Source organism: Dermacentor silvarum, chromosome 2 (genome assembly GCF_013339745.2).
Source record: "Dermacentor silvarum isolate Dsil-2018 chromosome 2, BIME_Dsil_1.4, whole genome shotgun sequence".
Taxonomy (NCBI): Eukaryota; Metazoa; Arthropoda; class Arachnida; order Ixodida; family Ixodidae; genus Dermacentor; species Dermacentor silvarum.
The window spans coordinates 24,457,412-24,529,500 of NC_051155.1; the positions used below are offsets into that span (position 1 = coordinate 24,457,412).

The following is a 72,089-nucleotide window of genomic DNA, read 5'->3' on the forward strand; positions in this document are numbered from 1 at the left end:
TCCTCTTCTTTCGCCCTCCGCTAGCCTTTGTCCTGCCGGCTACGCTCTGCTTTCCCTTGACGGCTCTCCGTCTCTTCTACTTCGCTTCCCCGGCCGCTCCCTGCTTGTCCGGAGCGACCGCTGCGCCGTCAACACAACAAACGTGGCCGTGACGTCACGCTCCTCTTCTTTCGCCCTCCGCCAGCCTTTCTCCTGCCGGCTACGCCCTGCTTTCCCTTGACGGCTCTCTGTCTCTTCTACTTCGCTTCCCCGGCCGCTCCCTGCTTGTCCGGAGCAACCGCTGAGCCGTCAACACAACAAAAGGGGCCGTGACGTCACGCTCCTCTTCTTTCGCCCTCCGCCAGCCTTTCTCCTGCCGGCTACGCCCTGCTTTCCCTTGACGGCTCTCCGTCTCTTCTACTTCGCTTCCCCGGCAGCTCCCTGCTTGTGTGGAGCGACCGCTGAGCCGTCAACACAACAAAACTGCGCGTGACGTCACGCTCCTCTTTCTCCCTCCGCCAGCCTTTCTCCTGCCGGCTACACCCTGCTTTCCCTTGACGGCTCTCCGTCTCTTCTACTTCGCTTCACCGGCTGCTCCCTGCTTGTCCGGAGCGACCGCTGAGCCGTCAACACAACAAAAGTGGCAATGACATCACGCTCCTCTTCTTTCACCCTCCGCCAGCCTTTCTCGTGCTGGCTACGCCCTGCTTTCCCTTGCCTTGCTTTCCCTGTGGCGAGTTTTGCTACAGGAGTGCTGGCTTCTGCGTGTTATTCATGCAGCGTTCCAGCGATTGGAAACCAAACATGAACATTAGTTTCATTTTAAATGCAAATCATTTCTTGGCGAACATTTCCTACTTTGACACGCTGCTTGCGTCGGTGTGGACTTCGGTATCGGCGTTTTCGTCGAAATGCGCAAGTATTGGCGGCGATTGCAGGCGTCGCTTCAGTTCTTCAAATGCTTCGAGTTGCGGCGTCTCCCACTTGAACTCGACGTCAGCCTTCGTGAGATACATCAGTGGCTCTGCGATCCGTGAAAAATCCTTGACGAAGCGCCTGTAATAGGCGCACAGTCCAAGAAATCTGCGCACTGCCTTCTTGTCAGCGGGCAGAGGAAAGTTGGAGATGGCCGCAGTTTTCTGAGGGTCGGGGCGCACTCCAGACTTGTTGATGACATGGCCCAAAAAGAAGAGCTCCTCATATACGAAGCGGCACTTTTCTGGCTTTAACGTGAGTCCGGAGGTTTTGATTGCTTGAAGAACTGTTTCAAGGCGCCGAAGGTGTTCTTCGAAGCTTGAGGCAAACTCAACGACGTCGTTCATATAGACGAGGCAAGTCTGCCACTTCAAGCCTGCCAGTACTGTATCCATGACGCGTTGGAAAGTCGCAGGTGCCGAGCAAAGACCAAACGGCATGACCTTGAACTCGAACAGTCCGTCTGGTGTAATAAAGGCCGTCTTCTCCCGGTCCCTCTCGTCGACTTCGATTTGCCAGTAGCCGGTTTTGAGGTCCATCGACGAAAAATACTTTGCGTTGTATAGTCGATCCAAGGCATCGTCAATCCGTGGGAGGGGGTATACGTCCTTCTTCGTGATCTTGTTGAGGCGACGATAATCGACGCAGAAACGTAGGGTTCCATCCTTCTTCTTCACTAACACCACGGGGGACGCCCACGGACTCTTGGACGGCTGGATGATGTCGTCGCGTAGCATTTCGTCGACTTGTTGCCTTATGGCCTCGCGTTCGCGCGCCGAAACTCGGTACGGGCTCTGACGCAGTCGGTTATTTGTCGGTTATGATGCGGTGCTTGGCGACAGGGGTTTGTCGAACTTTTGACAATGACGAGAAGCAATCCTTGTATTGCAGGAGCAGAGCTTTTAGTTGTTCTTTCTTATGCCTGGGAAGGTTCGATTGACGTCGAAAGTTGGTTCAGGTATTATAGTCGTCGTTGCGGGTGCACTGGAATCCGTGAAGGCGAAAGCACTGCTGGCTTGTACTATTTCGTCGATGTAGGCAACCGTGGTGCCTCTGTTAATGTGCTTGTATTCGGGGCTGAAGTTCATGAGCATCACCGTTGCTTTCCCTGCACGTAGCTCAGCTATGCCTCTAGCGACGCAAATTTCACGGTAGAGCAGTAAGTGATGATCGCCCTCGATGACGCCCTCCATGTCTGCAGGCACTTCGGTACCGACGGAAATCATTACGCTGGAGCGAGGCGGAACGGTGACTTGTTTTTCAAGCACATTCAAGGCATGGTAACTTATGCTTGTAGCCGGTGGTATCGCGTTGTGCGTTGAAAGCGTTATTGACTTGGACCTTAAGTCGATGACTGCACCGTGTTGATTTAGAAAGTCCATGCCTAGGATGACATCCCTGGAGCAGTGCTGCAGGATTACGAAGCTCGCCGGGTAAGTGCGGTTGTTTACCGTGACTCGCGCTGTGCAGATTCCAGTCTGCGTTATTAGGTGTGTCCCGCTGTCCGGATGTCGGGTCCTTGCCAGGCTGTTTTCACCTTCTTCAACTTGGCGGCGAACGCGCCACTGAAGACGGAATAGTCGGCGCCAGTGTCGACGAGAGCGGTGACGTTATGACCATCGATGAGCACGTCTAGATCGGTAGACCGGCGTCTGGCGTTGCGGTTAATTCGTGGCGTCGGATCACGGCTGCGTCGGCTTGCTCTGCTGCTGCTACGTTGCGTCGGAAGGTCCTCTTTCTGCGGCGAAGTGCTGTCAAGGCTGTTGCTAGGCGGCATGCTGATATCTCGTCGTGATGATTCGCGAATCGTCGTCGTCGGCGGCGGCGGCGGAGGATCTTCGGCATTGTGTCGTACAGCAACCGCACCTCCATCGGTTGCTGCCTTTAGTTTCCCGGGTAAGGGCTCGGAGATCGGCTCCGGATGGGACCGGTGTACTGACGGCGATGCGGCGAGATGTAGCGGCCCGTGACGGCGAGCGTGAGGGTCGTCGTGGTTGCCACTGGGCTCCGGCGAGGTAGTCGGCGATGTCACGTGGTCGCTCGCCAAGCTGTGGACGCGGCGCGTTGACGGCGAACCCTCGTAGGCCCATCTCGCGGTATGGGCATCGGCGGTAGACATGGCCGGCTTCCCCGCAGTGATAGCAGAGCGGGCGGTGGTCGGGGGCGCGCCAAATGTCTGTCTTTCTTTGGTAGCTACGCTGGGCAACGGGTGGGCGTGCTGGCGGCTGCGGCGGCGGTGGACGACGGAACTGCGGCGTTACGGCGCCCTGGCGCGAGCGTGAAGGGGGGCCTTGACGACGGGCAACGGCGGCGTAGGTCAGCGCTTCCGGCTGGGGTTGTGGCGATTGCGGCTGCACATCGGGATCTCCAAGTGAGCGCTGAACTTCTTCTTTGACGACGTCGGCGATAGATGCCACTTGAGGCTGCGACCCGGGAAAGAGCTTCTGCAGCACCTCGCGAACGACTGCTCGGATGGTCTCGCGCAGGTCGTCGGCGTATAGTGCTTGAGCATCGGCGTAGTTGGTCAGGGCACGGCGGTTGTATTGCCAGGCGCGCATTTCAAGCGTCTTCTCGATCGTTGTGGCCTCGGAAAGAAATTCGGCGACACTCTTGGGCGGGTTGCGCATCAATCTGGCGAATATTTGCTCTTTGACGCCCCGCATCAAGAACCGAACTTTCTTTTCCTCAGACATATCGGGGTCGGCGTGGCGGAAGAGGCGAGTCATCTCCTCCGTGAATATCGCGATGTTCTCGTTCGGCAATTGCACTCTGGTTTCTAATAAAACTTCGGCCCTTTCTTTTCGCACGACATTCGTGAAGGTCCTCACGAAGTTCTCACGAAATAGGTCCCACGTCACCAGGGTGGTCTCTCTGTTCTCAAACCAGGTCCGAGCAGCATCATCCAATGAAAAATGAACATGGCGCAGCTTGACGTCGTCGCTCCATTTGTTGAACGTCGCGGTCCTCTCGTATGTCTCCAGCCAGGTTTCAGGGTCTTCAGCCGACGATCCACGAAAAGTCGGTGGCTCCCGAGGTTGCTGCAGCAGGATAGGGGACGCTGGTGCTGCCATTCTGGTCGTTGACTTGGCCTTGATTGCGGTGGTCTTTTCGGGAAGAAGTCCGAACTCCGGCACAAGTCCTTGCTGCCTACGGCTAGCTCGCTGGTCCTTGGCGACGTTGGTCTCGTCCTCCGGTTTCGGGCTTGGGTCGCGGCTTTGCGGGGGCGTTCGGTGCATGAACGAACTAGCACCTCCACCAGATGTCACGTAGTAGTGACGGTAAATAAAACAGTCGCAAAACTGTGTATGACGAAACTGATTCTTTATTGGGCGAACCTGTGCCCACAAAAGCAAGCTACACTCAAAGCACAACGATAGCGGCGAACACAGTCGGCGATCGTCGAAAATCTGATCAGCGGCAAAACGCGTCGGCTTTTATACCTGAGTCATCGAAGGTTCCAGAATAATCCCTGGTACGCGCGTGTCTTCCAGAAAGTTCTAGACAATTCGCGTCGCTCATACAATCAGATAACATAAGCGTCGGTGAAAACAGGCAACGGAAAGAAGCATCGATAACGTTCTAGAAACTTCCGATACAGGAGCGTCCTGCGCCGAGCGATAACGTTTAACATTTGTTAGCCAGTGGAAAGCGGCCATCGGCGAAAGATAAACATGTATACCTGTCAGTATCTATCTATGTATCTATCTATCTATCTATCTATCTAGCCGCCTAGGACTTTGTGCTCTCATGGTCGTTTCGTTAACTTGGTAAGCACCAAAATTGGCATACTTTGACAGGAGTATATTACGAACATAAATGGTATGTCATGTCATAAATGAAGGTCATGACATGCGCATCATGTAGGTCATGAAACAGCCACCTACGTCTTGGTGCTCTCATGGTCGTTTCGTTCACTTGGTAGGCACCAAAATTTGTATGGTATAACAGGAGTGTATGAGGAACATAATGATAGGTCATGATGTAAATGTCATGACATGCGTGTCATGTAGGTCATGACAATGACCCAGCGAAAGATATGAACATCCAAAAATCAATGAAATGGGTTCTGACGTGGCACTAAGCGAAGGAAACACTACAGGATGCTAGTAGAATTCATAGTCATGAGCATGACTCAGCAAAAATGACAATGACTCAGCGAAAAAAGATTAACACTCAAAAGCCACTGAAATGTGTTTGGACGTGGACACTAAGTGAAGGAAGCACCTAACGAGGATGGTAGAAATCATAGTCATGAGCATGACACCGCAAAAATGGCAATGACTCAGCGAAAAAAGTTAACACAAAAGCCACTGAAATGGGTTCTGACGTGTGCACTAATTGAAGGAAACACTAAAGCATGATGGTAGATGTCATAGTCATGAGCATGACTCAGCAAAAATGACTATAAATTGGCGAAAAATGTATTGCACTCAAAAACCACTGAAATAGGTTAGGATGTGGGTACTAAGGGAAGGAAACACTAAAGGATGCTGGTAGAAGTCATAGTCATGAGCATGACTCAGCAAAAAGACAATGACTCAGCGAAAAAGTATAGTACTCAAAAACCACTGAAATGGGTTCGGACATGAGCACTAAGGGAAGCAAACGCTAAAGGATGCTGGTAGAAGTCATAGTCATGAGCATGGTTCAGAAAAATGACTGACTCAGCGAAAAAACATTAACACTTAAACACCACTGGAATGGGTTCGGACATGGCCACTAAGTGAAGGAAACACTAAAGAATGATGGTAGAAATCAGTCATGAGCAGAGCGCGTCTCCTCCCCCTCTCTCTCCTCTGGGAATCCTCTAGAGAGTGACGCCCGTGCCACACCCCCACAGCGCATGCGCGTCCCCTCCTTCTGTCTATCTCCTCCTATACTCCCCCTTTCTCTCCTCTAGGAATCCTCTACGGAGACGCGCCCGCGTCCCACACCCCCACAGCACATGGGCGTCCCCTCCCCCACTCTCTCCTCTCCTACACTCTCCTTTTCTCTCCTCTAGGAATCCTCTACAGAGCGGCGCCCGCGTGCCACACCCCCCCCCAGCGCATGTGCATCCCCTTCCACTCTCTCTCCGCTCCTACACTCCCCCCTTTCTCTCCTCTAGGAATCCGGAGCGGCGTGCACGACAGGTGGTGCGACAGCTGCATAGTCCCCTGGGGGCGCCACGGTAGTTCCGCGGTATGAAAATGACGGAGCGCGCGCGCCTCATTCTCTCTCCCGGTGAACGCTCAGGCCGCTGCCGCGAAACCATCTCCCGCTCAAGCTAACCATCTCCCCGCTGCTTCGCATCCACACATGGTTTCCTTTAGCGGGAGATGGAGTAATCTTTTTTTCGGCCCCCGCGTATGGGTGTCGCATCTGCAAAGACACATATGCATGCATCAGGTAACCTCTCGTAAAAAGATACAGGCGGACATTGAAAGAAACAAATTGTGGCAGAACCCATCTCACGATGACCGTCCACGTCAGTGTGTTTAGCGTTGAATCAATATAGCGACAGAAAGTATTGCCACCGTCGAAACGAGTTTTGCACGAGGCCTGTACTGCAGCGGTGCTCCTCTTTCGCGCTTCCCTATAAGAACATAAGGCGTCATCTAGTGCCTATTTTTGAGAAGTATTTATGTAATTAGAAAAATGGCAGCAAGCAACTGGAGTGATTACAGTGACGTGAACGAGAATTTCGGCAATGAAGTGGAAGCAAAAAAAGAGGAACAGAAAGAAGCAACCTCAGGGCGATTCGGGAGGACCAGCCAACAAGGGAAAGCCAGCTTCTCAGGGACAATTGCCCGAAAAAAAAAAGACACATTGCCTAATGGCGTTGAAGAAATCATGCAAGCAGATGTGAAATTTTTAGAGGCAATGTTGGAAACTCAAGAGGGAGCTCCCCAATCATCTGAGGGTTTGAAAAAGATGTTGCAAGTGCATCAAAAATGAAATATGGCATTCAGAGCCATTGAAAGAAATGCGTACCTGCAAGGAATGTTGGAGGGGACGAGGGCTCACCCTCCACAAGTGAAAGCACTTGCAGATGTTAGGCAAGACAGCCTACGCAACAAAGGAGAGACAGAAGAGAATGACAGGAGAGAGCCACGGCTGGCACTCTTGATAACATCTGAAGCAGATAAGGGTACAAGTTATCCTGTAATAAAACAAACGTTGCAAAAACACTTCCTACCAGAAACACTTGGCCTCAATGATGTCAACACAAAACCCATAAGGCAAGGGGGGGGGGGGATAGCAGTCACCTCCAATTCGAAGGAAGGGCTTAAAAAACTGCAAGAGAACATTGAAGCAAACAAAGATCTGAGGCACCTAAAGCTGAAAATCTCGGAAGGACAAGAACCCGAGCTAAAATTGTTGGGATTAAGCCCTCTGTTTCGGATCATGAGGTTCCAGAAAGACTGGTAAAGCAGAACAACCTCAGCGGAGATGCTGAACATATCAAAGTAATTTGGTCGACACAAAAGAAAGGCATGAGAGTTGTTACTATCCGTATTTCACACAGAGCCATGGCAAAAGAACTACTAATGAAAGAAAAGTCCTGTTGGGGTGGAACCGTTGCCCCATATATCCAAATATTTTCGTACAGAGATGCTCATGGTGTGCAAAATTTGGTCACACACAAAATCAGTGTACGGCCAAATCGCCAAGGTGCGCAGAGTGGAGAAGCACACCAACGTGATAAGTGCAAAGCGCAGGAGAAGGAGTACCCCGCATGCAAAGTGGCAAGAGAGGAAACGAGAGAACATTCTATGTGGAGTTTTGAATGCCCACAATACAAGAGGAGGTATAGCCAGATTAAATGGAAAATGGGTTTGAACAACTAACAAGCCCAATTCCACACATTCTATTTATTTACTTGTTTCTTTATTTGTATTTTTTCATCTTTGTATCGGTGTTTAAGTTAACATCCGAGTGTGGCAAGATACCTGCATTTAATTCAAGTTATCCTTGGTAAATCTTTCAAGGCAACACAAACATTGACGAACAGCCTCCTAGAATTCAAACAAGACATTACGCAAGTAAAGGAACCTTACGCACTGAAAAATAAGGTAATTGGCTTCTCCCTAAAAGGTAAAATAATTGCTTGTGACTAGAACCAAAAACTTCTATCATAATTTATAAGGACATTGAAATATTCCCTCTATTGGTGACTCAAAAACTTATCATTGTGAAAATAAAGTGGGATAACAAACAGGTCCCCATAATAAATTGCTATACACCTCCTAAAGAAACAATTGAAACAGTAATAAGGCAAATACAAAGTTACGTCGTGTCAAATGCAACAGAACACATAATATTGGCAGGTGACTTTAACTCTAAAAAGAAAATTTGGAAAGGCGACATAACTGATGATAGAGGTAGTGGAGTACTGGAATTTGTAACTAGGAATAAATTAAACATACTTAATAATACCAGCATTCCCACCTTTGAAACAAGTAACGGCAGAAGTTGGATTGATTTGACAATGGTATCACGTTCAATCTTCTTAAACATTAATCAATGGGAGGTACTATAAACCCCAAGCAACTCAGATCACAGATCTATACAAATAAAATCATTCAGCAAACCATCAAACATGGAGAAAAGACTAACCAAAATGGGAGAGTATAAATTATTGCAAGAAATAAAGCAAGTTAATTGGTCTGAAGGCATTATACAAGAGGAGATAAAGAAGACAGAACAGTTAGACTACATCATAGACAAGTTTTACAGTCGAATAGAGAAACTTAAAGAAAAGTATTCTAAAGTAGTAAAAGCCAGTAATGCTGAAAAATATCTAAACCATGGTGGACAGCAGCACTAGAAATTGAACGAAAGACAGTAAGGGCACAGAGACGAAGATTTCAAAAAGCAAGAGATTAACAACGAGAAATTGATAAGAAACGGTATTACGGGGCATTTGCAATATATCAAAAGAATATTAATGAAAGTAAAGATAAATCTTGGAAAGAATACTGTGCGGAGATTCGAAATAAGAACTATTTGAACTTAGCATATAAAATAGTGGGAAAAACTTAAGAAACTCGTAAGTCTAGTTCCTGTTAAAAAATCTAATGGAGAGTTAACCACGTCATTAGAAGAAACGTTGAAGAAATAATTAAATCATTATACTCTATAAATGAAAGGCACAACTTAATGCAGGACGAGAACGATAATGGTTTAATAGATAAAATGACAAATGAGCTATCAGAGACTGAGGATGTGGCAGGAAATAAGGATGATATACATTTTAGTGAAAATGAAATAGACAATAATATTAAACACCTAAAAAACCGGACCAGGACCTGATAAGATTACAACTTTTTAGAACAATATATGACAGGCATAAAAACTTTTCCAATCATATTCTCAATTCAGCACTAAAATTGAAATATTTCCCAATGGCTTGGAGAAAGGCTAGAGTTATTTTAATGCCTAAACAAAGTAATAATAAAGAAGATGCTGTCAGTAATTTCAGACCAATCGCAATAAACTAAATTTTTTGTAAAATATATGAAAAATTACTATATCACCGAATTGATCTTTATCTTCATATAAACAAATCAATAACCAAAAATCAATATGGCTTTACACGTGGAACCTCAGTCGTAAACGTCCTAGATAAATCAAACGAACATTAGAAAAAGCTACGTTGGATAAATTAAAATAAATTATTATCTCACTAGATATTACGAATTCCTTTGGAAGTATAAAGACGACAACAATCATTCAAGAGTTGAAAAATCTAAAAATACCAGATAACCTAGCGGAAATCATTACTCAATTACTTCATAGGAGAAGTATAACATATGACCTCCCATCAAAGAGCATGAGTTTTGATTTAGTAAATGGAACACCTCAAGGCTCACCGTTAAGCCCATCTTTTGGAACGTGGTAATCACTGCAATTTTGAATGCTTCAATGCCATCTGGTGTACAAATTTAAGCTTATGCTGATGACATAACAGTAACAGTAATACGAAAAAGCAGGATAGAGATTGAAACACGAGGTAACCAAGCACTAGCATCTATATATTCATGGAGCATAAATAATGATTTAAAATTATCTCCCGGGAAATGTGAATATTTAATTATAGGTAAAGAATGCCAAAACAGACCACCTACATTAAAATTAGGCACCAATCCTATAAGAAAAACCATGAACATTAAAATATTAGGTGTTACATTTGATCGTGATCTTACGTTTCAAGCGCATTTACAAAATATAAAAGAAAAGGTACAATTAATAACTTTAGACTTATCGAAACTCTCTGCTAACAATTGGGGTATGTCTGCCAAACAACTAAGAGATATATGTATCAGAGGAATAGAAAGAACAATCGTGTACGGGTCACCGATTTGGTATATGAACAACAGTCACCTTCAAATAAAACTTAAAAGTATACAAAGGGTACCATTAATCAAAATATGCAAATGGTATAGGACAATACCAAACATTGCACTGAATGTAATAACAAACATACCTCCATTACATCTAACAATAGAAAGAGAAAATGAGATATTTAGGATTAAAAACCACCAAAAGATCTTCACCTGGAATGATCAACAATTTGGCAGCAATACAATGGCTCCAATCTCAGATATATGTCTATCCACCCAGGTCAACGAAAATAAATTAAATATAGTAAACGCAGATTATAATATCTACACTGATGGCTCCGAGTGGGAAGGCAGATGTGGGGCGAGCTACTTAATCATGGATAAGAAAGGCCAAATAATAGATTCAAAAATGTATAAACTACCAACATATTTAAGTAACTTCGAGGCAGACGTAACAGGAATAACAAAAGCCATTGGAAAAATCTCAACTATGGATAATACTAAATTTTACCAGATACTAACAGACAGCTTATCCGTCCTCAAGGGTTTATATCCAAAGTAAAGGAGAAGCTAAGCATACTTAGAGAATTTAAAATATCATTCACCTACATTCCGGCGCATAACGGCATATTTGGCAATGAAACGACTGATTAACTGGCTAAGAAAGCAGCATCAGCTGGTGAATATGTAGAATTACCAATTACTTTAAAATTCATTAAAAAGAAACTAAAAGAAACAATTTAGACATCTGGAACTCGGACTCGAATAAAATGGGCAAAAATATGTATACTTATCAATTGGTCAAAAGTGTGAAGAAAATTCCAATTCATTTCCCATTAGGACATTGGGGAACACTGGCTGTTTCAGCACATGGAAGATTCCCCTATTATTTAAATAGATTCTTAATAACAAATGATTCACAATGTAAATGTGGGGAGATAGCAAGCTCATTTGATCATTATCTCACATGTTGTCCAGTTGTCAAAGCAGAAAGGGAAAAACTGCAAAAGAAATACAAACAAGAAATGGCAAACGATTAACAAGAAATAGAAATAATTGAGAAAATTGTTAGAAAAATAAATCAAGTTATACTACTATAACTTGATCACCATTTGAAAATCCAAATTCCCAACAAAAATAAATGACCTGCTTGTTTAGAGGGGCAGAAATGAAAGTGTGGTCAAGATGCTAAATTTAGAAAGGAAAAGCAAAGGAATGAGTATTTGCCATTCTCACGTGCCCGATGGAGTGAATACAGTGTGGTGTATAATCTTATACCGTCTGATACAACAACTTTATCACAACATCACAAAAAGTTTTGGCAACATTCATGCAGCCACAATCCCCCCGGACTTACCTGGGGACGTCCTATCTTCAATGCATGAATGAGAAACCTTTTTTGGTGGAAACATCACGAAATGAACATCCTCTCATCATCCCATTTGAGGTAACGGCTTAGAGGCAATACCACAGAAAAAGACCGAAAACACATCATGGGAGACCAAGGACCTCCTGGAATACCTGGGGAGCCCAAATGGTCAAAAATGCATCACTCTGCCTGGGAGTGCTACTCGGTGGCAACACTGAGCAGACACAAAACTCAAGGAACTGACCCAATGAAGGCCCTACGGGACCCAGGTGGGCAGAAAAAGTGTCCCAAAGCCTCTACCAAGCATTAGAGGATAAAAGAGAGCGCGAAATCACCAATCAACCCAGCAGAGAAATGAGAGGGGAAAAAAAGAAAGAATCACCCACAGTGATGATTCTCATTTTCCCCGGGAGGCCACAGAGCTTCGCGGCTAATAAGCACAGCGAAAATAGGACATATTACACTCCGACGGTTTGGGTTCCTTTTAGTGAAACAAAGTATGCTAAATAACTCGACGGTTCAAAAAATGATAATGATAATACACCTGCTGTAACATCACCCATCGTGGTCACTTATTAGTAGAAGTGCATTGTACACGTATAAGTAAACGTAAGAACAAGAGAAGAAATGTATGTAATAAATGCAGGAATAAACCACGCATCCACGATGCTCCTCACACGGGCATGTAAAAAAAGAAACTTTAACTAAAACATACATGCAAAAAGACTCTCAAACCAAATCATTTGTGTTTGTTGTTATGCAGTATTAGGCAAACCATTGAACATGAATCCCAGAATGTCAAAAAAAACGGAGAAAAAAAAGAAACAAAAAAGAAAAAGAAAGAAAAATAGAGAAAGGAAAAAGAAAAAAAGAAAAGAAAAAGAGAGAAAAAGGAAACAGAAAAGAAAAAAGAAAAAAAGCAAAAAAGCAAAAAAGCAAAGGAGTGAAACATACACGAAAATAGAAAATAATAATAAAACAGCAAAGAAAAGAAAGAAAGAAAAAAGCAGAGTCAAGGATATTGAACAAAAAAAAAGAAAGTGCAGTTGCAAAAAAAAGAAAAACGAAGGAACAGAAGAAACAAAAGAGTGGAAGTGGGTCATAAAAAAGAAAAAGGGAAGAAAAATGGAAAAAAGAAGAAAAAAGAGAACAAAATATACTGCTCAATGAAATCGCGTATTTTGCAGTGTTCGACCTTTGTTATATGTTTTGTAGACAGTACTTCACCTTATTTGATAGTGATCAAATGAGCCCGTATTTGAAAAATTTACTAGTAAATGAGATACTTCCAGTTCCAGATGTCACAACATCTATACAAAAACGGAAATAATAGAAAACCAAAATTATAACAATTATAATAAACACTTTAACTAAAAACACACAAATTTGCATCCCCTCAGTGAATTGAAATAAATCATAGCGAGTATAGGGGGGAAGAAGCGTTGAGTAAGTAAAGTAAAGGCACAGCCGGAATTATAACTAATGTCCATGTAACACTCCACAAGTAAAGAATATATATATAATAAAAAGAAAAAAGCTGCCCCACATATGTAAGACCACTTAACATTTTTAACAGTTCTTTGACTCTAAAGCTAAAATGCAGAGAAGTAATACTATCTATTTAACTTGGGCGGGGAGGGCTTCTAATTGTTTTTCAAGTTCTTTATTTCAGTGCAAAAACAGAAATACATGCTACAACAGTACCTCAAGAAGAATTCAAGAAATCATCAAAGCAAGATGAAGATTCACAGACAAGAAACAAATGGGGAGCGAACACAAATACATGCTACAACAGCACCTCAAGAAGGACTCAAGAAATCATCAAGGCAAGATGAAGACTCCCAGACAAGAAGCACATGGGGAGTGCGAGAGATCAGATTAAACAAGAATTCTGTTAGTCAGCAAGAAACGAGTGTAAAACAAATGTAAAACGAAAGTTATAATAAATCCCGATGATCGAGCCCGTTCCCTGAGGTGTGGTTTCGGTGATGGTGATGGTACATTTTGTTTTTCCTTTTCTCTCTAAATTCCATTTGGCTAGTCCTTAATCATTTATTTTATAATTGGCATTTGCCTGCTATATTTATATGGTGCGGGCCGAGGCTTTTATTTTTGTTAATTTACTCGCCTCACAATAAACTCAGGAGAGGTTTATTGGCGCTGTCCTTCAAGGACGCTTCGAGTTCCAAGAACGGCGAGGCAGCGTGGAGCACCGTCTCCAAAGACACCAGCGACCAACAGCGCGAGCAGAGCTGGCCGAGCGTTGGCGATGCCGCTGGACGGCGGGGCGTCTTCTTCTTCCCAATCGCCCCCGCAGAAAAATAGCCATCCTGGCGACGTAAGAGGTTGTTGGCACAGGGCCATGGTAGGGCTTGAGATGCGCCACGTGGACGAGGTCACGTCCATGCCGGCGCATGTCGTCAGATGGAGAAAGTGGCTCGATGAGAAAATTCACCGGGGACGTTCGCTCCAAGACGCGGTAAGGCCCTTCGTACTTTGGGACCAGTTTTGAGGAAAGGCCTGGAGTTTGGCAAGGAACAGCCAGCCATACAAGAGACCCTGGGGCATACGTGGGACATGGCAGCGAGTTGGCGCGGCCTTCCTTCTGGCGCTGTTCTTGTTACGTAAAGGTGCGCGCGAGCTGGCGGCACTCTTCGGCTTGTCGGGCAGCTTCGTACACAGGTGGGCACTCGGAAGCGTCAGGACGGTATAGAAGGAGAGTGTCCATGGTAGGCAATGGTTCCCGTCCATATAAGAGGAAGAAAGGCGAAAATCACGTAGTAACTTGTGTCGCGGTGTTGTATGCGAACGTTACAAAAGGAAGTACGTGGTCCCAGTTCCCATGATCAGATGCCACGTACATCGTGAGCATATCACCGAGAGTCCGGTTAAACCGTTCCGTGAGCCCGTTAGTTTGCAGATGGTAAGCTGTGCTTGTTCGATGAATAATGTGGCATTCCTAAAGCAGAGCTTCGAAGACCTCGGAGAGGAAGGCGCGACCTCTATCACTGAGGAGTTCTCGAGGTGCGCCATGTCGAAGGATGAAGCGATGTAGGACGAAAGAGGCTATATCCCGCGCTGTAGCATTGGTAGAGCCACCGATTGCCATCCGGTATCATGGGAAGCGGGCCGTAGTGGTCAATGCCTACGCGATCGAAGGGTTTGGCAGGGCACGGAAGTGGCTGCAAGGCGCCAGACGCACGTAAAGGTGGTAATTTGCGACGTTGACAGTCAGGGCAGCACTGAATAAACTTTCGTACAAAAGTGTACATTCCCCGCCAGTAGTAGCGGTGGCTGATACGTTCGTAAATCTTAAACACTCCGGCGTGACCACATTGCGGATCGTCGTGAAAAGAGGCACAGATTTGGGATCTCAAGCTGCGGGGAATGACTAGTAGCCATCTACGGCCTTCGGGAGCGTAGTTGCGTCGGTGGAGCCGCTGATCACGAATGGCGAAATGAACAGCTTGGCGTCGGAGGGATATGGATACAGGGGTGGTCGATGATCCAGAAAGATAGGCGAAAAGAGAAGTGATCCACGGGTCACGGCGCTGTTCGTTGCCAATCGAGTCAAGGTCAAGAGATGACAGGGCGTGAGCGCAACTGGTTCCGCAGGCCGAGTCTGGAGGTAGAGGTGAACGGGACAGGGCGTCTGCGTCAGTGTGCTTGCGTCCGCAGCGGTAGACGACGCGAATATCGTACTCCTGAATTCGGAGTGCCCAGCGTGCTAGGCGGCCAGGTGGATATTTCAACGTGGCGAGCCAACAAAGCGCATGGTCATCCGTTACTAGATCAAATGGGCGGCCGTATAAGTATGGGTGGAACTTGCCAAGCGCCCATACTAGAGCCAAGCACTCTTTTTCAGTCACGCTGTAATTGGCCTCTGCTTTTGTCAGCGTACGACTCGCATAGGCGACCACGTATTCGGAGCAGCCGGGCTTGCGTTGCGCGAGGACGGCACCAAGACCGACCCCGCTGGCGTCTGTATATATGTACCTCAGTTGCATCTGTCGGGTCGAAATGGCGAAGAATAGGTGGAGAGGTAAGAAGACGACGCAGTGTAGCAAACACGGCATCACATGCAGGGGACCAGGAGGAGAGGTCCGCGCCACTGCGTAGGAGCTGGGTCAAGGGCGACATGATCGATGCGAAATTGCGGACAAAACGCCGGACATATGAGCACAGGCCCACAAACCTGCGTAGTTCTTTGACGTTAGTAGGCTTCGGGAACTGAGCGACTGCACGAAGTTTCGCAGGGTCCGGTAGAACGCCGTGCTTGGACACGGTGTGGCCTAAGATGGTCAGCTCCCGCGCGGCGAAGCGGCACTTCTTGAGGTTAAGTTGGAGGCCAGCGTTGGTGAGACACGTCAAGGCGAAGTAGGTGGGTCGCAAAGTCAGGCGAGAAAACCACGACATCGTCGAGGTAACAAAGACACATAGACCACTTGAGGTCACGCAGCGTATTGTCCATGAGTCGTTCAAACGTTGCAGGTGCGTTGCAAAGTCCAAAGGGCATCACGTTGAACTCGTATAGGCCGTCAGGTGTAATAAATGCCGTTTTCTGGCGATCGGCTTCAGCCATTGGAACTTGCCAGTAGCCAGAACGCGAGTCTAGGGACGAGAAGAATTCCGTGCACTGAAGGCTGTCAAGGGCGTCGTCGATGAGCGGCAAAGGATAGACGTCCTTGCGCGTGACCTTATTTAATCGACGGTAGTCAATGCAAAAGCGAATAGACCCGTCCTTCTTGCGAACGAGAACGACAGGAGATGCCCAGGGACTGTAGGATGGTTGGATAACGCCACAACGTAGCATATCGTCGACTTGGTCGTTGATGACGCGACGCTCGTCGGCGGAGACGCGGTATGGTCGTTGACGCAACGGCTGTTGTAAGCCGGTGTCAATGCAGTGCTGCACTTCCGACGTTCGGCATAATTGCGGCTGAGCAACATCGAAGGAATTTCTGAAGTGGTGTAGAAGCTGAAGAAGCTCGGAGCGTTCGGCAGGGGTTAGTGTAGTAGCGATGGAACTGGAAAACATGTCACTCGACGACTCTTCAAGCATTGAATGGGTGTGGAGTTCGTTCGAGGCAAGATTGAAATATTCGTCTGGCACGGTAACAAAGAACGAAGAGTCAAGCTGTTCCACGCGGCCCAGACATTCGCCGACAAGTACCGTAACCGACGCAGAAAGTGGATTGTACACAAAAATATTGCTGATGCTGGCGGCGATGTCAAGCGTTGCAAAAGGCAGTGGAACGGCTTTGCGACTCATAAAGATGTCAGATGTTGTCAGATGGTCTGTGTTGTCGGTCATAATGGGCGGAAGCGTTCGGGTTCGAAGCTCCAGGGTGCAAGCGGCGGGGGAATTCCAGTACCGCCACCAATTGAGAAGAGGTTCATTGGCGGTCTCCTTCAAGGACGCTTCGAGTTCCAAGAACGGCGAGGCAGCGTGTAGCATCGTCTCCAAAGACACCAGCGACCAACAGCGCGAGCAGAGCGGGCCGAGTGTTGGTCGGAGGCGCGTCTTCTTCTTCACAAAACAATGTTTCAATGGAGGATTGTAGTGCTGTTTCTATTTGGCCGTCACTGCCTTGATGGGCCCATATGGTGATATCGTCAGCGTAGATGGTGTGGTTGACACCGTCTACGTCTACTTGCTGCAACTTCTTGGCAAGATCGATCATGACGAGATTAAAGAGCATTGGGGAGATAACGGAGCGCTGGGGGGTTCCCGCGCTGCTCAGAGTCCGGGCGTCGGAGCGGAGATCCCCCACCGAGAGGAAGGCCATGCAATTAGAGAGAAAGTCTCTGACGTAATTATAAGTGCGCGCACCGAGGTTAAGGCGTGAGATGCGGTCGAGAACTGTGGAAGGGGCTATGCTGTCAAAGGCCTTTTCGAGGTCGAGGCCGAGTATTGCTTTAGTAGTGCGGGTTCTACGTTCAAGTATATGGTGCTTAAGTTGTAGAATGGCGTCTTGGGTCGACAGGTGAGCCCGGAAGCCAATGACTGAGTGAAGATACGCTGCAGTGTCTTCCAGATAGGTGTTAATTCCGGTGAGGAAGGCATGCTCTATAACCTTTCCCACACATGAGGTTAGGGAGATGGGGCGAAGGTGATCGAGGCTAGACAGTTTGCCAGGTTGAGGAATAAGGATGACCTTTGCTGTTTTCCAGGCTGAGGCAATTGCATTCTTACGCCAGGTGGGTGACGGAGGCGTCATCCAGGTTATGGAGGGCTTTGTTAGTGACCCCGTCGGGGCCAGGGGCAGAGCGGCTGTTTAATTTGTGTAGGGCGGCTTGGACCTCAGCGACACTAAAGTCTTCGTCCAGTGGGGGGTTGGGGGCCCCGGTATAGGAGCCGTGAGACTACACTGGACCCACGGGGAGATACTTGTTAGTAAGGTGGTCTAAGACTTGGGCGCGGCACTGTTTCTTCATTTCTGTATCGAGAAGTTTAGTGAGGCGATCTTGTTGACTCGTTTTATGACCTGAACTCGCTTTTAAATGCCGCAGAGGACTGGCTTGGCAACCAGGAAGAAAGGTTTTTTTTTGCAAAGTATCAAGAGCCTTCCTTAGAAAAAAAATATTTTTCAGCATAATCTCCCCTCACGCTAATGTACTTGTCCCATTTTCCCGGAAGGCTCTTGGTACCTTGCAAAAAAAACTTTCTTCCTGGTTGCCAAGCCACTCCTCTGCGGCATTTCGAAGCGAGTTCGTCATAAAACATCGTTGCCTTTAGGTGTTTCGTCAAATTAGGAAATAAATAAATGTCATTCGGGGGCCAGGTCGGGACTGTAGAGTGGGTGGTCCAGCTGTTCGAAACCACACTCTCGAGTGGCAGCCTGGGCAACATAAAACCTGTGAACCGGGGCGTTGTCGTGCAGGAGGAAGGCACCTCTTGTCACTAATCCTCGGCCTTTTTCCACGATGGCTCTACGCAGTTTTTGAAGAACATTGGCGTAGTATTCGCCTGTAACTTTTCTACTGTTTTCAAAATAATCAATGAGCAGGATTCCCTTTGCGTCCCAAAGAAAGTGTCGCCATCACTTTCCTCCCTGAGCATTGGGTCTTTAATTTTTTCGGGGTACGGGACCCCGAATGCCTCCACTGCACATACTGCTGTTTTGTTTCTGGGTCCCACTGATACAGCCACGTCTCATCCCCAGTCACAAGGCGGGGAGAAAATCTTCTTGGTCGCTTGAATAGAGGTGCAAAAGTTCCCTTGATGAATGCACGTGGTGGTGTCGATCTTGCAATAAGAGGTCCCAGGGCACCCATCGTGCCGAGACCTTCGACATACCCAAAACATCGTGAATGACAGGGAAAGCACTGCCATAAGAAATGTTCAATTCTCGGACAACTTCGGACACATTTATTCGGCAATTATTCATAAGGCCCTCTGCTGAGGCTGAATGGTCCAAATCGGTGGAAATGGTCGGCCGCCCTGACCTTGGGTCGTCTTCCACGTGCACAAGGCCACGTTTAAACTCGTTGAACCACTGAGTCACTGTAGTATATGAAGGACATTCACTGCCATACACATTCACCATCCTACTGTGGATTTCTTTGGCGGAAATTCCTTCTTTGCAGAAAAATTTGATAACGCTCCCGTAGTTGAGCTTGAAATCGTGGGAGGACGCAATGTTTGACTGACTGATTACTTTCAAGTAACAAACTGGAAGGCTTGATATTCAGACCTTGCTAGGCTGCAGAGATTGATTTAAACGAAAGGTAGAGAGAGATCACTGTCAGATTTTGGTTATAGCCAAGTTGCAAAACTTGTTGATCTCCCCTCGTACAACGCTAGAAATTTCGAAAATTGAGAACTGCGTCCTACCAGAACTAATCATGGTGAAGATAGGTTATGTTGCATCATTCCTAGAATATAAATAATTTTATGGGCAAAATTTAAATATAGAATATTTCACTCTCGACTAACGTCGGCAGTATTTTATGTAGCGCTGATTTTATAGTGTATTCTATTTTCATTGTATGCTCTTTGTGCATAGTTTCTTATGCTGAGATAAACCGAAAAGTGTTGTTATTTGTGTAGTACGAAATTATTCATGTGAAATTATATAGCAGATATTTATTCTAACTTTTTGGTTTCTTTTGTACCTCTCTTAGCTTGCACATTTGTCCATTTCAATGAATTGTATGCAGTTCACCACGCGGTGTATCATTCAATAGGTCTGTGACCTACTGCTGACCCATGTCCGAGATACAGAGGGTGAGTGCTCCGTCAAGCTGCCTAAATTAAAGCAGCTTTCTCCCTCACTCCTCATGTTCTCTATTGAACATGAAGAACAGCAACAACAACAACAACAACAACTACTACTACTACTACTACTACTACTACTACTACTACTACTACTACTACTACTACTACTACTACTACTACTACTACTTAGTAGTAGTACTAGTAGTAGTAGTGGTTACCGAAGTCGGCGTCAAAGAGTTTCTTCGAACAGCGGTACCTACCCAGTCACGCATGTATACAGTGGGCCATGTCGGCGTGGAAGAGATTCTTTGGAAAGCGTCACGTATATACACATTGGCGTATATTCAGTGACCCGAGTTGGTCCGATTTCGAACCAACCATCGCACAGCAGTCCGATGCGCTGACCATTCGACCACTGACTACCCAGTGGCTCAGGTAGATGGGGAAATGGTTAGATACGAACATGGCTACATACATATATGGATAAATATATAGCCCCCAGAAAGTGCGGGAAGTACCCATAGAATGAAAAGAAGATACAAAAAAGAAACATAGCAAACCACCGAAACAACCCAGTCACACTCACCTCTGGTGGTGGTGGTAAAACTTTATTTCCCAAAGAAGGGGTCCTGAAGGACACTTGGCTAGGCACCAGGTGTGCAATCGTATGCTATATATACCATTTGAAGCTCTCCTTACCGAATGCCCATTATTCGAGCCTGTAATTAGGGTATTTTGAAAAAAAAGAAACATTTACGGATCCCACACACTGTGGAAATTGACGTAAGCGAATCATTTTACCCTGTTTTCTTTGACTGACAATAATTAGCGGTGATGTTGACGGCGAATGCTTAATTTATTGCGCGTTTAGTGCAATAAGAGAGTGGTGAATTGATGGCAAATGATACCTTGCGTGCAGCCCCTAGCTCCTGTTTCTCTGTGTAGTACACAGAACGTGTTTGATTAAGGCGTTGTTGTGCGCCATTGTTCACAGACTCCGAGAAAGCATTGCCATTGTCTCATGGAACATCGCCGCATCGTGGTATAAGAGTTAAGAATTAATTGAATTGTAGGGCTGTACGTGCCAAAACCACAATCGGATTTTGAGGCACGTCGTAGTGGCGGACTGTGGATTAATTTTGAACCCCCTGGATTCTTTAACGAGTATCTAAATCTATGTACACGAGCGTTTTCATATTTTGCCCCTGTCGAAATGTGGCTACCGCGGTATGGATCGAACCCGCGGCCTCAAGCACTGCCATAGCTCCAAAGCTACCACGGCGGGCACTAAAGTGTTGATTTGACGTGCGACCGCTTCCGTAGTGTCGCCTAAACGCTACGGTGGTTTAGTGCGGCTTTGATTCTGCAAGCATTACGTCAGTTGTCCGGTTGACAAATTTGAATGGCGTTTATTTTTCACAAATAGCAGATACGTACCGTACCGTACTTTGAAGGTAAACTAATCCACTTTGTCGGCAACCGCTGTCGTGTCTAGCGTTTCCTCGTCTTCTCGCATCGTCTTTACCCTCTTCCGCCCTCTCCCATCTATGGGGGCGGCGAGCGAAGAGTGGCAAGGCTGTCATTCACTCGTTTTGTGACTGCGTCGGTTGTGCCCATTTCCTGCCTGCTCTCCCTACCTCCTCTCAACCATTATATCTACGTCCCCTCTGGACGGTTACACATTAGTATAAAGGTTAGCGCTGCAGTTTCTGCAATGCTACAGTGGAGGGCCACGGATAGTTACAGCTGTCAGCAGGGTATTGTGGCGACGCCTAGGGAGTTCCATAAGGCATTGTGAAAGATATTGTCGCGTCTCTTCCACATATATGTCGACGACAGACAACAATGGGAGCTCTATAGTGTGCTTGGTCTCGTGCGGTGGCCAAGCGAAGATTAGAACACAAAGAATACCTCTCTATGCTAGACTACTACAAGCTGTTTTGTTATACGTGTTCTCGTCTCTTATCTTCGTTAGAAATTAAATTAAATTAAATTATGGGGTTTTACGTGCCAAAACCACGATCTGATTATCTTCGTTGCACCGCGGCAATATGACGCAGTGCAAACGTAGAAACGAGTTTCTCGCGTCGCCTTTCCTCTCTGCCATCTTCCTGCCATGTATACGCATGATCTGAAGCAGGTCGCGACGAGGCATATAAGACAGCTACAGCAGCCGCTGTGCGAAAGTCGAATGATGAGTCAAAGAAGGCTTCGCTTTAAAAGTAAACGAACATCTTGCGTTTGGTTTAAAGCATTGTAATGAACTGGCTTACGGCTCTCAGGACCCGATCGCTGACCCGTGCAGACGGCACTGTGGACCATAAGAGTTTCTTTTCTGAGTGAATTAAATGTAATCGACGTCAGGGTAAATGTTCCCAGCAGAGGTAGTACTGTTCAAACGATCGAGACCGGTGACTGCTTCGAAGATGAACGGTTTATTGAAGAAGTGAAGGGGCGCGCGCTTGCGCCAAGGAGCCGTTCTCTTGCTCTTCGTCTTCGAGTATCTTGATGATATTTTACAAGCTCCCGCCCGCCCAACTGGCACAGAGATAGGCTTTGGCGGGCTATTTGAAACACTCTTCCAGAGGGTAGATGTTGTTCACGGATCTTCTGAGAAACTCTTTGTTGCCTGTCCGAAGTAAGCAAGCTCTTGTTACTCCGTCGCGTCCAGGGTAACTTTTTTCTATTCGGCCCATTTTCCAAAATGTCCTTGGACCCCGCTCTTCAATTAAAACCACATCGCCTTGGGACAATAGTTTCGCTTCTCGCGTCTTAGCTTTGACAATAGCTCCTATTTCCGTGAGATATTCGGGATGTCATCTTTTCCACCAAGCTTTCACTAGTTTGCATCTACTTCGCCATGCTTCTTCAATGTCTCCGTTGTATAGTCTTGTTTGTCCGTCTTGAAGCTGTTGGTGACCGCCTATGATGTCTGCAGGAGTTATTGGCATGGGCTCATTAGGTTCACCATACACGTAAGTTAACGGTCGATTATTGCGCGCTCCTTCAACTTCTGCTACAATTGTGCGTAGCTCCTCCACTGAAGTTGTTTTTCTTGAGATTATTTTTCGCATCGATGTCTTTAGGCTCTGTATGAGGCGTTCGTAGAATCCTCCCCACCACGGGGCGCACTCGGCTATTGTTTTCCATTGTATTTGGCGTATACTGCAGTATTCCTTCACCCGTTCGTGCCCAACAGCGCCAAGCTTTCCGTTAATTTCTTCTCGGCCTTTGTAAAGGTCCTGGCATTGTCCGAGTAGATTATGACAGGTATACCACGTCGTGCGGTGAATCGCCGGAAAGCTTGTAAAAAACTGGATGTCGACATGTCGTTGGTCATCTCCACGTGTACTCCTCTCGTTACCGCGCAGGTGAAAATTACTACGTATTGTTTCACAATCTCGTCTTTGCTTTTCGCGTAAAGTGTTCCGGTGAAGTCAACTCCTCTGACTTGAAATGGCCCCGATTCGTTGACTCTGTCCGCAGGGAGTGGAGGCATAGTTTGAGTGGCTGGTCTTGTATTATGCCTCTTGCATACTATGCATTTGTTTAAAACTCTTTTTACAGTTTGGCGACCTTGCAATATCCAAAACTTAGCTCGTAGTTGCACTAGCGTGGCTTGAACTCCGCCGTGCAATATTATTTTATGAACGTGACGTATCAGTAGTTCCGTGAAATACTCGTCCTTTGGAAGTACGATGACGTGCCGGTTTGATTCTTGGCTGTAGTGCAAGCGTCCTTTCTGTCTTATGAGTCCTTTGTCGTCATAGTATACTTCTTGTCTATTTATATTAAAGGGTTTAGTGCTTGACTTAGCATAGCCACTTGTCTTCCTGAGTAGTACTTGTGTTTGTCGTATCCAATAGGTCTCTGCAGTTATAATCTCTTTTCCTGTTAACGGCCCCTCGTGGTGTTTTCTTGCGTTGTTTATGAATCTGAATATCCATGCTGTTACTCTTAAAAGTCGCCCGTATGATGAATAATTTTTTTATTTCCAAGATTGGTTCATTCTCTGTTGATGCTGTGCAGCTTTGACATTGATCTTCGTGTTGATCATCCATCTGTATATTCATACGCATCACGCTTGCTCTTTCCGGCTCCACGGAGGTAACCCATTCGGGTCCATGCCACCACATTTTCGAGTTCAGTAACGTCTTTGCGCTGATACCCTGTGTGAGTAGATCTGCCGGATTGCCTTCACCTTCAATGAACGACCAGCTCGTTTGTAGTGTCTTCTCTTATTTCTGCGACTCTGTTGGTAACAAATTGATCCCTTTTGCTTGTTCCTTTGATCCATGAAGTACAATCATTGAGTCGGTCCAGCAGGCAGCTTCTTGAATTCTTTCGGTGAAGTGACTTTTGATGTAGTCGCTTAGTCTTGATGTTATCACCGCTGCCATTAGCTCAAGTCTTGCTAAACTTAGCTCTTTGATTGGAGCTACACGGCTTTTAGCTGTCAGTAGCCTTGACTCTTTTGTTCCATCGTTGTACACTAGTACCAAGTATGCTGCAGCTCCGTATGCTGTTGGACTCGCGTCTGCAAACACATGGAGCTTGTATGCTTGTACTGCTTGATCCTTACTTGCGTAGCATCGCTGAATTTCTAGAGCTCGCAGCTCCTCCGCTTCGGACATCAGGTCCCTCCACTTGTCGCATTCTTCTTTAGGGAGTGGATCATCCCAAGTGACGTCCGTTTTCCACAGTCGTTGAAAGCCTATTTTTGCGCGTATCGTAAAAGGTGACAGCAAACCAAGCGGATGAAATATTCTTGCTGCTGCTTGCAATACTGTCCTCTTGGTTAAGCACGTGGTTGCTGGTAAGGGCACCCATTTGTCCACAGGGAAGGATATCACGTCTTCTGAGTGCTTCCATATCATGCCAAGAAGCATTGTGTATCCTTTCGATCGAATCTCCATGTGAGCGTAGTCCTTTTCGTTTTCATCTATTATTTTGTTTAATCTCTCTTCATTCGATGTCCATTTTCTCAGGTTCATCGCCGCCTCTTCGAACACTTGTTTTACCTCTTTGTACAGCTTGACAGCTCCGTCAAACGTTGCTGCTCCTGTGATTACATCATCCACGTAAATCGCTTTCTGAAGTTTTTCTGTTGTATCTGGAAATCGCTCAGCCACTTCTTTCAAATGGTGCTTGATTGTAGCTGCCCGAAGAAACGTGCTCGGTGTTGTACCAAAAGTAACTCTAGTCATGCGCGAGGTTTGTACTTCATTCAGCAGCCTTCCGTCAGCGTCGTGCTTCCACCACAGAAATCTCATGGCATCTCTGTCCTCTTCATGGATTGAAATTTGTAGAAATGCCTTCTCCACGTCTCCTACTAGGGCCACCTTTTCATTTCGAAAGTTGATTAACATCGAAAGCATGTCTTCGTTTAAATTAGGTCCTGCCTCCAGATTGTCATTTAATAACCTACCTTGCTGCGTGTATGAAGAGGCGTCGAATACTACTCGAACTTTAGTCGTCGCTCGGTCCTCTCGAATAACCGCATGATGTGGCATATAGTAACACAACGTAGTCAGTGGTTCTTCGGATTCCTGAACCTCTTCCGCGACTCCCAAGGTCATATATTCTGAGATAGCTTGATCGTAGCGACGCAGCATTTCTTCGTTTTTCTTTAACCTTTTCGTCAGTTGGAGGAGTCTTTTCATTGCATTGTCTTTGTTGATTTCCAAGTTGACGTTTTCTGTCCAGGGCAAGCTGACTTGATAACGACCGTTTAGTTGTACTATCTTATTCTCGAATTCTTCTACAATTTCAGCTTCTGTAGTAGTGCAACTATGTTGTTTGATTCCCATTTATTCCAAGCTCCAAAACCTCTGTAGCTCTTGCTGTAGTTTTGTTTCCGCAGCTTCAACCTTCAGAACCATGACTGCTTGATTTTGGGCTTGAGTTAATTGTGTTTTAGTTTGCTCCGATGGGCCTTGCAGTACCCAACCCAGTATTGTCTCGACAGCCATCAATCTGCTTTCGATTTTTTGTGTTCTGCCAATGACGAACTCCCAGTAATAACCTGAGCCGATGAGCAGCCCTATAGCATCTGTTGCAGTAGTCGCGGTTCTGCCATCTGCCATTTGTAGCTTTAGTTGATTCATTTTCTCGTTGAGTTTGTGATTTGGAGCAGGTAGATAACTGTGTGAGATGACGTCGACTTGTAGAGCTTCGATCACCGTGGCTGACTTGTTTTCTCGCGTCGCTATTGTTACTTGCACCACGTTCATTTGTTTGAATTTTTCGTCTCCTCCGAACGAACCAATTGTCAGCCTTTCCTTTCATATTATCTTCGCACCTATTTCTTTTGCTAAGCCAGCTTCAATAAATGTCCGCTGGCTTCCGCTGTCCAATAACAAACGGTAGTGTCGGCCACCCTTTTCGCCATCTATCCAAACTACAGCTGTCTGCAAAAGCACAAAGTTTTGCTTTAGATTCTCAGTTGCATGTAGAGTAGACGTCTTCGCTCCCGCTTGCTGTGTTGTGACCTGCTCTGCCTTTTCTTGCCCCACCGTTCCACACACTGATGTAGCATGTCGTCCTTTGCATTGCTTGCATATCACTCTTGCACTACAAATACGTGCGGTATGTTTTGGCCGGGTGCATCTGAAACATGCTCTATTCTCGGTTAGAATGGCCTTTTTTTCGTCATAGGAATGTTCCTACGACAGTCCTCAGTTGTGTGGTTGTTCTGCTTGCAGAACAGGCAGTTTCTGTTCCCCGAGCTATAAAAGCTGGAAGTTGTTCTAAGCTGTCTGCTGTTATACCTTGTCTTCTCAGTTATCCTCTCCTGTTCACGCTGTGTTTCTTCCCGAAACGATATTTGCTCTCGCAGAAATGACATAAGCCTGTTCAACTTTTTCTCGCATTCTTTTCCTGTTGTGCTGCTTTGTGCGCTAGCTTCCATGCTTGAGCTGTTTCTCATTGCTTCTTTTGACTTGAACTGCAGGGATAACTCCGGTGGAATTGCTCTTTTCAACGCTGTCAATAACATTGGCGCGAAACTCTCGGTCTCCACCTTCAATGATTTGAGTGCCAATGTGTTGACGTGCACTCTGTTCACTAGCTTGCGTAGTTGATCAGTTTATTGCGCCGATTTTACTTTCTCTAGGCTCAATAGCTCGGTCATGTGCAGCTCCACTGATTGTTCACGATTTCCGAACGTTGTTTGCAGAATTTTTATCGCTTCACCATAATTTTCTTCTGCAGACTACTGAAGCCCTTCTATCGCAGACGCTGCCTTTCCGGTTAGAGATGCTAATAAATAATTGAACTTTTGTCCCTTGCTCATGTTAGGTCTGAGGTGAACTGCTGACTCGTATTGAGCCCAGAAGCGGTTCCACTCCAAAGCTCTTCCGACAAACTTTGTCATTTCTAGCTTAGGTAGTTTTACTAGTTCCTTTGCGTCTTGTTCTGTACTTGATGCGGCCTGCCTTGTTCCGTTATTTAAATCCACCTGTGCAGGCTCTCTCATTCTGAACTCTATGGTAGACAAAATCTTCATTATTTTCATGTCATACTCTTATTATCTCGAATTCAGCTTCGGCAGTATCTTCAGTTAAAAATTTTTCCATTTGTTCGTTGGCGCTCTTGAGGCGTTCGCTTATTCCCTTAATCTGCGCGTGCGTTGAGATCAACTCTTCTCTGTTAGCTCCTTCATTAATTTGCTGTTCTGCTGAGTTGATGAGCTGCGTTATCTGGGAGCGAAGCGCTTTCCTCTTCTTCGTTAGTACTTCTTTTCTCATTCCTAGGCGGTAAAATGACCTCTTACTTGTCAATCAGCCGTTCCGATGCTTTTGGTTTTCACTTCGGTCTCGTCGCTCGATCCAGGTTGATTCGCTGCTCCACCGCCGTTTTCTTCTCTGCTGCTTCTTTGCAGGTTCACCTTCTTGTGGGCGGGGAGGTAGTATCCTGGTTCACGGCACCATTGTTAAAACGATCGAGACCGGTGACTGCTTCGAACATGAACGGTTTATTGAAGAAGTGAAGTGGCGCGCGCTTGCGCCAAGGAGCCGTTCTCTTGCTCTTCGCCTTCGAGTATCTTGATGGTGTTTTACAAGTACCGCTGGCACACCCGCTTTTTAGAGTGTGCCGGAGATCTAGCCACGCAGTATCTCTAGAATGATACATTCCACATAGGGGCCAGGCCTGTTCCATTCTCGTTCCGCATAAATAGAACGGAGGCGTGGAAGCCTCGATTAGAAGCTAGTACGAATTCGCTAAACTCCGTTGGAATCCATACAGTGAAGGTTTTCACACGACAGTGTTTTATGCCGGAGTCCACCATCAACTTCCTGTAACGGATGTGACGTTGGCACGAACGCGTAAAATATGCTCTCTCGTTGATGATGATGATCACTTAATGCCATCCCCTTTGAAACGGGGTGGTGACAAATAGTCACCTAGCCTGCTTGATTTAATCAGGAATGCCATAAACGTTTTTTATGTAACATTTTTTATACATTTCATTAATCTTTCTTTTTCGTCAATTGGATGGCGCAAAAATATACCTGGTAGCGCTACCTATGACTGCAAGAGATTAAATCAGGTTGTATCAATCTCTTCCCTACTTTTTCCCCCAATACTCTAATTGTCTCTTGCTTATCTCTACGGCTGATCGCTTGATGTTCCCTTCCACTTTAAACCCAAGTGCTTCTGGAAGTTTTAAGTTATCTACGGCTCTCGCTGGCTGAATCCCGTCGCATACCATTAGGATATTCTAAGTGGTCTCCGGGTCTTTACTGCAGCATACACATGTCTCATCTAGTTCCGAAAATTTGCTCCGGTATGTTTTGGTACATAGGCAACCGGATCGAGCCTCAAATAGCAAGGCTCTGCCCTTTGTGTTATCGTACAGATTTTCCCTTCTAATTTCTTTGTTCTCATTCTCATAAATATCTATGGTACTTTTTTTCATTCTTTGCATCCAATTCACTGTCTCTGTTTCTCGCACTGTCTTCGTGGTGACTCCTAGTTTTCTATTTACACTTTCACTTATCCTGTACTTGGTTGCCAACTTTCTTTACCTCTTCCTCCATTCTTTGTCCACGCTTTTCATGTAGAGATACTTGTGCACTTTAGCCGCCCATTTATTTTCATCCATGTTCCTGAGCCTTTCTTCAAAACTAATTTTGCTCTGTGCTTCTCTGACTTCAAAAGAGGCCCAACGCATGTCACTTTGTACTGCCTCATTTGTGGTTTTACCGTGGGCTCCCAAAGCCAACCGGCCTACTGATCTTTCCTTAACTTCCAACCCCGATAAGATATCCGATTTTAAGCATAGAATGGCATTTGCGAATGTTAGCGCTGGCACCATTACTCCTTTCCAGATTCCACGCACCACCTCATACTTATTGTGACCCCACAGAGCTCTGTGTTTCATTATTGCTGCATTCCGCTTTCTCTTTATTTTCAGGTTATGTTGGCGGGTGTTTGAGTAATTCTTTCCTTCGTTTATGTATACGCCGAGGTACATACATTGCTTGACTATGGGTATGACTTGTTGAATTGACAGAATTGACACCCCGTCATTACTCGTCTCTTCATTAAAGATCATAATTCCTGATTTCTCTGTGCTAAACTTAAGGCCTAGATTTGTCGCTGCATTCCCACAGATGTTCGCAAGTATCTGTAAATCTTTTTTATTGTCCGCTAGTAGCACAATGTCGTCTGCGTACATGAGTCCGGAGACCTTCTGTTGCACCATTTGTCCGTTACGCATGTAGGATAAATTAAACCCTAATTCGCTTTTTCTCAGTCATCTTTATATGCCCTTAACATAAAGCGTGAAAAACAATGGAGACAGAGGACATCCTTGCTTCAGTCCTTGGTGAATTCCCACCATTTAATTATCTTTTCGACCTTCCCATACCACTTCTACTTGGTTGTCTCTGTATATCTCCCTCAGCAGCTCCACGAAATCGTCATCTATGCCTTCGTGCTTCAGAATATCCCACAACAATTCCCTGTCTACGTTGTCATAGGCTCCCATAATATCTACAAATGCTACCGATAAATGTCTATTCTGAGTTACTCAAATCTCTATGCACTGAGTTAGTACAAACATATTAATCTCTAAGCGTCTGCCTGGCCCGAATCCATTCTGTAGTTCCCCAAGTACATCATTTTTGTCCACCCACTTCAACAGTTCTAATTTTATGGCTTGCATTACCATTCTATATATAACCGACGTTACTGTAACTGGCCTGTACGAGCTCGTCTTATCCTTGTCTCCTTTGCCTTTGTACATAAGGTTCATCTTCCTTTCGCGCCATCCAACTGGGATTTTCTTCGCTCAAATAACTTGCTCTGTGGCATTGGTCAGCAGTGCCTTCCTTTTTGATTTGATTTTTGATTTTTGATTAGCTGTATTGGGATTTCATCGGGTCCTGCTGCCGTGTTGTTAGGGACATTTTCTACTGCCTTTTTCCAATAAAAGCTTTCCATGGTAAATTTTCATCTCTCAGGCTTCTCTGTTGTTGCTGGATCTGTTGCCTGAACTACTTTTTCTTTCGTGCCGAAGTTATCCCTAGTAACGTTTGTGACTTACCGCAGTCCATCGTCTCATTCGTAAATGTTACCGTCTTCATCCCTTGTAGCCGTTTGCGAGTTTTTAGTTGGAGCTCCGAGTGCTTTTATATGGTTCCAGAATCTTTTTGGGGCACCTTTGTCTCTTTTGTGAATGTTGGAACTGCATTATACCGTCGAAGTTACCAAGGCCACTGTCCCGGACCGGTGCGCAATTTCGTTAACTTGGTAAGTACGAAAATTGGCATACTATGACAAGAGTGTAATGCGAACATAAATGATAGGTCATGACATGCGTGTCATGTAGGTCATGCCCCGCCAGAAGCTGGGGAAGTGCGAAGCAGTGATTTGCCGGTGTTTCCCTTGTCGTTTTCCGTGTGTTAAGTGCGAAGCACTTTAGGGCCCGGGCTGTCGGCGTCTAATGTGATGTCGTGTCGTCGTGGTCACGCACAAAAAGATCTGCCGAAAATTGCGTCTCGTTCACTTGGTATATATCAAAATTGGCATGGAAGGGTACGAATCCTCTCTTCTTTCTGGGATTGTACGTGCCAAAACCAGTTCTGATTATGAGGCACGCCGTAGTGGAGGGCTCCGAATTAATTTTGACCACCTGGCGTTCCTTACCGTGCACTACAACGCAAGCACACATGTATCACTAACATGACTGATAAGTCATGAGATCAATAAAATCACATGCTCGTCAGTTACGTCAGGATTAACGATAATAAAATCACGTGTGGCGCATACACGCATCGGCCATAGGCGCCGACTACGGAGGGGGGGGGGGTGGTGCTCCGGGGCTCGAACCCACTCCGGAGTTTTCCGGGGGGAGGGCTCTGCCCCCCCCCCCCCCGCCGCTCCAAAAATGCCATTACCCGAGTCCTGTTCCCCAAATTGTTTATCGTTTCTTTTCAGTTGTCTCTACCTTTTCCCTTAAAATGTTATTGTGGCTAAAAGCTAACTGCATCATTGCTGACGCGGACGTGCAAGGCTTTTATTCATACATTCGCTTTATTTCTGAAAATCCTGACAATAGGAAAACAAGCGCGTTAGAAGCACCAACGGCGGCTACCTCATCCGTATTTTTTCACTTCAGCATGTTATTTTAATTTCCAGTGTGAACACCATGCGCAGACACATTATATTTCAATGTGTAAGCAGGACAAAATTTATTATATATTTAAAGAGAAAGACGTAGCCAACTAACAATTATTTTTAATTATATGGATAGCCTATATGTCTATAGAATCAATATGTTGCTGTATGTTCAACGCGCTGCAAATTGCTTTGCGCACTTTTTTAACACTAAAAAATACCTGCAGACTTCAGTGACCCCTTCGACAAAGTCCTTTATCAACGGTGTGTGAAATGCACGTGAATGATATGTGTCTCGGCATTGCTTCTCTTTCCAGTAGGTAATGCTAGCAACTCATGAAAAAAAACTTATAATAATTTACAACATTTATTGAGGATGGAAACATCGCAACGGTCATGCAGAGGGCATAAATATATATAATTAACTTGGTGACCAAAGTGAGGACAAGCCGGAATCACTCGAAATCAATATCAATAGCAGTTATGCACAGCAGAGCCTTTACTAGGACTCAGAATTTTAAAAAAAAAAAGGCTGCTGTTTCGCCGCAAAGGCGAAGCAGTATTAGTGATAGCGAAGCATAAGACAATTACACGAAGGAAGACTCTTCCCGTATAAATCCCTGCAAGAGCCGCACCCCCAACTTGAAAGCAATTTTTTTTTTCATCCAACCAAGACGAAATCGCGTTCAGCGTTGATTCCGATCGCGCTCCACTGCGAATTTTCCCGCGCAGCGTACTTTGGCTCGTCGCAACTATAAAAAAAAATGTCGGTTACAACTTAAGAGGACAGGAGAGGCGCCCCGCCCTGATCACTTAAGCGCAGCAGGCGATTTCCACCGCGACTAAAGAAATAGTCCCGCTGACGCGACTCGGTCCAGCTCGAAGCGCGGGCTGCCATGTCCTCCGTCGGCGGGGTCACCGGCCGTCCGGCTCATGACGTCAGTCTAGAGTGCGCGACCATTGGTGGATGCTCGTGTGCATCCGCCTTTGAGGGGCTAATACCACTGCCTTATAAAGTTGTACACGACTATAGATGGCGAGAGGAGGCGATCGCGGAGGTTTACGGCGGATTTCATACTCGTAGTTGGAAAAATTAGATAAAATGGCCCGGTCCCTTGTAAGGCTCGTAAACATTGCGGCAAAAAAGTGCGGCCCTCACAGGAATCTGTACGTTGGTTATATCACCTATATAAATTGTAGTAACATTTACTTACTAATTAAAATAACATCGTGCAATGCAAGGACTATGTAAACCTGTAAATATATCTCTGGATGACCACGAGCAGTCGCTATCACAACGCTGGCATTATGAAGAGCGCCGGCAGCGGGGCCGAATTGTTCGTACAGCCATGCGATTCACCGTGACTCCAAAAATTAGATTCATCATCATTGTGTGCATATTTTTATGTCCACTAAAGGACCGCCTCTATCAGCGACCTCCAATTACCCCTGTTACCAACTTAGCTAGGCTATGGGATCTGCAACACTTGGGGCGCGGAAAAAAAGCCTGAGAAGGAAGACAGCTCGCATGAAGTTAGCAGCCATCCCTGCTCACCCTTGATAATTGTACCCTCCCCCCCCCCCCCAATGATTACCAACAATTGGATACGGCACGCGGGCTGCTTAAGCGTCAACCGCGCACAGTCATCCGCAGCTGCGGCAGGGCTAGATGAGAAGACGCGTGCTATCCTCCCCATGCACGCATTTGATCACGTAACCTCCAACTTACCCGAATATTGACCGCGTGGGAAGATAATATCCATCTAGTCGCCATCCTTTTCGTCTTAGTGTTACGGGCTTTTTCTCGAACCGACAGTGTATGGGTCGCTCACTCATTACTTTTGCACTTTATACGGAATACCATGGTGAAGACGACAGCGAAAATGTGCCTGGAGTGTCGATACAATTGTTGTCGCAATAAATGGAGAAATAGAAAACAAGCATCGAGCTCGCTTCTACCGCGGCTGCGGACGTTGCAATGTGCACTGGCTATAAACACAGCATGAACACCAACGACAAAACCAACAGTGGGCACCTGGCTTATCCGTACTTCGCAGAAACCGTCTGACGCTGAAAAGGAAGCGTATTTTCCACCGTGCAAGCACCAGCGGAAACATAAGACTAGGCGCGCGGGGAGACAGCGCACGCGAAGGTACCAGCCATCTCGGATGGGCCAAGCTTGAACTCGGCGCCGATTAATTCCAAAATAAAGGGCGTGACCCACGTGTGTATGGAAGAGGCAGGAAAAGTAGGAGTTGAGGACCCGTGTGTTCCAGCTGCTAGGCGAAGGAAGGTTCACGCCGCTATCAAGAAGGTTCCTCAGCTCACGTGTTTCCATCAGCGAGTGACATGTACCGCCAGGGGTTCTATGAAGTATTTGACACAGTGCTGTCTACGCTAAACAACAGGTATCCACCTGATATGTGGCGGCATAAGTCCCCCATTGAGCAGCTTGCCATAGGGAAGCAAGACGAAACATATATAACATAGTTCTACAGTGACGACCTTGAACCAGGACGCCTGATTTTGCACAGATATGCTGATTGCCATTTAAGCCAGCAAAGGTTGGCATCATTGCACACATTCGAGGACGTCGTGCACATGTTTACGGGAGGCAAGGGCGAACACCTGCGAAACCTTTTTGTCGGAAATGGCCAAGCTAAAAAAATTGCGTTGGCCATACCATTCTCTTCGACCACATCCGAGAGGTCCTTTCCTTGCCTTCGGCGACTGAAAATATACTTGCGGTCGACGACTGGAGAAGCCCGTTTGAACGATCTGGCAATTTAACACGCCCACAAAGAACTCTCCAGCAAAATCAAAGATTACCGACGACTTCATTTCTAGATCAAGTGCCCGAACGAACACTTTTTCAATGATGGTGAAATCATCGAATCAGATAAGGAACTGATGTCTTTAATAGGAGACAGAAAGGCATCAACTTACAAGTTAAAGCAAATCACCCACCTGGCTTAGAAAACAACACAAAAAGTTATACAAAGGAACCAAAATGGCATACATAACAGCGCAAGCAGAGTGAGCCCATTTGGGTAAGAAAAGACGCGTGGTTGCGCTATTTGTAAAAATCCCCAGTCCATGCTGTGCATTCTCCTGGTTAATATTTATTCGTCATATGCTGCATTTGCCACTCAATAACACAATCCACGCTGTTCCTATATTTGCTATCAAGCCTTTTCGCGCTTTTGAAATGTTGCTGTCTTATTTACTTGTTTGTTAATATGTTTATTTATTGGGGCACCTGATAATTTGTACTCTATAATCCTTTATTCTGCCTCCGAAAAATAAACGAAACCAGTGGCATAAGACATGATTTGACAAGTAATGAAACTATTGCGTTATGGAATAGCATTATACGTATGCTAAAAATTCTAGCCATAAGTTGTGTTCAGAAATTGTTCATATATGGTTTAATATTTATATATGTTAAGTCTTATCTTCTCAATAACTGACCTTTTGCCAGGAAAAGATTTCTTGATTGTGTAAAGGGGGTTTATTTGGGTCGTAGAGCGGCAGCGAGAAACGCAGCACCAGCAGGCAGGGCGTAGCCAAGGAGCGAACTAGGTACGAGCCACACGATGGCAACGGGGCTGTTCGGCGTGCCGATCTTCTGCCTCACAATCACCCCTCGGTATGGAAGATTAGCCATCCTGGCGACTTAGGGAGAGTGCAGTGGATCGTAGTACGGCTTAAGCCGGTCAATGTGTACAGTCTCTCGCCCGCGACGACGAAGATCGGAAGATGGCGACACGGCTTCAACCACGTAATTAACTGGTGATGTTTGCGCAACCACGCGGTAGGGCCCGTGGTACTTGGGAAGGACCTTCGACGAAAGGCCAAGAGCAGCAATAGGCGGGACCCAAAGCCACACGAGGGAGTCGATGGCGAAAGGGTGAGGAGGTGGTTTGAGGTCATGACGCTGTTTTTGGCGACACTGTTGAGCAGACGTCAACGAACGGGCAAGTTGTCGGCATTTCTCGGCGTGCTGAGCGACCGTAGCAACAGGAGAGCAGTCGACAGGGTCCGGCCGGTACGGGAGAACCGTATCAATGGTGCTGGAGGGCTGGCGGCCGTAAGGCAGAAAGAATGGTGAGAACCAGGTAGTTGCTTGGGAGGCCGTGTTATATGCGTATGTGACAAAGGGAAGTACAGCATCCCAGTTGGAATGGTCGGACGCCACATACATTAATAGCATGTCACAAAGAGTTCTGTTGAATCGTTCAGTTAAGCCATTCGTCTGTGGGTGATACGCAGTAGTTGTGCGGTGAATAATTATGGCATTCTGATAGGAGTGACTGCAGCACGTCCGAGAGGAATACGCGACCCCGATCGCTCAGCAGTTCACGAGGTGCGCCATGGCGGAGAACAAAGTTGTGTAGAATGAACGAGGCGACATTTTTTGCTGATGCGGCAGGTAAGGCGGCGGTTTCCGCATATATCGTGTCAAATCATCTACGGCGACGGCAATCCATCGGTTGCCAGCGCCAGTAGATGGAAGAGGCCCGTATAAATCAATGCCGACATGGTCAAATGGGTGAGCTGGGCAGGGAAGTGGCTGGAGAGGTGCGGTGGAGAGGTGCGAGACACATTTGCATTGCTGCCAAGCAATGCAGGAGCGTACGTATTTGCGGATGAAGGTGTACATGCCACGCCAATAGTAGCGTAGGCGAAGCCGTGTGTAGGTCTTCGACACTCCGCCGTGACCACACTGGGGGTCGGAGTGAAAAGCGGAGCATAAATCGTTTCGAAGGTGGCGGGGCACGACTAAGAGCCATGTGCGGCCGTCATTGTGGTAGTTGCGGCGGTATCTTTTGTATGAAAACCTTTACAAGGCGTTACATTGCTTTTTTCATAGACGTGTACTTGTGCGACTTAATATGCACAAAAGAAATATAACTCCCTAACGTATTTAACTGAATCCACTTATCGCATGGCTCAACCAAGAGATGCCAGTATCTTGGCGGTGAGAGGGGACTCAGGCTGTAAAGCTTAATTGTCTCCTACTTTCAGGTCTTGCAAATACTCATATAAGCTCGCCACTTCAGTGAACGATATATCGAGGCCACACAAAGTTTCCAGTGTAACTGTTATTAAAAGTTATATATATATATATATATATATATATATAGGTAGGGTTTGGAAAGCTAGTCAAGCCCCAGCCCCCCCCCCTTCCCTGGAAAAATTAAACTTCCCGCCTATGGCATTGGATATGCGGGTATGAGCCAGGGATATGCGGGAATCCGCCTTTTTCATTTTCCTGTGCTGCCCTCTGCCGCACACCGCTGGCAACGTTTTGGAAGGGTGCTGGGGCTTTCGCCGGTTGATTTGTGAACCTGCGCCCATGTTAAGTGCGCATCGGTTGCGCGTTTCGTGGATCGCGAATAATTATTAATGGCTTCTGCGGGGCAGCATGTCGTTCCTGGAAGCCATGTAGCTCTCACCAACTATACACATGTAGGGTGAGCAGGCCTGATTGTGCTGTTTTGTTTATAGTGCGGCCGATAAAGGCACGCAGAGTTCCCTCTGCCGTCGCCGCGGCTGCTTTAGAGTTTGTTGTCGCTAACTCCTGCACTTGTAACTCGCTTTTTTTATTATTTTTACACATTATTTAGACATTTCGCATAAACAAAATGTTCTCGAGTGCGCGGCCTTCTGCGTCGGATTTAGCAAAGCGGTGTACTTGTTTACATCGGCATCTACAGCCACAGATCGTTGTTAGAGTAAAAAAAAATGGGGAAAAGGTGCATATATGAAAAGGCGCTGATATGAAAGAATGTCAAGACGTAGAATAAAACACACATATCTGCTCATATGAGCCGCGTTGTTCCATCGTGAGACGAGTCAGTATGAGCGGCTGAGTCACTTAAACAATGGCGACTGTGATCCAGTTACAAATATCGGGTTGTTAATTTATTACTGATTCTCGCTTTTTTCCAGGATGCGCGCCTTACGCTACACACAGACCCAGTCACCCCTACTAGAATTGGCAGGAGCACACAGGTTGACACATCTCCAGACCTGACGCTCACAAAGTATATAGGGCAAGTGACATGGCAAAACACTATGACTAACCTAGGTAGCGACCACTACATAGTGGCAACTACTATAACTGCCAAGAACCTCAGAGGTAGAGGCAGGAAACCGGTCCAAATTACGGACTGGGACAAATTCAGACAACTCAGAGATCAAACCGCAGGGAATGAGATAAGTAACCTAGATGAATGGGTCAAAGACCTCATCCATGATGTTAAAACATTAACGAAATCAATCCCATCTTCAGAGGCACCAAAAACTGTGGACAGTCGGCTGCTACATATGTGGGAAGCATACGACAGTCTGCAGAGAAGGTGGCAAACGCAGAAACTCAATCGACCACTGCGCATTAAAATTGCAAAGCTATCCAAAGAGATAGAAGATTATGCACAACAGCTTGCCAGGCAACAGTGGGGCCAAGTCTGTGACCAAATGAGTGGCAAACTTGGACTCAAGGATACTTGGCACCTCCTCAGACACCTGCTGGATCCCACGACCAGCAAAATAGCGCACAGTAAAAACATCATTAGACTAGTGCATAACCATGCGCTCACAGATAAAGAACTCGTCGAGCAACTCAGACAGAGGTACCTAAACACATCGAACAAAGTCTCTCTATCGAGCTACTTCGGAGCCCCGAACCACAAACTGGACGAGGAGATCCAAGAGTCTGAAGTGCGAGCAGCGCTTCAAAGACTTCGGACCTCCTCGGCTCCAGGCGCGGACCGGGTTACAAACAAATCACTAAGAAACTTAGATGATGCCTCGATCGAAGCAATTACTAAATATTTCAACGAATGTTGGGAAAGAGGGGAACTCCCCTCATCCTGGAGGCATGCAAAGATAGTCTTCATCCCGAAACCGGGAAAGAAGCTTGACTTGCAGAACCTCAGGCCCATATCTCTCACCTCCTGTTTAGGCAAAGTGCTCGAGCACGTAATTCTAAACAGGCTACAGAGCTACATAGATGACAATAATTACTTCCCGCACACCATGATAGGCTTTAGAGGAAATCTATCAACCCAAGACATCATGCTAAGACTCTCAGAAGAGGTCTTACACCCTATTCACAGGAAAAGAACTAGAGCTGTCTTAGCCCTAGATCTAACAAAAGCCTTTGACAACATTAATCATGAGGCAATCATGCTTGCATTGGAGAAACTCAATGTCAGACGCAAGACATACAACTATATCAAAGCCTTCCTCTCCGACAGGACTGCCGAACTGCAGCTAGGCTCCGTCGCATCTTCCATATTGCAACTTGGCAGCAAAGGAACTCCACAGGGATCAGTACTATCCCCTTTACTATTTAACATCTCTCTTATACCGCTAGCTACCGCACTTAGCACAATCCCTGGTTTGAGACACTCACTATACGCTGACGATATCACCCTCTGGGTTAATACCGGAAGTGATAGTGAGATCGAGGAAACACTACAAGCAGGAGCAGATCAAGTGTCATATCATGCGAATCAAATAGGCCTGTCATGCTCCCCCCAAAAGTCAGAACTTCTGATTATAAGGGCTCAACCACGAGCAAAGACACCTCACCCGGACATCAAGGTGATGGTAGATGGCACGTACGTACAAGAGGTGCAGACCCTTAGAATTCTGGGGATGCACGTACAAAACAACGGAAAGAACGCATTCACCCTGAGCAAAATCATAGGATGCGTTAGCCAAACAAACAGGCTAATTAGACGAATAGCAAACAAGCATAAAGGCATGAAGGAAGCGGATCTCAGGCAACTTGTCCAAGCCTTCGTCCTGAGCCGCATAGCATATTCCCTTCCTTACCTGCACCTCTACCCGGCTGAAAAGAAGAAAATCGATTGCCTAATTAGACAGTCATACAAATCAGCCCTTCACCTCCCTAGATACACGGCTAATGAGAAGCTCCTTGAATTGGAAATTCACAATACCCTAGAGGAGCTGGTCGAGGCACACAAGCTAGCCCAACTGGAGAGGCTATCCAAAACTCAAGTAGGAAGACATACTGGAGGACCTGGGGATCCGATACGGATCCACACACACCTCAATATGTAAACTTCCCCTAATATACCACAGAAATTTAAGGATAGACCCAATACCAAAAAACATGCATCCTGAACATCACAAGGACAGAAGGAGAGCAAGAGCTAAAGCTCTACATAAACACTACTCGGGTCTGCAGGATATAGTCCACGTCGACGTTGCGGAATACCCAAGTCGAGATGCCTTCTCTATAGGCATAGTCAACAATCAAGGTCAGGCCCACTCCGCAGCAACAATTTGTTGCATGCATGCAGAGGAAGCAGAAGAGGCAGCTATAGCTCTGGCTATAAGTGGCACCACCGCGGAAATCATTTTTAGCGATTCCAAAACCGCAGTTAGAAACTTTGCCAGTGGCAAAATCCACAAACCGGCCATGCAAATTCTAAACAAATATCCACCGCCTGATCGCCAGATTCAAATCATCTGGGTCCCAGCACATTCCTCGCACCCAGGAAATGAGGCTGCCCACAATTATGCCCGAGGTTTCGTCAGCCGGGCGGTGGGAGGCCTCGACCTGGGTTCAGCGAGGGATCGCATGGTGACATTCCATGAAATTACTATGCACTACCGCGAAGGTAGACAAAAATACCCCCCTCCGCATAAATCACTGAATAAACTGCAACAGGTGACCTGGAGACAGTTGCAGACTGGCTCATTTGCCAACCCTTACAAATATTCACTAATATATCCGGGCTGCTTCTCACCTAAATGCAAGAACTGCGACGCCTATAAAGCGGACTTGACACATATAATGAGCGACTGCCCCGGGCTGAAACCTAGGGCGGAACTCGAGCTTAATAACACTTCAGACTGGGAGGTGGCGGTGTCCAGCTCGGATCCCGCGGTCCAGCTGCGGACCGTCAACTGGGCTTTGGAGGTCGCCGAAAGTCAAGGGCTTACGGCCACCTCACGCCGCCTAGCAGAAGAAACCCAGTAATTTAAATAACTCTGCATCTGACGAAAATAAAGTTTTCCCTCCTCCTCCTCCTCGCTTTTCTTTAACTTCGACATAGTTAGTTTGCGCGTGTCATAAAGCATAGAGAAAACTGTGCTCACATAAGCGCTCATTTAAAGGCCGTGTTGTTCGGCCGCAAAAACTCGGATGCCATCGCTGACACCGTTGGTATATAACTGAGCAAGGCGGCTGTCTATGCTGCTGTACCGAATGTACCGTCTCTTGTTTCGGGTTTGACGCAGAGATAAACAATACATCTCAGGAATTAAGAAATGTGTCAGCATGCCAACACCTAAAAACCCACCCATCTAAGTTGCGAATACGACCGGCAGCCTACGGCTGGAAGGGTGACGTACAGATGTTCGCACAGGCGTCCGGCACAGCGCTGTGTCCCCGCTTGCAGCTTATTGTGTACGTGGCGATCGAAGCGAAGAGTACTTTATTTCAAACCGCTAAGGCTAGAACTGGACTATAAAAGCAGTTTCTTTCATCCTAACTTGCTTACTTTTCAGTACAGGTCCGCCGGTAGCGGGTGCGCGAACTCGACAGCGCCAGTCCTAACCTTCGCTGAACACGATCAACATTGGCTCAAACTTATGTGCATGGATTGAGAGGGTCCAATCTTGTGCATTTCAACTTCGTAGGCATGTCTTGACTCACTTTGAGCGCGATTATTTATACATACCAACGAAGCCGTTGAGGCTATCGCGTTATCGGCTCGACGGCCGATCGCACGGGGTTCACTCGAACGATGGTCGGCACGCTGATTTTATCGGTGCCGTCGACAAGAAAGCCCGTCGCAGTACGACAACTCGCGCTCGTCGGTTATGTCTTGTAGGCCTGGTATGATAAAATTGTCTCAGCGACACAGTGCTGAACGGTCGGCCAATCGTAGGCGTCCGCGTTTTGTCGGTCTCGTATCGACCCAGTGTTACCGCGCCTTGAACGAGTACGTGAAGTCGGGCACACGCTGCCACTACCAGCAAGCGAGGACCGACTCTGCAAGAAGTCTTCGTCAGCAACGTGTTTTTAAGTGTCGTCCAAGTGTAACGCAGGGGTTTATCGATAAATTTACTGTTACAGCCATCAATGCAAGGCGGCAACTACGTGGTTCCCTGTGCAGTCCAGACGAAGCCCTCACCGCTTTCTGTTAAAAGTGGAGTTGCAGTCTTACGCTACGCACGTTTTCGGTACCGCACCGACGTCGAGCTACCAGTGAAGTTTCAACGAGGTACACGGCACGAGTTTGCACTTGTAGTAGCGCGCGTCCGAGCGCATTTTTTTTTTCGGGGGACGTTTCCCCAAGACGGGGCCGCACGGCCGCGCGCGCGGCCCTTCCAAAACGTTTCGCGACTAATCCGCCAGGGCAGGGCGCATGCGCCGTAGCGCCGTGAAAAAAAAAAGCGGATTAGCAGAAACTCGTGAAAATCGCCTCCGAAACGCCAGTCTGGTGCCAGCGCGGCGCAAGAGGCACGTCATCAAGAAGCCACCACCTCACAAGTGCTCGATTCCTCCTCACTTATGCAAGAATAGCACAAGAATAGCACATAAGGTAAACACCGTCTCATCACTGCTTCGCACTTCCCGAGGTTCCACGTTAGTGGAGCTGCATTAGCGCTGGATTTGAATTAAACAAGCACTTAATTTGAATCCCGCGCTTAATGTAGCTCCAATCCTGCTCAAATCCTGCGCTTGTGTAGTTCAAACCAACGGTGAGTTAACATAACGAAAACACTGGCGCATCACTGCTTCGGGCTTCCCCAGGTTTCACGTTAGTGAAGCTGCCTTAGCGCTAGATTTGAAAAAATTATGGGGTTTTACGGTGCCAAAACCACAATCTGATGAGGCACACCGTAGTCGGGGACTCCGGAAATTTGGACCACCTGGGGTTCTTTAACGTGCACATAAATCTATGTACACGGGTGTTTTCGCATTTCGCCCCGATCAAAATGCGGCCGCCGTGGCCGGGATTCGATCCCGCGACTTCGTGCTCAGCAGCCCAACAGCAGCCACTGAGCAACCACTGCGGGTCGGGATTTGAAACACACAAGCGCAGAACTTGAGCAGGATTGGAGCTTCATTAAGCGCAGGATTTGATCAGGATTTGAACTACACAAGCGCAGTATTTTTATCTTGTTTTATCCTGTGTTTATCTCGTGCTTAGCAATCTATCACCCGTTTTGACACCTACCTGTGCTAAGGCACAACTGGTTCGAAACCACCACGCACATGCAGCCATCTCCTTTGCTGATGATAGATGCAATTTTAACAAATTTCTGTTGATTAATTCATGAGTATTCCTATCTTTTAACTTATTCTGAATTATGTCAGTTTATTTTTAACAGGTTTTGATCAATTCTCCACTTGCTTTGACTGTTTTTGCGCGTGACCATGACATGAGATCACATTACACGTTGACAGCCCGGGCCCCTAAACTGCTTCGCAATTAAAAGACGAGTTCCCAGGACGGAGTCTTGCGGTACACCCGATGTTACTGGTTAGTGGTGCGAGTCGCGATCGTCAGCAGTTACATGATGAGAGCGCTTGCGTAGGAAACACTATTCATTTTAACACATTATTGCCGATGTTAACATTCCCGAGTTCAACATTAATAGAGCAGGCGAAACAGCGCCAAATAGCTTTTGCAAAATCGATAAACATGCAGTCACGGATTCATGCACGGTTAAATATAGAAAACGAGTCGTATTAGTTTTTTTTTTCGGAAACCATGTTGGTACTTCGTAAAAAGCATGTTAGACTCTGAGTGGTTAACAAGGCTGGTATATGTTACGTGATCCAGTAATTTACTAGGAATGAAAGTTAATGATATGGGGTGGTAGGATTGAGAATGTCACCGGACTTGTGCATTGAAATAACCTTGCCCACCTTCCAGTATACTTCTTTATTAAAAGCAAGTAAGCACCCTCAGCGACACTCACTTTTACAGAATAACAATTAAAACGCGTGCAGAAATAAGTTCCATACTCGCAGACGCCCTTTATTTACTTGAAGATGTGGCTGGGTTCAGCTGTCGCTATGCTCTCGATACCATCATCGATACATACTCGCCACCAATATCTACTTGTGTAATTGTTTTTTCTTGTCAAAGCAAAACAATAACAAATAAAAAAACCGTAGTGATCAGCCGATGTGTGTAGCTAAATCCAAAGCTCTTGGTGACGCCATGACCGACATTTATCAGATATTTAAATTCTGAAGGTTCAGCAGCACGTGGTGACATGGATGCTACGACGGCCGTGTGAAAAACGTCTATCCGTACACACCCTTTCGCCAAATCAAAGATAATCATAAGTAGAAGGCAGGAAAGATGACGTGCCTTAAAGGCTTTGGACTTCTCCGATGAAGAGGATGCGGTTGGTGTTCTTTTCCCTGATGTAATACAAGAACGGCCGATCAACGGTGAACAAAACGGGTGGTGGTGGGACATTTGCAGCCGGAACCGGCCTGATGGACAGTGCAGTAACGGCGGCCACGACGGTTCCCTCCTCGTTAACCTCGATGGCTGCCTTGTGTACGGCATCCGATACGCGAACTTGCGAACCATTTGAGATTCCGCTGAAATCAGCCGAGTCTCCGAACACGGCGTTCAGTCCGAGTGCCTTCATCGCGGTCACCAAGTTGTAGGTGTGACTCATCTCGAACTTGGGGAGCCTGAGTACGACGTCTTTCCTGTACAGGTTGTTTCCGAGATCGTCGAGGGCGGCGACCGACAAGCCATCCCTGAGCGCCTGAAGGCCAGTAGAGGTGTCCGGGAGCATGACCACCATGCTGAACTTGCCACCCTGGTACGGGATCTCCAGAGCAGACGCGTGAAGGGCATCGACTCGGGTGTGAGGAAGACGAGTCCTGAGGTGCATCGACGGCTTGCTCACCTCGGTGGTTCCAAGGTTGAAGAAGGGCTTGTTCACGGTGTCGGCGGCGTCGAACTTGGTCACCCAGGTGCCCTTGAAGAAGACGGCGTTCAGGATGAAGAGGATGATGTTCAGCAACTGACCTTCAGGCAGGATGCCGGAAATGTTGCCCCTGGTCTTTTCGCGCACCCAGGCATTGACTGCGGCCGCAATCCTGGGACCTTCATTGACGAAGTCGGCCGACCGGATTTCCGCGTCGAAGACTTCGCGCAGCTGCTGCTTGTAGTTGTCGTTAACAGGTAAGCCGTTCTGCGCGAGAACCATGTTAGCCACGTCCAGCGTGACATTGGGCGAGGCCGCGAGCTGCAGGAGGTTCTTGTAGGCCGCGAGCACTCGCGCTCGGTCTGTGAGACCGACCGCGGTGTGGCCGAGCACAGACCCAATCTCGGCCTCTGTGCTTCCCCGGGCACCGGCGTAGGCCATGCCGAAGGCAGCGGCGATGCTAGTCGGAAGAAGAAGACGTTGGACGTGAGGTCCTGTGTGGCAAGGTGCTTCAGCAGATTCACGGCGAACTTGTTGTGAGCTTTGGCCAGTAGCGCGTCGTCGTCATGTTCGCAGTTCACCACGACGAGCACTCCCACGAGGAAGATAAACTTGGTTAGCATCGTGCGTGCTCTTCGAACGTCCGACCTCAGGCCGCGGTGACGGTTCTTTATAGAGCTACTCGTGGCGACCTCTATTTTTCCGGGTGGATTTGTTATTCTGCCGTACTGCTGCCACCTTCGAAGATCTGTGATTGCACAGGTCACCCGACAGAACAGCTCTATAAGCCGTCGCTTCACGCGCACGTGTCAGCAGTCCGCTTTTTATCAGTGTTAGCGCTAGACGGCATTTCACTTCCTTGCGCATGAAAATACAGTTTGACAAGATGTTGATCTCTGACATCAAGCGAAGTACGGAAAGCGCTGCCTTGGAGGCAAAGTTCTCAACTTGGATTACAGTTTCCATTCTGCCTAAGGATATATTAATATAACCGGAGTCTATTTATTGCTTGTGCAGGCTTTCCAGCAACAGGTTATTATTGCCAGCAGGCCTGCGGCGTCGGTCTGCCAAGGGCCTGGCTGCTAATGAACTAATTCTTTCCAAATATGATGGGTGATGATTTTTATTGCGATAGCAATTATATGGACACTCAAAAGCAGATTTCTGCCGTCGGCGTCGCCGTCGCCGTCGGCGTCGCCGTCGCCGTCGCCGTCGCCGTGAGGTTCCGTATGACGTCAATGGAGATGAAATCGTGGCCGCGCGCCGCCGAACGCTGTATGTGCGAGTGAAAGGGCGCGAGGGACGCGCTCTTTCACGGGGAGTGAACGCACGGCGGAGAACAAACGCGCGTTCTGCGCCGTGCTTCCTTAAGGGCTGCAGAAGTAGGCGTCTCTTTCCTCCTTTACAATCACCATATATGTAGAGCAAACGCGCCTTCTTCCGATGCGCGAGAGGCCGTGGGGGAGGGGGGGAAGGGGGAGGGAAGGGAGGCGACGTTTAGCTGCGGCACCAAGTGCCTATTTATATCAGAGGCTCCGGCAACAGTCACCAACGCCGCACGCATTTTGAGCGAACGCGGGCAAAATGCCGACGGCGTCGACAACAGTTCGACGCGTTGCCGGTGCTGCTGCATGTCCAAGTTTATACAGCTGATAAAGCTAATATCATTACTCCGTATATCTCTCTACAAATTTGCTATCGCAATTGATGCTTCACCTTTCAGGTGAAACTGCGACAACTTTTTCCATAAACCTGTTGGATGCCTTGGTTGAAAAAAAAAAGTGTGCTTCCCCAGAACACCCAACATCTGTAGCGACTTCTGTAGGGGCATGTAAAGTGCGGTGTGGCAAAGTGCTGCAATGGGCAAAATGGGGCATTTGTTACAGCGTAGCTGTTAAGGGAAGCTTGGCAACCGTTTTCGTGTGAGGAAGGCCAGCTTGCGATGGCGTGCTCGGTATCAATCTGCAACGCAACCTGCGTGTTAGTCCCGGATATGTACTTTGAAAGGTAATTGTCAATGACTATAAAATCAAATTACCCTGTATAGAAGTCACACAATTAGGTAACACCTTCATTGCGCATTTATTTTAGCAAATAATTCGCAATTTTTGTTTCTCACTGCATTAGAGGTCAGCTAGGAGTTTCTACAGCTGCACTGATAAAGAAAACATAACCGCATAACCGCAGTCTGCGTAGTAGCCCCGAAGCGGTCGTATCACCAGGGCATCGGTGATGAAGCATCACTAAGAGCAGCCAACAAATATACACCTAGTGCTTCCAAGGGTGCGAGAACTCTGTTGTACGACTTCGGTCTCCATGATGTATCAGTTGCTAAGATTCTCATACTTGGGCGAAAGACTTTTAAAGAGAACCTTGCTCATTGCATCACACCCGCACTTTGGTGTCTGTTTCTTCTCACCTCTGCTGACTGCGCAGGTGCACACTGACGTCATATATAGAACTGAGATGTAATAGCGCAAATAAATCAAACGAAGAAACACCATACCACATACAGACAAACTCTGACCTGCCAATTGGAAGTTTAATTGAAGTTCACCAGCCATTTTGTACCTTTTACAGCATAGTCACGTATGCATTATCAAAATCATAATCTGTCATACAAAAAAGTTATTTCATTTTCCGACAAGGCAAGAGACGGAGCGCTTACACATTTAGCTCCTTCCTTTGAAATACGATAGGCCTGTATTATTTTCCTTTCCCTTTTAATTTGTCCTTTCGCTATGAACTTTGCCTTTTCAAACGTGCGAGTGCATGCGCACTTCTTACAATGTCCCGCTAAATGACTTCCTTGTTCATTCTTTACGTTACTGCAGTGCTGACGAATTCTGTCGTTGAAACACTGTCCGGTTTGCCCTATTTATGCTTTACCAAAGCTCAGCGATAACTGACCCACGTGTAGTCACTGAAACAAGTTTTTTGATTGGTGGTGGACAGGGGCTTTCGAGCGTTTTCATACAGTTGTATACCGAGGAAAGCTTGCACGGTGCACTGAAAATAAATTAGCATTATCTCTATTGTAAACTTTCATGAGGTTGTGCGACAACTTGTGCAAGTACGGTACATGCGCACTGGTCTCCTGTCTTTATTCTTTTCTTTCTGTGCTGGTTGGGAAAAGCTTGATAAAGGCCCAAAATACACTTTTGATCCAAAGCTGACAGCTCCACAGCTCCTAGCCATGGGTAGAAGCATAGGAGACAGAGCTGAGGATCAGGACCATGAACGAGTCGTCGGTGAAGCTGTAGACTGCGGCCTAAAGCGCACACCATGTAGAAAATCAGCTATACCGCCCATAAACAGAACTGTAACGAGCTTGAAGTACTCCAGGCGCATAAAGAAGGTGTTTTTGTTGTTCTGCCAAGCAAGCTGTAATGAAGAACTTCAAAGCTGTTTCTCGCGAACCGAAAAAGCAAGACAAGGCCGCCCTAAAGCTACTCAAAGAATTGCACCTGCACTCATTAACCAGCTTGTTAAGAAAGTTGATCCAGAGTTTCTCGAAAGTTTTATTCAATTGCAACGCCCACAAGCCTGATTACCCTTTTAGGGCTATTGTGTCCGAGAAGACGTCATGGCAGTGCAATGTAGGGAAAGTTCTACGAAGCCATCTGAAGAATTCGCAGATAAAGGACCCTTTTCTGGTAAGAAGTTCCGAAGATATTTTGGCAATTAATGAAGACCAGGACACTGCATTAATCGCATTTTCAACAAATGTAGATGACTTATATTATTCTGCGCCACGTGATGGTTTAATGAGTACTGTGCGTAAAAGGTTTTTACCTTCAGTCAACCGCCATAAATTATGATGGTCAGTTCTACATCTAACGCACGGGCATCTGTACAGGCTCAGCCCTAGGCCCCATTTTGTGCGACTTGTTTTCTTCTGTTGACAAGGCTGCAATTTCTGCTAAGTTTGGTGGACATGCCTGTAACGCGTGTGTTTAGGGCCATTGACGACTACATAATTGTATGAAGAAAGATGCATGTATGCATTTTCATGACGCGGTCGAAGAAATTTTGGGGATATTTATCAATTCATCGGGTCAACTTAAGTTCACGTACGAATCGCGGAATAACCGCATTCAGGTTCTTGAATGCGGTTATTCGGCAGGATGAATGCGGCAGGAATGCGGCAGGAAAGGCAGGAAAAATGGGAGTTGAGGACCCGTGTGTTTTAGCTGCTAGGCGAAAAAAGACTCCCCGCCGCTATCAAGAAGGTTCCTCAGCTCACGTGTTTCTATCAGCGAGTGACATATATGTACCACCCGCGGTTCTATGAAGTACTTGACACAGTGCTGTCTTCGTTAAACAACAACCTGATATGTGGCAGCATAAGTCCCAAAGAGAGAGATAAATGAGATGCGAAAGGCAGGGAGGTTAACCGGAAGGTAAAAATTGAGCAGCTTGCCATATGGAAGGAAGACGAAGCATATGTAACATAGTTCTACTGTGGCGACCTTGAACCATGCAGGACGCCTGATTTCGTACAGAAATATGCTGATTGACATTTTGAGCCAGCAAAGGTCGGCCTCATTGCACACATTCAGGGACGTCGTGCATATGTTTACGGGGGGCAAGGGCGAACACCTGCGAAACCTTTTGCCGGAAATGGCCAAGCTAAAAAAAAAACATTGCGTCGGCCATACCGGACTCGTCAACCACATCCGAGAGGTCTTTTTCTTGTCTTCGGTGACTGAAAATGTCCTTGCAGTCGACGACTGCACAACCCCGTTTGAACCATCTGGCAATTTTGCACGCCCACAAAGAACTCTCCCGCAAAATGAATTTGAATAAGATTGCCGACGACTTCATTTCCAGATCAAGTGCCCGAACGAACACTTTTTCAATGATGGTGAAATCATCGCATCAGACAACGAACTGTCTTCAATAGGAGAGAGAAAGGAACCAACTTACAAGTCAAAGCAAACCTTAGAACCTTTTCAATGTCAAAGCTTAGAAAAGAACGCAAAAAGTTATACAAAGGAATGAAAATGGGATACATAACAGCTCAAGCAGAGTGAGGCCATTTGGGTAAGAAAAGACGCGTGGTAGCGCTATTTGTAAAACTCCCTAGTCTAGCTGTGCATTTTCCTTATAAATTTTTATTCGTCATATGCTGCATTTGCCGCTCAAAAGCACAATCCACGCTGTTCCTATATTTGCTATCGAGTGCTTTCGCGCTTTTGAGATATCGCTGTCTTATTTATTTATTTGTTAATATTGTGAGACGTCGGCCGATGCGATGCCTTTATTTCCGAGCAGCCGCCCGAGTCAGAGACGAAGCACCGCACGAGACAAAAGATGATGATGAGTCGTATGTACAAATTACGACGACGATATGCACAAATAGCGCTCACACAAGATGATGAGTAGTATGTACAGATGACGACGACGATATGCACAAAATGCGCTCACACTAACTTCCCCCCCTTCAGGAAAGCGGTCAGCAAGACCGCAAGCTAGAAAGGGTAGGTAAGTACGGCGAATGTAGGGTTTCAGGCGAGAGACGGGAACGATTTCCGTAGTGCGGCGGCGGCGGTCAGTAGCTGAGCTGACAGGAGTGACGCGGTAGTTAACGGCCGAAGTTCTTTGCAAAATGGTGTAGGGGCCGAGATATCTGTGGAGAAACTTTTCGCAGAGGCCCGGTGCGCGAACAGGTGTCCACAAAAGAACTTCGTCGCCTGGGCGGAACGAAGCAACGCGATGCGTCGCATCATAGCGAATTTTCCTTTTGTCCTGAATGGTAGCGGTGTTGGCGCGGGCAATTTCACGGCAGCGGGCGATGCGAGCAGCAAATTCTTCAGGAAGAGACGTGGATGGAGCAGCAGGTGCTGAAAGGAGTGTAGTGTCCAAGACGAAAGACGGCGCCCGACCGTACACAAGGAAGAAGGGACTGTAATTGGTTGTACGTTGGACGGCAGTATTGTACGCAAACGTCACGAAAGGTAGGATGGTGTCCCAGTTGGTGTGATCGGGACGAACATACATTGACATCATGTCGGACAAAGTTCGATGAAAACGCTCGGTAAGGCCATTTGTTTGCGGATGGTACGCTGATGTGGTCTTATGGGTGGTGTCAGAGGCCTGGAGGACTTCACGAAGGACATGCGAAAGAAACGTCTTGCCACGGTCACTCAGGAGCACACGAGGTGCGCCGTGGCGCAAAACGAAACCGTGCACGAAAAACTCGGCGACTTCTGAGGCAGTACCAGAGCGAAGAGCAGCTGTCTCAGCATACCGCGTTAGGTGATCCACTGCGGTAACGATCCAGCGGTGACCAGCGGGCGTGAGTGGGAGGGGTCCGTACAAGTCTATGCCCACAATTTCGAAGGGGGTGGACGGGCATGGTAGAGGCTGCAGAGGACCGGCTGGAAGGGATGTCGAGCGTTTTCTGTGTTGGCATGACGCGCAGGAGCTAACGTATTTGGCGACAGAGATGGAAAGGCCCGGCCAGAAACAACGCGTTTTGATGCGGTCGTAGGTCTTCAGAAAGCCGAAGTGGCCAGCCGTCGCGTCGTCGTGAAATGCTTCTAATACTTGGAGTCGAAGTGAGCGAAGTATGACTGGTACCCACCGGTTACCGGAAGGATGGTAGATTAATCGAAATAACGCTCCACCCCGAAGCTTAAAACGTGAAAGTTGTCGCCTTAAGCGACTGTTGGGGGGTCGTTTCAAGCCAGTAAGTCGGTCGATCAGTGTTCGGCAGTATGGGTCAGTACGCTGGAGTGAGACGAGGTCAGTGGACGGAAGAAAGTCAACTGAGGCAACCGCCTCTCCCGGGCTACTGGACGTGTGCTGAGACGTGTGGCTAGATGGTGACGTGCAGACCGAAGGTGAAGCATGGGCGTGTGGAGACAGCGGGCAGCGTGACAAAGCGTCGGCATCTTGATGTTGTTTGCCGGACCTATACGTGACAGTAAAGTCATATTCCTGCAAGCTCAGTACCCAACGGCCGAGGCGTCCAGACAAGTTTTTCAGGGACGACAACCAACAGAGAGCATGATGGTCGGTCACAATTGTGAAATGGCGGCCGTAGAGATAGGGACGACATTTTTGTACTGACCACACGATGGCGAGGCATTCCTGTTCTGTAATCGTGTAGTTGCGCTCAGCAGGAGAAAGAGTACGACTTGCATAAGCCACGACTTACTCTTCAGACTTCTGATTCCGCTGCAGCAGGACAGCGCCAATTCCAGGCCCACTGGCATCAGTATGTAGAATAGTAGGGGCGGTTGCATCGAAATGATGGAGCACGGGCCCTGACGTGACAAGTCGTTTGAGGGTCTGGAAGGCGGCTTCACAGTCGTCAGACCCCACAAAGGACGCGCTCGAAGTCAGAAGTTTGTGTAGAGGAGCGGCGATGGTGGCGAAGTCACGGACAAAGCGGCGGAAGTAGGACGCGAGTCCTAGAAAGCTGCGGAGTTCTTTAAGAGTGGTTGGTGGCGGAAATTGCAGCACTGCAGCGATTTTATCAGGGTCAGGCTGGATGCCATGCTTACTGACGACGTGGCCCAATACTTTAATGCTTCGGCTTTCCGAGCAGCCGCCCTAGTCAGAGACGAAGCACCGCACGAGACAAAAGATGATGATGAGTCGTATGTACAAATTACGACGACGATATGCACAAATAGCGCTCACACAAGATGATGAGTCGTATGTACAGATGACGACGACGATATGCACAAAATGCGCTCACAATATGTGTATTTATTTGAGCACCTGATAATTTTTTTACTCTGTAATCCTTTATTCTGCCTCCAGAAAATAAACGAAACCAGTGGCATAAGGCATGTTTCGACAAGTAATGAATCTACGGCGTTATATGGAATCACATTATACTAATGCTAATAATTCTAGTCATAAGTTCTTTTCGGAAATTGTTATATATCGTTTAATTTTTATATATGTTATGTCTCATCTTCTCAATAACTGACCTTTCGCCAGGAAGATATTTCTTGATTGTATCTTTTGTATTAAAACATTTACAAGGCGTACACATTGCTTTTTTCATAGATGTGTGCTTGTGCGACTTAATACACACAAAACACATAATAATTATATCTCCCTAGCGTGTTTAACTGAATCCGCTTGTACGCCAGTCTCTTGGCGGTGCGAGGGGAGTCAGACTGTAAAATTGAATTGTCTCCTACTCTGAGGTCTTGCAAATACTCACATAAGCTTTAAAGGTTATATATATATATATATATATATATATATATATATATTGACACGTACACATGTTTATCTTTCACTGGTGGCCGCTTTCAACATTGGCTGACAAATGTTAAACGTTATCGCTCGGCGCAGGACGCGCCTGCATTGGAAGCTTCTCGGACGTTATCGATGCTTCTATCCGTCGTCTGTGGTCACCGACGCCCATGTAATCTGATTGTATGAGCGACGCGAATTGTCTAGAACTTTCTGGAAGACACGCGGGCATCAGGGATTAATCTGGAACCTTCGATGACTCAGGTATAAAAGCCGACGCGTTTCGCCGCTGATCGGATTTTCGACGATCGCCGACTGTGTTCGCCGCTATCGTTGTGCTTTGAGTGTACCTTGCTTTTGTGGGCACAGGTTCGCCCAATAAACAACCAGTTTCGTCGTACACAGTTTTACGACTGTTTTCTTCAGCGTCACTACTACGTGACATCTGGTGGAGGTGCTAGTGCGTTCATGCAGCGAACGCCCCCGCAAAGCCGCGATCCAAGCCCGAAACCGGAGGACAACGCCAACGTCACCAAGGACCAGCGAGCTAGCCGTAGGCAGCAAGGACTTCTGCCGGAGTACGGACTTCTTCCCGAGAAGACCACAGCGATCAAGGCCAAGTCAACGACCCCAATGGCAGCCCCAGCGTCCCCCATCCTGCTGCAACAACCTCGGGAGCCCGCGACCTTCCGTGGATCATCGGCTGAAGACCCTGAAACCTGGCTGGAGACATACGAGCGGATCGCGACGTTCAACAAATGGAGCGACGACGACAAGCTACGCCATGTCTATTTTTCGTTGGATGACGCTGCTCGGACCTGGTTTGAGAACAGAGAGACCACCCTGGTTACGTGGGACCTTTTTCGTGAAAACTTCGTGAGGACCTTCACGAGTGTCGTACGAAAGGAGAGGGCAGAGGTTATCTTAGAAACCAGGGTGCAATTGCCGAACGAGAACATCGCGATCTTCACGGAGGAGATGTCTCGCCTCTTCCGCCACGCCGACCCCGACATGTCTGAAGAAAAGAAAGTTCGGTTCTTGATGCGGGGTGTCAAAGAGCAACTATTCACCGGATTGATGCGCAACCCGCCCAAGACTGTCGCCGAATTTCTTTCCGAGGCCACAACGATCGAGAAGACGCTTGAAATGCGCGCCAGGCAATACAACCGCCGTGCCCTGACCAACTACGCCGATGCTCAAGCTCTAGGCGCCGACGACCTGCGCGAGACCATCAGAGCAGTCGTTCGCGAGGAGCTGCAGAAGCTCTTACCCAGGTCGCAGCCTCAAGTGGCATCTATCGCCGCCGTCGTCAAAGAAGAAGTTCAGCGCTCACTTGGAGTTCCTGATGTACAGCCGCAATCGCCGCAACCCCAGCCGGAAGCGCTGACTTACGCCGCCGTTGCCCGTCGTCAAGGCCCTCCTTCACGCTCGCACCAGGGCCAAGTAACGCCGCAGTTCCGTCGCCCACCGCCGCCGCCGCAGCCAGCACGCCCGCCCGTCACCCAGCGCAGCTACCCGAGAAAGACGGACATTTGGCGCGCCCCCGACCACCGCCCGCTCTGCTATCACTGCGGGGAAGCTGGTCATGTCTACCGCCGATGCCCATACCGCGAGATGGGCCTACGAGGGTTCGCCGTCAACGCGCCGCGTCCACAGCTTGGCGAGCGGCCACGTGACATCGCCGACTACCTCGCCGGAGCCCAGTGGCAACCACGACGACCCTCACGCTCGCCGTCACCAGGACGTTACCTGTCGCCGCAGCGCCGACCATACACTGGCCCAGCCCGGGGCCGGTCCGTGAGCCCCTATCCGGGAAACTAAAGGCAGCAACCGATGGAGGTGCGGTTGCTGTACGACGCAATGCCGAAGATCCTCCGACGCCGCCGACGACGACGATTCGCGATTCATCACGACGAGATATCAGCACGCCGCCTAGCAACAGCCTTGACAACACTTCGCCGCCGAAAGAAGACCTTCCGACGCGACGTAGCAGCAGCAGAGCAAGCCGACGCAGCCGTGATCCGACGCCACGAATTAACCGCAACGCCAGACGCCGGTCTACCGATCTAGACGTGCTCATCGACGGCCATAACGTCACCGCTCTCGTCGACACTGGAGCCGACTATTCCGTCTTCAGTGGCCCGTTCGCCGCCAAGTTGAAGAAGGTGAAAACAGCCTGGCAAGGACCCGATATCCGGACAGCGGGAGGCCACCTAATAACGCCGACTGGAATCTGCACAGCGCGAGTCACGGTAAACAACCGCACTTACCCGGCGAGCTTCGTAATCCTGCAGCACTGCTCCAGGGATGTCATCCTAGGCATGGACTTTCTAAATCAACACGGTGCAGTCATCGACTTAAGGTCCAAGTCGATAACGCTTTCAACGCACAACGCGATACCACCGCATACAAGCATAAGTTACCATGCCTTGAATGTGCTTGAAGAACAAGTCACCGTTCCGCCTCGCTCCAGCGTAATGATTTCCGTCGGCACCGAAGTGCCTGCAGACATGGAGGGCGTCATTGAGGGCGATCATCACTTACTGCTCGACCGTGAAATTTGCGTCGCTAGAGGCATAGCTGAGCTACGTGCAGGGAAAGCAACGGTGATGCTCACGAACTTCAGCCCCGAATACAAGCACATTAACAAAGGCACCACGGTCGCCTACATCGACGAAATAGTACAAGCCAGCAGTGCTTTCGCCTTCACGGATTCCAGTGCACCCGCAACGACGACTATAATACCTGAACCAACTTTCGACGTCAATCAGAACCTTCCCAGGCATAAGAAAGAACGACTAAAAGCTCTGCTCCTGCAATACAAGGATTGCTTCTCGTCGTCGTCAAAAGTTCGACAAACCCCTGTCGCCAAGCACCGCATCATAACCGACGAAAATGCCCGCCCATTGCGTCAGAGCCCGTACCGAGTTTCGGCGCGCGAACGCGAGGCCATAAGGCGACAAGTCGACGAAATGCTACGCGACGACATCATCCAGCCGTCCAAGAGTCCGTGGGCGTCCCCCGTGGTGTTAGTGAAGAAGAAGGATGGAACCCTACGTTTCTGCGTCGATTATCGTCGCCTCAACAAGGTCACGAAGAAGGACGTATACCCCCTCCCACGGATTGACGACGCCTTGGATCGACTGTACAATGCAAAGTATTTTTCGTCGATGGACCTCAAAACCGGCTACTGGCAAATCGAAGTCGACGAGAGGGATCGGGAGAAGACGGCCTTTATAACACCAGACGGACTGTTCGAGTTCAAGGTCATGCCGTTTGGTCTTTGTTCGGCACCTGCGACTTTCCAACGGGTCATGGATACAGTACTGGCAGGCTTGAAGTGGCAGACTTGCCTCGTCTATTTGGACGACGTCGTTGTGTTTGCCTCAAGCTTCGAAGAACACCTGCGGCGCCTTGAAACAGTTCTTCAAGCAATCAAAACCTCCGGACTCACGTTAAAGCCAGAAAAGTGCCGCTTCGCGTATGAGGAGCTCTTGTTTTTGGGCCACGTCATCAACAAGTCTGGAGTGCGTCCCGACCCTCAGAAAACTGCGGCCATCTCCAACTTTCCTCTGCCCGCTGACAAGAAGGCAGTGCGTAGATTTCTTGGACTGTGCGCCTATTACAGGCGCTTCGTCAAGGATTTTTCACGGATCGCAGAGCCACTGACGTATCTCACGAAGGCCGACGTCGAGTTCAAGTGGGAGACGCCGCAACTCGAAGCATTTGAAGAACTGAAGCGACGCCTGCAATCGCCGCCAGTACTTGCGCATTTCGACGAAAACGCCGATACCGAAGTCCACACCGACGCAAGCAGCGTAGGACTCGGCGCCGTGCTTGTGCAGAGGACTGATGGACTAGAAAGGGTTGTAAGTTACGCTAGCCGGTCGCTATCGAAGGCGGAAGCAAATTATTCCACAACAGAAAAGGAGTGCCTCGCCATCATCTGGGCTACATCAAAGTTTCGTCCCTACCTCTATGGCAGGCCCTTTAAAGTTGTGAGCGACCACCACGCCTTGTGTTGGCTAGCTAACTTGAAGGATCCTTCAGGTCGCCTCGCACGATGGAGTCTGAGACTTCAAGAATTCGACATCACCGTCGTTTACAAGTCCGGGCGAAAGCACTCTGACGCCGACTGCTTGTCTCGCGCCCCCGTCGAACCGCCGCCACAGGACGACCAGGATGACGACACTTTCTTGGGACCAATCAGTGCCGACGAATTCGCCGAACAACAGCGAGCCGACCCGGAACTAAGGAGCCTTGTAGACTACCTGGAAGGCAAGACCGTCATTGTGCCGAAGGTGTTCAGGCGAGGATTGGCGTCGTTTTTCTTGCAAAACGACATTCTCCTAAAGAAGAACTTCTCGCCTCTCCGAGCCAACTACCTCCTCGTGGTACCCTCAGCATTGCGTCCAGAGGTTCTGCAAGCTCTCCATGACGACCCAACGGCTGGACATCTCGGTTTTTCACGCACTCTCGCGAGGATACAAGAAAAATACTACTGGCCTCGCCTCTCTGCCGACGTCGCCCATTACGTAAGGACATGCCGAGACTGTCAGCGACGCAAAACACCGCCGACAAGGCCAGCCGGACTTCTACAGCCAATCGAGCCACCTCGCCGACCGTTCCAGCAGATCGGGATGGACTTACTGGGGCCTTTTCCGACGTCGACGTCCGGAAATAAATGGATCGTCGTCGCTACGGACTACCTCACCCGCTACGCCGAAACAAAAGCCTTGCCCAAAGGCAGTGCCGCCGAGGTAGCCCGATTCTTCGTTGAGAACATCCTCCTGCGTCACGGTGCCCCAGAAGTCCTCATCACCGACAGAGGCACGGCCTTTACGGCAGAACTAACTCAAGCCATCCTGCGGTACAGCCAGACATGCCATCGCCGCACTACCGCCTACCACCCGCAGACGAATGGCCTCACCGAGCGCCTAAATAAGACCATCGCCGACATGCTGGCAATGTACGTCGACGTCGAACACAAGACGTGGGATGCCATCCTTCCGTACGTGACCTTCGCATACAACACGGCCGTGCAAGAAACGACGCACATGGCGCCGTTCAACTTGGTCTACGGAAGGAACCCGGCAACGACGCTTGACGCCATGCTACCAGACGTCGCTGACGAAGAAAATCTCGACGTTGCCACTTATTTGCAGCGTGCCGAAGAAGGTCGACAGCTCGCCCGACTGCGCATCAAGAACCAGCAGAGGACCGACAGCCGACACTACAACCTTCGACGACGCTACGTCGAGTACCAGCCCGGTGACCGTGTTTGGGTCTGGACTCCGATACGCCGACGAGGACTTAGCGAGAAGCTGTTACGTCGCTATTTCGGACCATATAAGATCACCCGACGTATTGGCGCACTGGACTATGAGGTCGTGCCAGACGGCATTTCGCAATCACAGCGGCGCCGGGCACGACCTGAAGTCATCCACGTGGTGCGTCTTAAGCCTTTCTACGCCCGCTGACAAACTTAGGTACTTTGTTATTTTGTTATTGTTTTTTGTTATTTTGTTTATTACGCATGGTTTTGTTTTCGCTTTTGTGTTTGTTTGTAGCATCGGGACGATGCTTTTTAAGGGGAGGGTATTGACACGTACACATGTTTATCTTTCACTGGTGGCCGCTTTCAACATTGGCTGACAAATGTTAAACGTTATCGCTCGGCGCAGGACGCGCCTGCATTGGAAGCTTCTCGGACGTTATCGATGCTTCTATCCGTCGTCTGTGGTCACCGACGCCCATGTAATCTGATTGTATGAGCGACGCGAATTGTCTAGAACTTTCTGGAAGACACGCGGGCATCAGGGATTAATCTGGAACCTTCGATGACTCAGGTATAAAAGCCGACGCGTTTCGCCGCTGATCGGATTTTCGACGATCGCCGACTGTGTTCGCCGCTATCGTTGTGCTTTGAGTGTACCTTGCTTTTGTGGGCACAGGTTCGCCCAATAAACAACCAGTTTCGTCGTACACAGTTTTACGACTGTTTTCTTCAGCGTCACTACTACGTGACAATATATATATATATATATATATGTATATATATATATGTGTGTGTGTGTGTGTGTGTGTGTGTGTGTGTGTGTGTGTGTGTGTGTGTGTGTGTGTGTGCGCGTGTGTGCGTGTGTGCGTGCGCGCGTGCGTGCGTGCGTGCGTGCGTGTGTGTGTGTGGGGGGGGGGGGTCGGAAAGCTGGTCAGGCCCCAGCCCCCCCCCCCCCCGGAAAAATTCAACCTTTCTGCCTATATGTGAGTAGCTATCCAGGCGGTCGTGCGTGCGTCATGAGTAGCTAGTAGTAGTTGCATTCGGAGTTGTGTCGGTCAGTTGTGCTCTTGTTGAAGCCTTGGTCGCAGCGTGCAATCATAAAAATCCAAAGACAGGCCTTTTGAGTTATGAACTCTTCGCGGGCAAGCGAGCGCGTTGAGACGCTTGAGCTTGACGCGTGTATGAGCGCCGGACAGCTTAGGGTAGAGTGTACTAGAATATGGTCGAGTGGGACGAGCGGCTGGGGCGGCGCATGCTTTGCAGTGAGGCGCCCGACGTGGAAAAATACTGGGGCGGCGCTGCGGTCGAAGTGGATTGGGCCGCATCAAGGTCGCGCCGTTGGAAACTGCTGGCGATACTGCTCGGCAGGGTCATTCGTACTACTTCGCGTGCTAGTATTTGCGTTCAGACCGATCAAATGGGGTTCATAATTGCATATGACATATATTTATGCCTTAAGAATAAATTCCTTTCCTTTTATATATTTTTTATTATTTTTTAATGCCGCTCGGTGATTGCGCGTGCATTGCGGCCGCAGTGTCGGCTTTCATTCTATATACTATGTTATTGTACGGTTCCCTTTGGAGAAAAAATAGTTTTCTCGTTCTTCAAGCAGTATGTATCTCTCGTGTGTATTGTTGCGCATATAATTTTCTATCAGTAGGTCTTGCGAAACGCAGACGAAGCAACATATGTAACCTTCCTGCTTGCCGCTTCAAACAAGTAAAGCATATCTGCCCTCCGGCGCCTTGTACTTAGATTTACGGGTAGCATTGGTATATATATAAAAAAGAGTAAACTGCAGTGCAACATTCCAATCAAGTTTCCGCCTTTTTCGTGCAACAGAATGCGGAGTAATTGGTACGGAGTCATTTATTGCAGTCGGACCTCGTGCGCCGAAAACGGTTTTAGTTAGCCATTCTATATGCTAACCTTTCGCCGTAAGCCCTACGCGGATTTTTTTTTTTTTCAGTCGATACTTCAAAAAAAGAAAGAAAGAAAGCATGCGCGGTAGCCTAATTAGTGCCTATATCGTGGATACGGCGTTGCGCTGCTAATTCTGGAGCTCGCGGGTTCAGTCCAGGTCGCGGAATTCGATGGGAACGAAATGGAAAAATTGCCCGCCCATCCACCCTGTGAAGGTGGTTGGAAAGCGAAGCTTCTTACGCCACCCTCACGGTGACTGCGGCGCACTTGATATTTCACACACTACAACGTAACTTTAACCACGGCCTTTATTATTATTTACTTCACAACAATGTTCACTACTGCCTTATGATCGGTGTGATATACACTCAAATTTTCAGTTTTCACTGTAGTTACATTCTTTGCCAAGGTTAAATCAATGCACGTTCCGCGAATGCACGTTCTGCCGTCTTTGCTTTCCGTGGTCTCCCCATAGTGGAGTAGTCTAGAAAATGAACCAAAGCAGTTACTAGGCTGGAAGGGTTTCGAATGACGTCGTACCTCTTTCAAGCAGCTCTGCATAAGCTTTGCAACAGCTGCAATCTAATCTTACGGACCGCGCCGAGCCTGTTTCCGTTGTTTGCCCGCAGCCCTTATCATCCATCATGTTGGCTCATCACTTTGAAGCTTGTTCTTGTGGTTTTTCTTGCGAAAACGAGTGCTTAGTTGTACGCTGAATGCCTGAATTCAAGTAAGCTATACTGCTATACCTGCAATTGTTAGCGGTTCGTCGGGATCGTTTTTTGCTTACAACGACGGACACGACAGAACCCTTGGCTGGTAGAGGTACAAAGCTTCGCTTTAAAAAGACTCGTGTACTTCTATTTAGGTGCGCGTTAAAGAACCCCAGGTGGCAAAAACTAAACCGGGTGCCTCATAATCATATCGTGGTTTTGCCACGTAAAACCCAAGAATTTGCTTATATTAAAAAAAGAAAAAAGCAGGTGGCTGCGTTCTTCGGCTTATTTCTGGGGTGTGAACAACATAAATTCTCGAGTCTGATTTCCGAGAAAAACATGTTACGCTTATCCTATATTTCATGCGTAAATGTAATGCCGTTCCCAAATGTGTGACCGCTCAACTCTGCAGCTTGTATATTATAAACGGCTGCGTTCAGTTATCCGGTGCACTATCATAACGACTATAATGAAACAATTAAATGAACCACATGTCTCACATACACGTAGAGATACGTGCAGATCTGTTGCGTTTGCTGAAGAAGATAAGTGTGGTACCCCATGGGGCACTCAGCTTTAATGGGTTGCAAACATGGTGAGACTGTCAAAAATTCTTGCCCGAGTCAAGTTAGCAGATTTACAGGCTGCCCCAAAACGGGGCGTTTATATTGAATGAGAGCGAGGAACTTGTTAATCAGGACTTATTAACACCCGGCCGTCCGTTAATTCTCTCAGGAACTGCGCCTCTGCGCAACAGGCACGACTCTCCGCCAGTAAAATCATTCGGAATAACAGTCCTCACTTGCATGCAGTCAATCACCTTTGAGATTTCAATAGTGCTGTTTTGCGTTACATTCGAACGGAAATGACTATTCGGCGTCGTACAGTATAATAATAACACGTGCACACACACACGCACACACACACGCGCGCACGCACGCACGCACGCATATATATATATATATATATATATATATATATATATATATATATAAGATGGTTTTGCCTGCTGTGAATATTATTTCTGCGGATGAGAGTTTTATGTCCAGTATTCACTAATAAGTGTGTTTGTTAGTCCAAACACATGCGCTTATTCCCGGTCGGGAGTTCTCACTTTTTCAATTATTGCATTTAGAATATTTATTTTTTTTCTTACATATATATTGTCACGTGCAACAGAAGGCCTTCAGAGCAAGAAGTCCTGCACCGGCAGAGACGAGTACTAGCCAGGAAGATGGCTGACCCCAAAAACGAAAAACCTCTTCTTCTTCTCCTTGCCTGAATACTGGCTCGCGCTCGCCGCAGCTCGAGACCTCGTGGCATTTTCCCCCTGTGAAAAAAAACGGGCATCGTCCCGATGCTAGCGCTGGTCGACGTAGGTAGAGGGAAAGAAAAAAAAGGGAAGGAACATAAAGTAAGCACAAGTGGGGGGGTGAGGGAGAGAAAAATAAAGTACATCATAAAGTTGAGACGCTGTCGCACTATCGCGCGAAATAAGGTTTGAGTCGTACAACGTGCACAATCTCCGAGTGCTGCCTTCGACGCTGGGGTGACATGGCACTATCCGGGAGAACCTCGTAGTTCACGTCACTAACGCGACGCAGCACTTTGTAGGGTCCAAAGTAGCGACTGAGCAGTTTCTCTGACAACCCCTGGCGGCGCACCGGCGTCCACACCCAAACTTGATCGCCCGGGTGGTATTCCACTTGGCGATGGCGAAGATTGTAGCGACGTGCATCTACACTCTGCTGTTGCGTGATGTGTAGGCGTGCCAATTGGCGAGCTTCTTCGGCGTACTGCGTAAATTGCTCAGCGTCAGGGGTGAGCAGCGCGTCATAATCGTGTGGAAGCATCGCATCCAGCATAGTCTGAACCTCACGTCCATAGACAAGACGAAACGGCGTGAATCGCGTCGTCTCCTGGATGGCAGAGTTGTACGCAAATGTTACGTACGGTAGAACCTGATCCCACGTCTTGTGTTGTACATCGGCGTACATGGATAACATGTCGGCGATGGTTTTGTTCAATCGTTCCGTCAACCCGTTGGTCTGCGGATGATATGCAGTGGTCTTGCGATGGCTCGTGTAGCTTAGCTTGAATACGTCGTCAATAAGCTGGGCCGTGAAAGCTGTGCCTCTGTCAGTGATCACGTAAGACGGGGCTCCATGTCGAAGAACGATCTGGTCTATAAAGAACTGGGCAACATCGGCAGCCGTAGCGCGTGGTAGAGCCCTTGTCTCGGCGTATCTGGTTAAGTAATCTGTGGCGACTACGATCCACTTGTTGCCGGCTGATGATAGTGGAAAAGGCCCGAGTAAATCCATGCCTATTTGATCGAATGGTGCCCTGGGTGGTGCGATTGGTTGCAGCAGCCCCGCGGGCTTCAGTGGCGGGGATTTGCGGCGTTGACATTCCCGACAACTCTTGACGTAGCGCTTTACAGATGTAGATAGTTTGGGCCAGTAGTACGCCTGTTGAACTCTGGCGAGAGTTCGGGAGGAGCCTAAGTGACCAGATGTGGGCTCGTCATGGCAGGCAAGAAGAATGTCGTCGCGCATGTCAGCAGGTATGACGAGAAGGTAGGGTTTGCCGTTGCTGTTCGAGTTTTTCTTATAGAGGACACCTCTTCGAAGGCAGAAGGACGAGAGACTGCGAGAAAGGCGTCGAGGTATGGGAGAGTTGCGTCCTTCGAGGTTCTCGATGATTGCGCGGATTTCGGTATCCTCGCGCTGTCGTGCAATCAAGTCCGTTGCGGTGAGGGCCCCAAGGAATCCACTGTCATCCTCAGCGGCCGGATCACAAACATCGGTGGGTGCACGCGACAACGAATCCGCATCTTCGTGCTTGCGGCCTGATCTGTATACGATGGTCAGATCGAATTCTTGCAGACGAAGGCTCCATCGTGCGAGTCGCCCAGCGGGGTCTCGTATATTGGTCAACCAGCACAATGAATGGTGGTCGGTCACTACTTTGAAGGGGCGACCGTAGAGGTAAGGCCGAAACTTCATGGTCGCCCATACCACTGCAAGGCACTCTTTTTCGGAGGTGGAATAGTTTGCTTCTGCGCGTGAAAGAGTACGGCTGGCGTAAGCTATCACGCGCTCTGTGCCCTCTTGGTGTTGGACCAGGATGGCGCCAAGACCCACGTTGCTGGCGTCGGTATGGACTTCAGTATCAGCGTCCTCGTCAAAGTGAGCAAGAACTGGTGGTGTCTGCAAACGCTCCCGCAGCTCGGTGAAAGCCGCGTCCTGCTCTTCATTCCAGACAAATGGTACATCTCGTGTGAGGCGAGTCAGAGGTTCGGCAATCCTAGAAAAATTGGCGATGAAGCGGCGATAGTATGCGCAGAGCCCCAGAAAGCGACGGACTGCTTTCTTGTCACGGGGAACAGGAAAGGAGGCTACGGCTATATATCGTAAATATATATGTCTATGTACCGTTTGATTTAATTACCTAGAAATACATTGTTCATTCTTCGCGCCACGCATTTAATAAACCTGGTTTATTTCAGTCTAATATTGTTTTCTTCGATCATTGTCCCTGATCAATATCCACCAACAAGAAGCGCGTGTAAAATGACACGATATCAATAATAAAATTTTCTTACGGTAGCCATCATGGTGCGGAGATACCAGTTACTTTTAGAGGACAGTGGTAAAAACAGCAGTTCACCTGGCTAAACTACATTTGGCACAATCCTTCAAGAGCCATGGGCGCACCAAAGCAACTAAAACATTAAAAAAATGTACTGCACAGAGGTTCTGCGAGAAAAACTGGGCGTGCGCCAGCGTCCGCGTAGCGAACGCGCGCTCGCTAGCAGACGACGCGCTTGACAACGACAGCAAAATTGAAGACATCGCGTTGTATAATCTATACCTCAAATATATATGTTTGGCAAAATGGTGTAAACATAAAGTTGCAGTGGAAATAAAGCGCCATTTTAAGAGCGTACTATGTGCAATCGTCCTCGGCGCCCGCAGCGAAAGAACGTTGAATATGCCGCGGAGCGCGTCTCCGCCCCAATCCAGTTCGCTCGCAGCGCCCTCGCACTATTTTTCCACACGCGGCGCCTCAGTGGCAGAGCGCCGTTCGGCCCACTCGACCATTGTCTAGTACACTCTACTTAGGGTGCCTCGATGCCAGCGCCGCCGTTCAGGGTGGAGACAACCCCGCTGGTGCCGCCATATTGAATCACACGAGCTCAGACTCGCCTACGCTTGCGTTCATAAATAGTGTTACTCGCGGCGCACTTCCAAGTGCTTTGCCTTGATGAGGATTTTTATTGCGATAGCAATTATATGGACACTTCTACCGGATTTCTGCCGTCGCCGTGAGGTTCCCTATAGATAAAATCTTCGCCGCGCGCCGTATGCCCGAAGCGTGCGGCGCGCAAGCAAGGAAGCGGGAAGCCAGCGCCGGAGGGAGCGCGGGGGGGGGGGGGGGGGGGGCGCACTTCTACGCTGCCAACAACCGCGCTCGTCGCTCGTCCGCACCGTCTCTTATCTCCACACGGCTCTGACCTTTATGTGCCGTGCATTCGCCGCTCAGTTTCCGTTGAAGCGATAGACCGCACGTACCTTCGCCCGCTGCTGCGGCGTATATATGCGCTTGCTGCCACCGTTTTGACAGTCGTTGTCTGCAGTCATTCAGTGTGATCTATTCATGTTTGTTTGTGCGCGCTCACACCACGCTTGTCCAATCAGTTAGTAATAGTCGGGCCACATTTTCCAACGCACGCTACACATGCAATGCTGCCCGGGTCGGCAGTGCAGCGCTACAGGTGTGTCCCTTCGCACGCGCTGCCCACGGGAAGCGCTTCTCATCAAACCCACCGTTTCACACGCGCCTTCTCGTGGTCATCGAGTCTCTCTTCATGTCGGTCTACTTACGCCGCAGCACACCTGCTTACTTAATCAGGTCATGTTTACTACAATTCATATTGCTACCAAAACCGCTCACCTTACTTCGTATGACATTGCTGTGTTGCTATCGCATGCATTGCTTCGCCCTTAGGGCGAAACTGTGACATTTTTTTATCGGTATCGCATCTGCACATCTTTATAACCAATAGCCGTTAACTCGTCCAAGGTCCAAGACGTAAATGTATGGCGCCGGGAACATGCCCCAAGTTGCCTAATGCAATCACATTTAATATGCCGTGTGTATGTTTGAAATACGCACTATTTGGGGGGGGGGGGGGGGGGGCTTCGATGCTTGGTATATAAGGTTTGCGACCCCCTGTGTGTGGAAGTTTTCCTTTTTCACTGTTGTATTTTGGTTTACACGTCACGCCTCCTTTACCGTAGCCAGCCACTCGCGCACGGCGGTTAGTTTCCCTTGCGTTGCGCGTGCTCTTCGCGTTCGTTGCAATTATTTGACGATACCTACGCGCAATTTTGCTTTTTTTTGCCCACAAAACTGTGTGCTGACAGGATTAAGCTGGTGTAAAAATAACTGCGATGTGAAAATAAGGTTTAGTTAGTGCTGTAGAGAAAAATGTAACGTAACTTGTCTGTGTCAATCTTGCGTAGTACACACAAGAAACCAAACGATGCACAAAATACATTTACTTAGTATGTCTAGTACAGTCAATCATGAAAGAGATAGGTACATGAAAAATTATATGTACTGTGTGGCGCCTGAAGGTAATGTTGAAAGACGAGATAAAAAAAATTCGCAAGGTAGGCTCGACACACACAATTCGGGATAGGGAGAGTTTTTTTTTAATTTATTCATTACATGAGGGGGGGGGGGGGGTTCAAGCGAGTACGTCAACCTTATTACACACAATATAAATCGAAAACTAGAATACAAACAAGAAAACGCAACCGCGTGTAATATTACTCAAGATATCCAGCCAGAATACATCAGCTACCATCGAATACGTCGCATCAGCCAAACACATCGATGGTGAGTACAGAACATTTTATAACTAACAATTAGAACACTGATAACTACATTGAAAAATAAACAACACTGCATACATATCGCGTACAAACATTGTAAATGAAACTAAGACAGTCAAATACAGATTAGCAATGTTTTTCACTTCGAAAATATAGTCCATGATGATGTAGGGCTGTTGACTTTAACAGACGGCGCCCATCCTGTCGATTTCCCTCGTACTGGTCCTCTTCAAAGTGTTTCTAAGTACAAGTAAAACAACAAAAGTGATTATTGATATGAAAAGTTGCCTTATAAATACAGAGAACCCATTACAGTGCTTAAAAATAAATTTTCGCAGAAGTAATGCTGTATTACCTCGCTTCACACGTTTCGAAGAAATGCACAGGCTACAACAGACACCATGCCAGAAAGCGCCGAAAAATTTTGGTCCCATGATGCCCCTTAACTCTACTACACCTGGGCATACCGTGCACAGGCATTTAAAGGCATTTAAAGACCGTCACAGTACCCACTACGATCGGGAATGAGCACGAATGACCATCGGCTTACGAGCACCACGCTACAAATATATTCGTCTAAAAAAATCAGCTATATAACGTAACAACCTGAGATCCACAAGATATCTGCTGAGAATACAGAAAATCACAATGCTTCGCTTGCCACGTACACAACAGCCGCTCTCCCCAGAAGAAGCACTGCGTTCTTTAGTCACAAATAACCTGTAGCGAAAAAAGAAACTTAGGGGAAAAAAAAGAAACAAGAGACACACGATGTGTGCTTCCCGTGAAAAAGTAAAATAGGTGGTTTACATGACGATTTGTAGCTAATGTAAGGCTATTTCGCGGCGAAGCATTTTCGTCAGTTCTTAAAATAAGGGTACTACTCGCATAGACTGCGCTGATCAAAACGGCAAAAGCCTATGCGACGCGCGCTCGCAAACCATAGGCTACCCAGACAGCATCGGTGCAGTGCTTAGTTCGTGAGCGAACGTAGGTACGTGAGCGAGGATCAGAGAATACTTTCTTATTCAAATGAAAAACACGGTGCGATAGTCTAAACTTTCTTGACACTTACCTCGCAAATGTAGGAGCTATCCGTTGCCTTCCAGTGATACCGCTTTACTTGGGCTTCCCATCTCTTCCTTCGCTCTGGGTCCCGGGGGAAGCGTAAACAACGAAGCCCTTTACGCGTCGATCCGGTGCACTTGGGAACACAACAGCCCGTCATTTCGACTCGATGCACATGACAAGCTTGTCATTCATGCGGCTGAACACTGTCCAGCAAGTAGAAGCGTCAGCGAAGCATCCGCGCGCACTGTGTCTCGAACCAAGCACCGGCACCAAACAATCGAAACCGCTCGCTGTGATTCAAGATGGCGTCGCAGCGAGAAAGCGGCGGCGCGGGTACAGTGTACTAGAAGGGGGCAGTGGGCTTACTCTCCGGTGGAGGCTATGCGATGAGGTGGCTCCACGAATGTCGCAGATATGAGCTTCTCCGATAGCCCGAGCGGCAGCGCTGGCGTCAGTTTCAATGGAGCGTGGGTGCGACGGCGCAGCTGCCCAGTGCCCGCCCAGTGCCCGATCATATTCGTTGGAGCTGCAGAGCTGCGTTGTTTTTTTTTTTGTTTTTTTTTGTTTTTGTTTTCTGGACGTCGTCGCGTAGGTTTTTTTTTTCTTTTTTTTTCATTCAGTGTTTTTTTCGCACATAGCCTGCAAGAGATTAGTATGCCTTGCAGTAACTGAGCCATGCCGCGGCATCGACAAAATCACTGTTACGCGCCTGGGTGCCAAACAGGCTATGTTTACGTGAAGGATGAGCCGAAGTTGTCCTTGTTTGTCGTCCCGAAGGATAAAAATAGGCGGAAAGAGTGGGAAAAAAACCTCCACAGAGCTGACAAGCCCCTGGACGACACGAGCGCAGTATGCGAGCTCCATTTCGAGCCACGTTTTGCGCTCATGTCCACCGCAGTTCCTGATCACTGTGAATTGTCTTTCTTTTTATGGTCTAGTTAGGTCAGTTAGCGAAGGAAACTGCGAGGAAGGTACACTGGCCTCCTTACTGGAAGTTGACTATCTCGAAGCATCATGTGACCGAAATGAGTGCAGTCAAACTGCTGCTAGCGCTACTGCCACAGAGGCCACACAAAACGTGGTACCCCAGCATTGCACGGGCCTGCGGGTTTAAAACGACCATAACCAGCACGTGGCCAGAAGCGATTCGAGGCTCACTTAACACATTGCGGGCTATATTGCGCGGGAGTGTATTGTCAATTCGAGCACAAAATGCCAAGAATGCATAAAGCTGCCTACTATGACGCCACCAGGCGAAAGTTTTCACGCCCGGCTAACAAACTTTTGTGACCAAGGAGGCCTCCTTTATCCCTCCAGTCAGCTGTATGGCTTCGTGAAAAAGCTAGAGGATCTTTTCACAGAATGCTTCTGTCAGAGTAAGCCACACTCTGACAGCGTTATGGACATGCTGGCAGTTGTTAAGAGTAAGCTCCCCCTCGAAGTTGTCTGCAATGTGCACGCTTTTAGAATCACAGCTTAAATAATTAGTTTTTACATTGTCACACGTCTGCATTTTTATGTGAAAGGAATTAACTGTGACAAGGCAGGAAAGCGGCAGAGGGCCAAGCAGCTGAAGTTGAACCGTTGCTTATGAGTTGAAGTGCATGAAACAATGGCTTGCTGTACTTGCAAATAAAAGCTTTGTGTCAGCAACAGCCCTGTTATCTTCATTTTGCTTACCCTTATATAGCTGTACATAAGCATAGGCCTGAGCCTAATTGTCAAGTGAACTAGTTTTCACTTTTTGTTCAGGCCTCCCTCCATTTCTTTATGGAAAAAATCAACCTGATTTGATTTAATAAATGTGTGCCAGCGTAATGATGGTTAATAATAAATGCAGAAGGCTACTGTTAAGCATGGAACAACTAAAGTGGAACAATGAAATATTTAAGCCATATATACAAATTCATTGTGGCTAAGCAAAGGCACAAACCTGGTTAGCATGCCTGATGGTTTTTTGTTTTTTTTTTTTCAGCCCAGCTGGGTAGTATGTGCGCACTGTTTTCTGTCTGACAAAATTTTACATTAGGTCGACATGGCATGAAACCGTATATTTGGTCACCGTCCCTTTCATTCAAAATTTTCTTTCATTTTTTTTACGATTGCCCGATAATTTGGAAAATTCGAAGGCCCCTTCCACATAAGCAAAATCCGTCAGCGACGACCTCTTTGCAAAAAAGGTTTAAGAGTTAGGATAGGCAGCAAATTGCACAAGAGTTGCCATCTACCTTTTCCACAAGGTACTATTATGGCAAATATCATGTGGCCTAAACAAATATAGTGCTTGCTAAAGATATGTAAAGAGTCTCAAGTATGTCAAAATTAAAAACAAATAAGAGTGTGAACTGCTTCGAACTGAAACCGTCAGAAACGCAAGGAAAATCAAAGCTTCTGCAAGCAAAGCTTCCATTGAAGTTGCCAGTGGCGCCACCTCTTGGATGCGACGCTGACTGCGTCAGAGGAGCGGCTGAGTAAGCCCACTGCCCCCTTCTAGTACACTGTAGCGCGGGGGCGGTCAATAGATGGCACCACCCTGAACGGCGGCGCTGGCATCGAGGCACCCTTAAAGCCCCTTGATCTTGAAAGTAGCGACACTCTCCTCCGCGCGCGCACTTTCCTCCTCAATCCGCCTTTTTTCATGCTCCTGTGCTGCCCTCTGCCGCACGCTGCTGGAAACGTTTTGGTAGGGTGCCGGGGATTTCGGCGGTTGATTTTTGCACCTGCGCCCATGTTGAGTGCGCGTCGGTTGTGCGTTTCGTGGATCACGAATAATTATTAATGGCTTCGCCGGGGCAGCATGTCATTCCTGGACGCAATGTAGCACTCACCGACTACTGGGTGAGCAGGCCTGAGTGCACTGTTGTGCATGCAGTGCGGCCGATAGAGGCACACTGAGTTCCATCTGCCGACGCGGCTGCCTTGTAGTTTATTGTCGCTGATCTCTGCACTTGGAGCTCGCTTTTTGTATTCCTTTTACACATTCTTTGGAAATTTAGCATATTCAAGAAGTCTTCGAGCGAAGCCTTCCACGTCGCATTTATCAAAGCGGTGAAGCTTGATTACATCGACATCTACAGCCATAGATCGTTGTTAGCGTCAAATATTGGAGCGAAGGTACATCGCTGGTATGAAATAATGTTAAAATGTAGCAAAACATACATATCTGTGCCAGCATAACAACACGTACAAACCCACCCATCTACATAGCGAAAGCGACCGGCAGCCTACGGGTACGGTGACGTTCAGGTGTTCGCACAGCTAGCGCTGTGCCGCCGCTTACTGTGTACGCGCCATGTGAAGTGAAGAGACGTTGATTTCAAACCAGTAAGGCCAGAAACGAACAATAAATTTAGCTTCCTTCGGCCTAACTGCTTACATTTCAGTTCAGGTGCGCCGGTAGCAGGTGCAAGAACTTGACGGCGCCAGGACTAATCATCGCTGAACATGATCAACATTGGCTCACACTTCATGTTCTCGGCATGGGAGGGATGAAGCTTGTGCATTTCAGCTCCGTATATATAAGGCATCTTTGACTCATTTTGAGCACGATTAATACAATTATATATATCTACATATGTGTATATTGTACGATCATATATGCAAGCGAAGGCGCTGTGGATATATCGCGTTGTCGGTTCGACGGCCGGTCACGCGGGGTTCGGTCGAACGATGGTCGGCACGCTGATTTTGTCGGTGCCGTCGACAAGAAAGCCCGTCACAGTGCAACTCGCGCTCGTCGGCTGCGTCGTTGTCGGCCTGGTATGATAAGATGGTCTCGGCGACCCAGACCATTCGTTGGCGTGAGCGTCTTGTCGGTCTCGTATCGACCCAGTATTACAGCGCCTTAAACGAGTACGTGAACTCAGGCGCGCGCTGCCGCCACCAGCAAGTGAGGGCCCACTCTGCAAGAAGACTTCGCCAGCAACGTGATGATTTTAAGAGTCGCCCAAGTGTAGCGCAGGGGTTTTCCGTGAAATTTGCCAGCCATCAATGAAAGGCGGCAACTACGTGGCTCAGGGTGCATCCGGAGTGGTCCGGACGACACACTGATCGCTTTCTGTTTTAAATTGGAGTTGCAGTTTGCGAAGTTTTCGGTACCACGACGACATCGCGGTACCAGTGGAGTTTCAACGCGGTACACGGCACGAGTGTTTGCAGTAGCACGCGTCCGAGCAGCTGGTCCGAGCAGCTTTTTTTTTTTTCCGGGTGATCTTCTGGAGACAGGGCCGCGCGGCCGCGCGCGCGTCCCTTCCAAAACGTTTCGCGACTAACCCTAGCAGGGCGCATGCGCCGTCGCGCCGTGAAAAAGGCGGATTCTCCTCGGATTTCTCCCCTCCCTGGGCCGGCGCGGTGCGCACGGCACGCTGAACCGTCCTTTGGCTCGCTGCAGCCGCATTCCATCAATGCGCGCGCTTGTTTGAAGCGTTGTATGTGAATTTAACCCTTGTGAAACTGTCATGACGAAAGTACGCTTCCGATAGAACGTCGTGACATTTTTTTTTTTTTTTTTTTTTTTTGGG

The 72,089-nt window shown here is 47.8% G+C and overlaps 1 pseudogene; it reads right to left on the bottom strand.

The window, feature by feature from the left end:
* Nucleotides 1-43,397: 43,397 nt before the first annotated feature.
* Nucleotides 43,398-45,083, bottom strand: LOC119440875 (intracellular coagulation inhibitor 3-like; annotated as a pseudogene).
* Nucleotides 45,084-72,089: the final 27,006 nt, after the last annotated feature.